The sequence below is a fragment of the Carassius gibelio genome, chromosome B7 (assembly GCF_023724105.1).
Source record: "Carassius gibelio isolate Cgi1373 ecotype wild population from Czech Republic chromosome B7, carGib1.2-hapl.c, whole genome shotgun sequence".
NCBI lineage: Eukaryota > Metazoa > Chordata > Actinopteri > Cypriniformes > Cyprinidae > Carassius > Carassius gibelio.
The window spans coordinates 9,558,190-9,626,633 of record NC_068402.1 but is presented as its reverse complement, the minus strand read 5'-3'; the positions used below and the strand labels follow the sequence as shown (position 1 = coordinate 9,626,633).

At 36.1% G+C, this 68,444-nt stretch overlaps 1 protein-coding gene across 1 annotated transcript; it reads left to right on the top strand.

Moving 5' to 3' along the window:
• Nucleotides 1-22,015: 22,015 nt before the first annotated feature.
• Nucleotides 22,016-42,192, top strand: minar1 (membrane integral NOTCH2 associated receptor 1). The gene is made up of 5 exons (XM_052560341.1): nt 22,016-22,293; nt 22,639-22,678; nt 23,424-25,708; nt 33,571-33,825; nt 41,969-42,192. Exons 3-5 carry the CDS (start codon nt 23,462-23,464, stop codon nt 42,164-42,166), a joined length of 2,700 nt encoding a protein of 899 aa, XP_052416301.1. The 5' UTR covers nt 22,016-22,293; nt 22,639-22,678; nt 23,424-23,461; the 3' UTR covers nt 42,167-42,192.
• The last annotated feature ends 26,252 nt before the right edge of the window (nt 42,193-68,444 follow it).

Sequence of the window (68,444 nt, the reverse complement as noted above, 5' to 3'; positions counted from 1 at the left end):
AATGGCCAGCAAATATGCTAAAACATCCCTGCACATGGAGCATTAACGGTGGGAATGTTCTTTCTTCACAAAAGTATAGAGTTTGTTCGATTTCCATTGTATGTACGGTGGGTTCTGCTTACACAGCCGTTTGAGCAGAGCAATTAGTCTTAATCTCCCAATGAACATCCAGCCCAGTCACAGATGGCATTCCCAACACACACGAGCGAATCAATACTGAGGAGAGTTTCCTCACACACACAGATCATCAGCATTCAGCCTGCATTCAGAGTCATTCTGTTCTTCGTCAGGTATAATTAAGATATTCTGTGGAGAACCGCAGAGACGAGACATGATTGAGTCTTAATGACGCATAACTCGCAAGCCCACAGGGAGTGATTATGATATCTTTTAATGACTTTCTGAACATGCCCTCTATTGGCAATACTTTGACTGTGTATTTATAGGTCTTGTCAATGATACATGAATACAATAACTGTGAAGCAGAATACATTAATTTGCAGATACAGGTATCATTGAAAATTCCTCCTTTTAGTTACAAGAGCCAGTCAGCTTTGTGATGTTTCTTTAGTTCCAGTAAGCTTTAGCAGTTATCTGCTAAAGAAGTTATACCATTGTTGTTTGATTTTATACCAATTTTTGAAACTCAGTCATTACAGACATTTTAGGCCTTAACTTGGCCTTTTTTGCAGCACAGTATTTCAGTTGCTCAGAAAATACACCCCTTAATTTGAGGTGTCATTCATGTTTGTAGCAAACAAACAATGAATTCAACGTTGTTCATAAGAATCATACGTGAAACCTTAAATGAACTGTATGTGTTTGACTTACTAAAAAGATCCATTTGTGTTTGTGAACAGAGCGACCAATGAATGCATGTGCTTGATTCGTTAAAAAGAATCTGTTCATAAAAAACACTTCTACGTGATGTAACTCTGTCTGTGTTGCATGTGTTTGATTCACTAAAGAGAATCAGTTTATAATATCAATCGCTTTTTGTATTGCAAGTCGTTTTAGATAAAAGTGTTGGCTAGAGAAATACATGTAAATGTAAGAGTCATTTGTTCATGGAAAAGACTGTGCTGTTGAGCTGTATGTGTTTGAGCCATTGTTCATGAATGGCTCATCAGTTTCCCTGTTTGATTCATTATAAAGAATTGGTTCAAAAGAGTCATTTGTACTTGAATGTGACCCTATGTGTTTGATTCAGCTCAGTGCTGTCTGTTTTAGATTTACTTAAAAAAAGTTATTTGAGTCATTTGTGTTAATATTTTGAAATAGGCTATATTACTATATAACCGTTTTGAAGATTTGACTTTCCTTAAAGGATCTGGAGAGTCATGTTATTGCAAACCAACAGTGAAAGTTGTGTTAGAGAGTTTATAAGTGGTTAGTGGTTCAGAAAAAAATCAAATAGCATGCACAACCTATTTTGTATCATTGTGAACCATTTGCACATGGTGAAGGTAAAACATTGAGTCATGACAGCTGTGCACTAGCAATAATATTAAATCAAAAGAAGGGAGCCATCATCAGCATTTCAACTGATGTCTGAATGCACATTTTCTTACAGTGATGCAGACAGACATGTGTATGCTACAGTGTACAATGGAACAAGCTAAGAGGGAATGTGACAGATTCTTCCCTGCTTAAATGAATTGTCTTTGCTTTCTCTGACCTGAGCCTGTCAGCACTTTATGAGTACAAACAGAATATATTTTCATTTGGGCTGCATAACAAAGAGTCCTCCACTTTGCAACCTTCCACTTTGCTTTTGACTTATTCATAAGTTTGCAGACCTTTTATCTTTCTGATCATTTGGCTCTGGATTTTGCATGTCCGTGAAGAAGGCCTATATGTAAAGTGACTGAAAGCGGAGGGACAATAGAAGAGTTAGAACATGCCAGTAAAGAATTTGGCATTTTGAAGGCTTCACAGTACTGCTTGGTCGCAGATGACTGTAATTTCAGAACTGGACTGACATAATGTACTCTTTAATAAACCTATACTGACTGATTTAATAGACATCAGCCATTATGCAGCACTTTAATTGGGCTACTGGTAATAGAAAGTGGTATGACAGATGTTTAATAAGAGAAGTCACTGACTATTTGCGACAGGTGAGGCTCATTTATGGCAATTCTCATTCATTGTTAAGCTATACGTAAACGGTGAATGACTGACGCACAACTCTGAATGAAATTCAATGATGTCAAGCTGTAATGTGATTGGTTATTAAGGCACACGTGATCTAAGTTAGCCGTTATGCTTTCTCCAATAGTAACCAATGCAGACCTTCTCTTCTCCCTATAGTAAGATCATCTCGACTGTAGATTTACAGCAGTTGTGCAGGAAATATTAACATAAAAGTATCATTTTTGGAAATCGCTCCACGTGAACCAGGTGACGCGGTATGACATTAAATACAGTTTGATATTCGTTCCTCTGCGCACAGCACGCTTTAATCAGAGCAATAACCACCACAGTTGTGCTGTCATTACAGAGTGTCAGAATGAACCACAGCTTCACATTTATCCCACAATTACAACCAAAAAAATAATTGTTTTATTGCGGCACCATTTAGTCACGTCTCATGTTGTCCAGACAGCTCAAATTAATTCATAAAGCGATCCATTATCCTCTTGCCAACACACCTGTTGGGTACAAAATAGTTTGTTTAATCAGTGCAATGTACGTGTCTGTGGAGAGAACAAATAAATAACTGAATAAATAACATCTCTCTGTCACAAAGCCAAAATCAGCAAGTAATTGCTAGATGTTTATGTTCGGTGAAGAAACTATCATCTCATCACAGAAGAACCCTGACTGACATAATGGGCTTCATTTCCAGTGTACATCAACAAACCTGACTTTTATAGTCTATACATATTTTCGGAACCAGTTGAGATGGATCCGTGATTGAATGAGCGATTGGAGTGCGGCTCACCCTCCGGATAGATGTGTGAGTGACATGATGTGTTCAGTAACAACAGCATCAGGACAGGGCATCTTTCAGAGGCATCAGCAGGTATCTGACCTCCCGCTGATGCCCCGTCATCACTCTGCCCAACAGTGACATCTTTTAGTTCGAATAAATGTGCCCCATCTGCCCTGTGCAAATCTGATTAGCATACTGAAGAGATGGCATTACTGTGGGATTCAAACCAGGATTTTTCTTTCTCTGAAGAGGGATTTTGATGAGGATGAGGCGAGAAGCTTTACAGTACTACATGTCAAGGAGGAAATTCATTCAAAAATCAGGGAAATCTTTTAAGGTTTTCTGTAGGATTGGGTCGTTCATTACAAGTAATGTGAGTTTTGTAATCAGATTACTTTTTCAAGTAACTAGTAAAGTAAACCATTACTTTCCTTAATTTAAAAGAAAGTTTCTTTTGCAAATACTGTAAGTAGCACCAGTTACTTTTTGCTTTCTCATTTATTGACTGACAGCTCTCCCGTCCTCATGTCGAGAGGAATCAGTAAGTGCAGAGGCGTTGTGTGCGCTGTGAAAACATGATGCTTACTGTCATTCTAGACTAAATGTGAACACACAGTGACTCATCTCACTCGTACAAAAACAGAATTAGTATTCCTCAAAATAAGTAAAATCAGTGAAATGCAAACTAAAAATATGACACAAACTTGAACTTTCATCTCCTGTGCATCCTACTCTTCATGCAATCCAGTTTATTTGTCCTCTAATGTACATCACCTTCAGCCAGCGGATTATTCACTTTGGTGTGAAAGGACTTTACATTTGAAAAAAATAGAACTTTTATACAGTATATAATAAGTCTTATGGCCTTATTCAAGTGATTTAACATTTTTAGTTTTTCACTAACCACGCATAACATTTTTTTTCTCAAAAATACAATCATGCATGCATTTCACATATTATTATAGCCCAGTTTGTGCTGACTACAGTGATATTAGACTTTACCCATTTAGATATTTATAAGAAACTGAAAAAAGCACAAATATCAGGGCATGACAAAACTTCTACAGGCCCCAAAAATACCCCTCTGGAGTCCATTAACGCATATATGCGTTTTGAGTCATTTTCTCCGGATAACCCCGAAAAGAACTTAAATTACACTCTCAGTTTTAATCGTACAGATAAGAACAATACATCAATCGAATCTGTAAAGGGTCTACTTTTTTTGGATACAGACATAATAACAAAACACCTTTGTGCACTTATAAAATAAAGATAACAAACAAGGTATGCTGTCTGCAGTCTTTGTCTCCGCTGATCGTCATGTACAAACACTTCATTAAAATGAACTGTAACTCCGTGAATACTCAACGAAGAGATATGAGAGAGATATCTATAGAAAGGCTGAAAAGTCTACTTTTAAACTGAACAGGTCCTGACGAAAACAAATATTCTGAGATAACGTAATCCATATGAAAACAACGCGATGTCTGTTTTTCATATCTCCGCTCATTATATCTAATGTGACCACGCCCCCGCGCTTAACGCGCTATTCAGATTCAAACTGAAGCGCGCGGCTTGAATACGCCCACACAGAAGAAAAAGCAGCGAGACTGTTCTTCAAGTTTTTATTTTATTTTACTGTTTGCTTCGCGATGAGAGGAATAAGACATAAATCACTCCAAAAAGATGTGATGTGGTTGAGGATTTGAGAAATGGATTTCCTCAGAAAAAAGAATGAAGCACTTTATTCAGCAGAGATCATAAACATGAGTAAAATCAAACCAGAAAGCCCTGGCCAGAACACATATTTTCCATAATACAGGTAATACAATTAGTTACTTTTTTAAGGAAGAACCACAGTGTAACTTTTAACTTTTAAAAGTTAAGTGGAAGATTACTTGAAAATACAATTCCAGTCTTTCTACTTCAAAAATTTCACATTTTATTTAATGTTACTTGCTTTTTTTCAGTGATGCTTTGTAACAATATTGGTTTACACACACACACATATATATATATATATATATATATATATATATATATATATATATATATATATATATATATATATATATATATATATATATATTCAATATTTATTTAACAACAGAAAATATACATTATAGTCACCACTGTTTATATATTTGTAACTGCAATTATTTGACTGAATCAGAATGCGCACACTCATAGTTTTAGCATGTGCAAAGACAAATATATATATATATTTTATTCAGAAAATATACATTATTTAATAAAGTATTGAATCTTGACATCAGCACTGAAGAAGATCTTGACATAAGTGTATAAATACGATATAAATCTGTTTTTCTGATTGTCATATTACATGAGAATTAAGTCACAGATTAAATATTCAGTCAACTAAAAAACTATCATAATTATTTTCATGGCCATACAATATAATATATACTCTTTGAATTTAAACATCAGACCTCTAGCGAAATGTGCTTAGACACAATAAAAATAACTGTTCCTCCTCAAGCAGTATTTTTCAATAGCAGGACACATTTATGGATGTTCATTAGGCTGCTAGAGAAAAGATGTGTATATAATAATCATATCTTTGATGGAAACGGCGTAAGCTTCAAGCACTTTGGCCATGTTCCCATAGTACAGCTACATTTGCCCACTTAAATACAGTATATGCCTTTTTGTTTACAGCAGCTGTTTGTAGCATTGCATGAAATAATTTGAACAATATTGTAGTTAAATAGTTCTATAGATGAGGATTTGAAACAGAAGCTCATTGGGGTGATGGTAAGGTCTAAGCTTGCTGTGCTGTTGTTATTTGAAATGCATGAACATTGCTGATAAAGTATACATAAGTGTGACTGATGCACTGTTCTTCTACTCATTTATTGCCCTTATTTAAGTGCACTGATGTTTCGGTCTGAGAACCTTCATTTGCATCATATTATTTTTATGCATTTATGTGTGCTTGAGGATCTTCTTAAAAATCCCATCAGATTTAGCGAGAGCTTCTGTGAACACAACATTGCTCAGTTCACTGGATGTTTCCCTGTGAAAACAATATCATTAAAACATTTCACTAATGCTTTTTTTATTGCTCTCTTTTAAATTATTATTATTTTTTTAATCTAGTCAAAATTTCACTAAGAAAAAAATAATAATAATAAAAAGAAGATTTGTGCAAAAAGTGATTTCTTTTTCTGTTCTCTGAAGTTATGGTGTCATATGTCATTAATGCTTTCCCTATTGCATTGTTCTAAAATACAGGTTTCTTTTCCAACCTACTAGTAAATTTCAATGTACTAAATAATAATAATAATAAATAAAAATAAAAGTTTAATGCAAAGATTTTTGTATTAAGTTTCATATTAAGATCTTTCTCATTGTTGATAGTCTTCAATACATGCAAATAATAAAATAATGTAAATATTGTATAGGTATTATTTATGTGTCTCACCAAAAAAATAAATAAATAATAATAATAATAAAATAGAATTCTATATACAATTCTAATGGCTTCCACTAGAAATACCATTATAAACATTACAAACCATCAACTATTAACCATTAAAAAATTATTTCTGTAGTGTGTTTTGGGACATGTTCCATTAGGATTTAATGGTTTTTAACAAGCCACCAGCAGAAGGTGGCCAGTTACCAGTAGAGACCAACAGGCGCCATTACAGTTTCTATTAAAACCAATACAAGTCCCATTATAACTAATAAAACCATTAAAAGGTTTGTGATGGTGTCTATTGTTTGGTTTTTGTTTTGTTTTTTTCAGTAGGGATTTAAAACATTTTAAAATTATAACAGAGGTAAAAACAAATATTTAAGAATTGCATTCTGTAGTATGGCAGTATAGCAACTCCAAGGTCATGGGTTCCTTTAACAGGGAATAAACGAGAGAAATCCATCTAAGTCAGTTTGGATAAAAGGAATAGCACTAGCTCAAACAAGCAATGCTGAGGTCATGGGTTTGATTCCCAGGGAATGCATTAACTGATGAAATGTTGAATGCAAGTTGCTTTGGATAAAGTCCTCCACCAAATGCATGAATGTAAATGTTAAATAAAACTGTCTGTCAAAATGCATTGACATAAAAATTCTTTGTGCAGCTTCCCAATGGACCTGATTATTGCTAAGACCTATGCAGGTTTGATTGCAGTCAAGAGTATCCATAAAAAAGGCACTGTACATCTTCGTGCTTTTGTATCTGTTGACATTCTAGGCTGCTGCTGACCTCCAGGCTGACTGAGACGGGCACCTGCGGGTCACACGTGCAGATTACATTCTGCCAGATGGACTGATAAATGTCACAGCGACAGCACCTCTCATTCTCCATCTCAGCCTCGCAGACTCTCACGTGACCCACGTCCAATCAATACTGTGTTCTCCACAACCTCAGAGGAATCCCTCTCTGTCAAAGCTTCCATAGACACTATAAAACAACCTACACGGTAAAAAGGTGAAGATTTATAGTTCATTCTGTAAAGAAATTTCAGTATTTTTGTCAATATTTCATGCTTAATTCTGTATTTATTGATTGATTTATTTTTACTCAATATTTGATTTTAATTTTTTTGTGTGTGCATGTGTGTAGCATTGGACTTGACAACCAGATTGATCTTATTTTGTCAAAATGTATTGTGCAGGTTCTAGGTTACAAAATAACACGAGAAAATGAATTATACAAATATATTTGTCACAATGAATAAATATTTTATTTTGGTTGCATGCTCTCTTTTATCATTTTGAACTTAACATAAACTTGATATTTTCTTGTTTGCTTGAGATAAATGGAAAGAATTCAGAACGCAGAGCATCAACACCAAGGCAAGATAATGGGTGCAATTCCCAGGGAAACTGAAAATTTTTTTTTAGCTTCAATCCAATGTAAGTTGCTTTGATTGAAAGTATATTTAATATGTGTATGTGTATAAATGTACATATCAATCACAATATGCAAACAAATGTAACAACGACAAGCAAACGGACTATAGAAGTAGAGCACATTCCATGTGATTCACAATTCACCTTTACTTTGCTTTAGAGGACATCTACTTCTTTTGAGCTGTGAAATACAGTAAAAGTATACATTTGAAAAGTTACTAGCCAGTCAGATCTCCCTTATGTTTTCAAACACCTCTCTTTCTCTTGTAGTGTGGAGTGCGTACACACACACACACACACACACACACACACACACACACACACACACACACACACAGGGAATCTACTGCAGATTGACTGCTGCAGGCGTCACTGCGCTGACCTGAACAGACCAGAATGTAAAAGTTTAAGAACACACTGTTTATGCTCTTACTCTGATAACATTCATCAACTATTTATATCAGCAAGAGTTGACTCAAGACTGAATCATGCTGCTATGTTTGCAGTGACCTTTAACACAGATGCTTTAAATCAGTGCTGTTCCAAAGTGAATGTGATAAATACACACACACACACACACACACACACACACACACACACACACACACAAATACTACTCCAGAACTTTGTGGTTGGTAAGAGTTTTCTATTGTTGAAAGAAGTCTCTTCTGCTCACCAAGGCTTCATAAATTTGATGAAAAATGCAGTAATTAGTACTATTGTGAAATATTATTACAATTTAAAATAACTGGTTTTTATATGAATGTATTGTAGAATTTAATTTGAAATTAAATTTTCAGGATCTTTACTCCAGTCTTCAGTTTCACATGATCCTTCAGAAAATTTACTGTTCAGGAAAATTTTCTCATTATTATCCATGTTATAAACAGTTGTATTGCTTACTATTTTTGTTACATTTTTTAATTCTTTCATGAATAGAAAATTCAAAAGTTTCAAAATGCTTGCCAATTTAAAAATAAATAATAATAATAAAAAAAAAAACTTTTAAAAGACTAAAATCTTTTTGGGACCCCATACTTTTGAAAAGTAGTGTATACATTATTGCCTTCATTTATTATAGCGTGTTACATGCAAGTATGTTTTGGCCAGAGAGAGGTCGCTCTCCCATTGGTTGATTGCTCTAGTCTCCGCCCACTCCTCCTCCGCCTGTTAGGAAAGCTCGTGATCAGATGTTCCTGTCTGTGGCAGGTCGGTGTGGGTTTGTTTGACTCTGTGGTGGTCAAATCTTAGAGTCATTCTTTCTCTCAAATCTGTATTTCCTCTCCGCGGTTTATCGAAATATAATTTTCCACGTTTGATCTCCCACCTCTTCTGTGGGTTTTTAGGTTTCTTGAGTCCGGGCTCCTCGGTGGGTGTTGTGTTTCCACAGAAATGTATATTAATTTAAAAATCACTTTTTGACTTTTATTTTGTTACTCTTCCTCTTTGGAGTCTTTCTATCTTATTTGCCCACCGTTTTATCTACTGGAACGAACAAAGTGCAAGTTGCAACAAACATTAAAACTTTTTCATGCTGTTCTTTTTTACTTTAAAGACTGAAACAGGAGAACAAACACAAAATCCCATTTATTCGTGAGTGATGATGAAATAAGACATCTGCTTAAAAGCAAATGTATTTATAAGAGTACTACAAATCCTGCATAGTAGCAGCAAAAATATATTTAGTTCACGTTGACTGTGTCTAATATAGTGGTAAAAGTAAACAATATCCAATTATTCAGGAAAAGGCAAAACTAAATGCTTATTTTTGTAAAATCGGTATATAAGGAAAATTTCAGTAAGTTAATATTGGAGAAAAGTCACGTCGAAGACATGAAGCCTATCAAATAATAATTTATTACATTTCAAAAAAGTAAAAAGTCACTTAATTATACATCACGTAAAATGAATTGGTAAATATTTTAAATTGATTTATTTGGTAATAGTGCATGGCGCTTGTTTGTGTTACTCGTGTTTGACGCGTGTTTGTATGCATGATGACATCATCATACTTGGCTCTATAACATATCTCTAGACGGCACAAAATCTCATCTCAATACATTTTATAAATGACTATGCAACTAAAACTTTTTTTTGTCATTAGATTTGAATATCAACATTTTATTTATGTTATTTGGGTTTCTGCATGCAAAAGATAAGTGGCCATGGCATGTTGTTACTTTTTTTTAATTAATATCAAATCAAATACTTATTGTAATTTATGGGTTTATTATTCACTGGATTTAGATGTGCACTTCAGACTATTTTAGTAGTATAGTCCTATTTTAGTTTCACAGACTTGATATAAAAACCTCCTGCAGCAACTTCTTCAGGACTGTAAGAACTCTCGAGAAAACTTTAGCTTTTGCTCTCATTGTTAGATGAATGACTCTGTGAATTGACACTGAAATGAGCAGTGCATGGAGTGTGTGTGTGCGCGTGGTGCATACTGTGAGTGTGTCATGCTGTGTTGTAGTGCAATATTGGATTTCTTGCTGCAGCCTTGTTAATTTCTTCAGGTGTTCTGCTGACTACAGCCTTATGTTCCATCAGGACACACACACACACACACTTGTGTATGTTGAGTGAAAGCTGCCAGTGTCCATCCCAGTAAAACAGCTCGTCTAATGAGGCGTGAAAAGCAATTGAGACAGAGCTGTGCTTTAAATATATCCGGCTCTCACTCCTATCAGCGCTCTCAGGCGCACAGTCGATGCTGCATACACTGCATACACAACATTTAATTCAACATTTAAAAGAAAAACAACCTTGGCAGCAGATGTCCTTTAACAAAAGCTCTTCGGAAGTAAAAATAACAGAACAAGTGGAGACTCACTCACTTCTCATATCCGGCTTCTTTACTCCATGTTTCTGACAGACATGTTTTGGGATGTTATTTCTTGTATGTTTGCATCATTGGCTTTCATACCATGTTGTCTTTCAGGGATTAAAGCACCAAGTCCATTGAAGGACCATCATGCAGTAGCAGTTTATTTGATTTCTAATTACATGTCAAGGCTGCAGAGGTGACAATGAATATTTACTCTTTTAGTGCAACAAATCTCAACCTTCAAAATGGCAGAAGCCACAGCAGCCAGTGCTTTTACAGTGCAATGCAGTATATGGTTGAACATGGAACAGTATTAAACAAAGGTGGCTACAACTGCATAACATGTTGCAATCTAATTTTATTTAAAAAACAAATAAAGTAGTGAATGTGAGATCTGTTGCATTACAACACTTGCTAAGCAATGGATGCTCTTCAGTGAATGGGTGCCGTCAGAATGAGAGTCCAAACAGCTGATAAAAACATCACAATAATCCACAAGTATTCCACACCATTTCAGTCCATCGATTAATGTCAAGTGAAGTGAAAAACTGAAAAGTGAAAATTAGTTTAGAACTGATTTGGGCTGTTTTGGACTTGTGAACAGAACTTGAACTGTGTATATTTCTCTCCTGACAAGACTGAAGGAAACAGGTTGAAGTTAAAAACAGCAGCTTTTTTCCTTTACAACATGCTAATTGGTGTACTTGAGTGGTGTGGATTACTTGTGATGTTGTAATCAGCTGTTTTGACTCTTATTCTGACGGCACCCATTCACTGCAAAGCATCTATTAGTGAGCAAGTGATGTAATGCTACATTTCTCCAAATCTGTTATGATGAAGAAACAAACTCATCCACATCTTGGATGGCCTCCTTGGATGGTGACTTAAATTTCGGATTAACTATTTCTTTAAATATAGAAATGGGCAAAAATGTTAGACTGTTTTCTGAAGTGGTTATTTTTAGTAGATCCTTAATTGTTTCTCTTCCTAAAAGTAGTATTGTTTCCATATGTCTATAACACTGACATTTCCAGTGCCTTTATATGGGCAGTATACATGATTTGCAATCAAAACAAACATCTTTTATAACTTTTTTATAACACTATTTGAACACACACTGTTCTTATGGATATGCACATGAAAGTACACCAGAAAATAACTTCATTTTCCTTAAGGGGAGCCTTCAGCTCCGTTCTGTCCTACATCAAGCCAAAAGCTGTGCAGATTTATTGGCTTTAAGTCATATATGAGAGCATTTGAATTATAAATAGGAATTTCAAGGGCTAGACTTCAGCGATGTGACATCATCTGCCACCTGTCATTAATAAAGAACATACGCCTCATCTTCAATCTGCTCTTCATGTCCCCTTAGTGACAGATGCTCTTGAGCAGCAATCATATATGCCAGTCAAAGATTTCTGTATTAACTGTGTCACTGCTCAAACATGTATAAATGTAGCATTTGGGCAGCAGGCCATGAATTCTTAGTTTATGAGTAGCAGACACTGAATAGGTTGACCTTTATCTGCACCCAGCAAAGAGCAGCGCTTTATAATCTCACTGCTCTAATTGGTGTTATTCTGACAAAATCCCTCTCCCTCAGTAATAGTAGAGTCACAGGACTTAAACTGTTCAGGAAATGCACAGTGCTTTTGCCTCTTGCAAAATAAAGCCTTAGTGTGTTTATTGCTTTTTATGTTTGTGGGCCTAATGAGCAGGATCATGACATTTTGAAAACAAATGCAAAACCCACCACATCTAGTGCAATAAAACTGACAAACCGTTGCAAGGAAATTTCACTTACATTTGCCTGGAATAAATTACATTTCAAAATATATCCACATATAAAACAGATAGATAACAATTTTAGATTGTAATAATATTTCTCAATATTTCTGTTTTAATGCATTTTTATCAGTAAATTCAATCTAATTATATTAGACCATATACAGCTGAAATGTACATCATTTAAAGGAAACTAAACTTTACCATCACTTTAAAATGTCATCTTCCTCCATCTATTACCTTTGCCACATCCATAATGCAACAAACGCACTGTATCAATAAAGCAAAATATTTTAACTATTAACACAACACCTGAAGGAATAGTTCAACCAAAATTAATCTGAAAATTCAGTCATCATTTACTTACTCCCATGTCCTTCTAAACCCTTGTTCATATTCAGAACACAAACTAAGATATTTTAATTAAATCTGAGAGATGTCTGTCCCTGTATTGTTCATGCAAGACTTTGATGCTTCGATCATAAAATAGTATATAAATATATAATAAAGTCATATTAATTGAGTGGTTTAAGTCTTCTAGGACTGTAGGACTGCATGAAATAGAGTTTAGAAAATGATTAATCCAATAGTAGTTTATTGTCATCATTATTAGTATATTTATATCATTAAAATTAGTATTATTTATTAATATTATTTCTATTTATTATCTATTAATATTGGTTTTATTTTCCCCTCTATTTGCTTGTGTCATAAAAAAAAAAAAAACTGTGTACCAGATAAACTAGCATATTGCCCAGCACTACCATATACAACACTTAACTAGGCTAGTCCTCAACTAGGCTTGTGAATTAGCAGAACCTTCTAAAAAGTGGCTAAATGTACCTAGACAGTGTGCAGATATGCATATAAGCTCAAAATGTGAATGCAACACGTTTATTTACATGTTAAGCATTTCTTCTCACATCAAGAAAATGCTTAATCTTACTAATAAAGCATAATATGTGCAGAAAAACAGAATATGAACCAAAATATGAACTTTAATTATCCCTGTCTTACTCCATAAGCGCTTGCTACACTGCAGTTTTCTAAAGAGGGGAAAGCTGAGAAGGCCATCCTTTGTGCTCTTTTTGAAGAATTTTCATGGCCTGATGAAATCTGTATAAATACGTGTTTAATACTGCAAAACACACTTGATGTTACAGTCACTGTCCTTGCCCTCCAGAATAAAACAGAAGATCCCAATCGAGTGAAGGGAATTGTGGAAAGCGGTACTTATTGTGATTCAACATTTGCCTCACATTTCAGGATGAAAAGACAAAAATTTCTGGTGAAGAATAATCCACTTCTTACCTCCGAGACCTTGCTCTTTTAATTGTGAGTATTACGCTTATCATTCGTTATTGCTGATCACTGTTTTTGTGCTATGTTATCATAATATTTACCATTATATAATCAGAGGGGTATAGAAAAGTTTATGAAAGTATCATGCCACAATACAATAGCCAAATATATAGGCCTAAATATATATAGTATTCTTTTGTTGCATTATTAATAATTTTCTAGCAAACCTTCCTGGAAAGGATGTGGACCAGAAGACTTTGCAATTACTAAATTATATTTAGACAGACTTAAAGAAGTTCCAAATCTAAACTTGTGCTCTTGTTATTTCAGTTATTTTGCCTTTAATGTAAATGTGCAAACAACATACTTGTTCTTTTGAATTTATTTTGATGTTAATTCTCAACGCATCTCAAATCCCATTGCACACCGTTTCCAGGAAACGTCATTCAGACCGGAAACCGTAACAAAACGTTGCGCACAGGTTTGAGCTTGAACTTACCACAGGTGTGTCTGGCACTAATTGATTCATCCCATTTAAGTTTTGAAATTCCTTCATTAGGGCTAATGAGAAGATAAATGTGCTAAACTCAGAGGTGTTCGACTGCAAGGCTTTTCTCTGTGCGTCACTGTTCTGCTTTAATCAGTGACTCAGGGCCGTATCAGATTGACTACAGGCCTTGAAAGTAAACATGTTGTAAAGAACCTTTTTGCTGCTTATTTACTCTGCTTTTCCCGGGTGCTTTACTGGCTTGGATGTGATATTCTTGTCCCTGAGGCTAACGGTAGTTCCCATTCCAGATCAGAAATGTGCTTTTATTGGGTTTTCCATCAGTGAAGCCTTCATTTTAATTGAAAATTGTAATTCCGTATGTGCAGCTTTGCACTTTGTTTCTGAAGAGTGCAATGTATCCAAAACACAAGGACACACAAATGATTAATATCCAATCAATTCTCTTAATCTCTTAAAATATTTTCTCTTGTACAAGTTCTCTTGGGAAATAATATGACTTAGCAGATACTTTCAAATGCATTTTTAACAGTAAACTCTTTAATCTATTTAAATCAACATGAAACAAATTTTGACAATTATTTATTTTTTGGGTTTGACGGGAAAAAAATAAAGAGTAAACTGTTGGAAAAATAAATAAATAAATAAATAAATCCTTTGGTGTTTTATCACCTGCCATGCAAGTGAAAAGTTGAAATGCTTTTAAAAGTAATCCCACACCAAAAGGTTTCATCCTGCATCCATAAGATAAGATTTTAATCAAAAGTAAACCCTTTGTTTAATTCATTCAGAAGCAGCACATCGAGGCCTGTGCTATTGATTGTAAAAGCTGAAGACTGAATGAGCTATTCAAGTCTTTGCTGATTTACAGGCCTGTAGTAACGTTGACATTGAAATGACTCCTAAAGGAAACAATGGCAGCTCAGGTGTGAGAGCTGAAGGTTGAAGAAAACATCTTCTCTTCTAACTGAAAGCCACACAGCTCTTTCTTACAGAGTGCAGCTCATTCATGCAGCATTCATGCATTTCAAATAAAAAAAAGCTCCTAAATTCACCTGATTACCTGAGTGTTCCTGTATGCTGATGCCATCAGCGCTTGGCATTTCAATTACTGCACTAGTGGCAAATCATAATCAATTAAAGGTGCATTTCAATGAGCCACAGGAGCACCTGAGCTCCAATGCAAAACAAAACACGAGATTTTCCAAAGATTAGTCCTCTGGCATCGACTCAGAGCACAGCAATTGGTTTAGTGTCAGATTTGATCACAATTTGGCAATCCCATTTCCCTCTACTGATTCTTGAGATATGAGAGAAAACAAATCCTGCGGTTTCACCCGCATTTCAGATTTGACAAATTTAACACATTTCCGCTTCTAAATGAATCAGAGAAAACTCAAAAATCTGATGTTTTCATCCTGAACTTTCATCTTGTGAGTACCATTTGAACCATTTGTTTAATATTTTAATGTTATTTACATTTTTTTCATCAAAACTGTCACATAATCTTGTTTTAAAGTAACTTCTATCATATTTAGTAGGTCATATTAGTTCACCACAATGTACAAAAGCAATGGCTTTTTACCTGACTTTGAATGTTAAAAATGTAACCTTCAAATAAACACATATTAGAGTAAGAATTATTTCCACTCATGTTATTCCAACAAGGTAAAAGCAGTTTGAATAATTACATATCGATCGATGTTTAGGATTTGTTACTGTGATTGAAAATGAAAATTGTGTCATTATTTACTCACCCTCATGTCATTCCAAACCTGTATGAGTTGCTTTCTTGTGTTGAACTTTTTGTTTTGAAGATGGCTGGTAATCAAACAGTTGGTGGTTGCCATTGACTTCCAAAATAGGAAGAAAAAAATAATACTATGGAAGTCAATGGCAACCACCAACGGTTTGATTACCGGCCATCTTCAAAATATCTTCAGGCAGTTTGCATACTGTACACTGCAGCATTGATAAATAACACAGTGGCTGTTATAACACTTAAAAAATGAAATAAAATCTTGTCTAGTCAAATCTCAAACACACACACACACACACACACACACACACACACACACACACACACACACACACACACTCACATATATATATATATATATATATATATATATATATATATATATATATATATATATATATATATAAAATGTCAAAATTAAGTTATTTTGATGAGTTGCAGTAAGGAATTTCTTTTACATAGTATTTTATAGTATGGATTATTATTTGTTAATGCTATTGTTGACTATTTGTTGTGTAGTGATGTTGAAAGCTCATTTTTTTTACATTTGTTTTTCACCTTTATTGCATCAAACGTTGCAGTTTATGTCCAAATACATTTATACAGATGAGCATATTTTCCTTGTATCGTATTTTTGCAAAATTTACTGAAAAAATAAATAAATTATTGGCTTATTTGATTTGATTTCAATTTATTTATTTATATTCTGTACAGAAAAACAAAATGGCTATACTCTATTAAGTATGTTTCATATACAGAATAAGGAAGCTTCAGCATTTTTAATAAGTGAGAGCTGGAAGGGATGAATGTTGCTTCAGATCAGTCATTTATAATTCCTGCTTGGATGCACTCTAAGAAAAAAGTGACTGAAAGAGCTAATATGGGCCACTTAAATAAGAATATACTTGTTTGTGACAGACGTTGCAGCATGCAGGAGGCAGGATAAAAAGATTTAAGGAAATTCAAGGTCACAGCTGATTAGTGTGTGTGTGTGTGTGTGTGTGTGTGTGCATAGATTGCTCAGCCTGTGGCGTATAATCTCACTGTAGAGATATATACGTAACACAGTATTGAAGGAGCTTCTGTCCTTTCCCCACAGAGACACTAATATAGTAATAATGAAAGAATTACAATATGTAACCATGACAGTCATAACATCAGATGAAAAATGAGTGCAAATGATGGGTGTTCAGAGGGTGTTATGAATCGTGATTTGTTTTAACCTTTTATTTTTTTAAACATTTACATTTTTATCAAAGTGCTGATTCATATGCTTCTTCTGTTGTTTTTGCACAAAATGATGTCACTTCCTGTAGGATGATGATGAATTATTGGCTTGTTTGTTCAAGGCAGCGTTATTTTAGAAATATTGATGTACTTCCAATGTTTTTTTGTTTGTTTGTTTGTTTTTTGCTTTTGTAAATATTTATTTTTCTATTTTCTGTTTTCCCTTTATTGTAAGTTAAATTGTAGTTTTCAAGCTAAAGTTAAGCTTTAGTAATTGTGTTGTTTTTCCTGTATGTTTTTATTACTTTATTATATATTGTTTATTTTAGTACTTCAGGTTAAACTAAACAGAAATTAGAAATTTAGAAAAAATAGAACTTTTAAAATAGTTTAGTTAACTGTAATAACCCTTGTTCAAGGGATTTTTCATAAAACTAGGTTGAAAAGTTATATTTAGGACACAGGAAAAACCTATTCACTGCTTCTATAAAAAAATAAATAAAAAAGATTCCAAAGAAATCACCAAGAATATTTTGGTTAGACAGAAACACCCATAATAAATTGTCAAATTTGAAAATTAGAATGATTTGCATAATTGAGAAGGGTTTGTGTTTTATCCAATACTTCACTGCATTCGATGGATTGAACGTGTGCATAAGAAAGAATCCAATGCTCATAGCGACGATGTCTGAATAGCATGAAAAGAGAAAGAACATTGTCTGAATATGTTTCTTTCATCTGTAAATGTGTAAGTTTGATTATGCAGTGCTGATTCCAGCCGGATAAGGAGGAAGCAGCCCCCTACTGTCCCTGAGATTCAACAGATCCAATTAAACTGGTTCAGAGTTTCAAAAGCCCAATGCTTCATGCATGGATCTTCTGGCTCTTTGATAGGTTTCCCCTTGGAATAAGGTAACGTCCATTGTGTCTGGCCTCTGTTAACACTGTTTAGTCAGCTGGAAAATTAAGAATATCGGTCAGAGACCAGAGGGTTGTTGGAGTTGAGCTTCAGAAGGCCTGTTTAAACTTTCTTACATTCAGTCCAAATGAAAGCACCACTTCAGTGTCCTCAAAACCATGTTAAATCTCTGTGATTTCAATAATATCATGCAATATTTCAAGCTGAAGTATGCAGTTGACTATTTTAACCCTGCAAAATCTAACACTGTGCAACCAGCACAACACAGCAGCAACGACCCAACCAATTTAGGGCGGGACTATCTGTTTGTTTGGCCAATGGGAGACAGGGGGAGTGTCTCAAAAAATCAGTCTGAAATGTGACATTTACATTTCTGAAACTAGTGATGCTAGTGAAGTTACACACTTCAGCTTTAGAAAGAGGTTTAGAATAAAATACAAAATAAATAACTAAAATAAAATAAAATAAATAATAATAAAATATAATAAATTAAAAAATCATAAAAGTCATAAAAGGTCATAAAATTCAATAAATAAACAAATAAGTCAATAAAAAAATATTAAAACAAACAAGCCATATTTTCTGAAAGGTACAATGAGTAAAGTATTAAAAAATATTGAAGGCGCTTAAAAAAGCAGCATACCATAGTTATGACTTTTAAGACGGGGAGAAATGCTTCCCCATATCTTTGAATTTCAGTATTTTATTTTAATGTCATTTTTGTTGTATTTTAATTACTGTATTAGGACTTTGGGTATTAGAGAAGGGCATTATATATAATTATTATTATAACAACCAGGATTTCTATTGTGTCTGTTTGCATTTAATGTCTAATTTGTGTCCAGCAACAAAACCACTGTCACTGGCTCTTATAGCTTTTCTTGAAATGTTAATATTTTAAAGGACCCGGTCTCTTTACTCTCATCTGCAGACTGCAGTGAAGGTCTTAAACATGTAATTCATATTAACAATCACATGACACATTGAAGTAGCGCAGCCTGAACACTGCAGTTTGAGGTCATTTCTCTGCATGCTTTTGTGTGTATGAATGAGTCTCCCATGTTTGTGACAGCCGCAAAATGCACGATCTATAAGACCTAAACCACACCAGCCGAATGCTAACAGAAGTCTAGAGCAATGCTGAGTGAACAGTAATACAATATTGATTTGTAAAGAGCATTGACTTGACTAGGTGGCAAGAGTTGCATCTGACACTGATGTTAGTGATGCAAACATAAACGAATGGCCAGAGTTTCCTGAAGGTTCATGCAAGTGTCAACCAACAATCTCATGAAAGCATTTCAGCCCAGGGCGCTGGATTACCATATTGATGCTATTATCAGAAAATTGTTATGCATGATATGCATGGCATCTGATGTTTATGAATCTATGTTGTCTTAGAGACACTAGCCTTACAATAATTTAGCAGCCACATTGTCTGTTTTATGGCCTCGTGTCAGTGGTTACTATGAATCAAACTGTGTTATGTGTTATGTAAGAACAGTTAATCAATTTACACTGTGATGCCATAGACAAGGTCACTCTGGTTATGTACATAATTTAGAAAATGGATATATGATGCATAGTCATTTATGCTGTAAGCCTATGTAATGCAAATCTAGAAAGTATATGTATTTCAAATTCTGCATTTTAATTCTCTTATTTAATAAGATATCTGTTTTAATATTGTATCTACCAATAATTTCTATTTATTTAGTTTCTAAAGAACAGCACCCAAAATAGTAATAGCTAATTAAGTTTAATTTAATGTAGCTAATTGTTGTGCTGTTGCTTAATACGTTCAGTGAAAGGTTAAACTAAATGTTGAAATATATTATACAGTACATCAATATATACATTATATATTACATATAAGCAATATACATTGCTTGATAACACAAATTGCTTATCAGCAAATCACATGGCAGCAACTCAATGCATTTTAGCATCTAAATGTGGTCAAGACGATTTGCTGAAGTTTAAACCGAGCATCAGAATGGGGAAGAAAGGGGATTTAAGTGACTTTGAACGTGGAATGGTTGTTGGTGCCAGACAGGTCTGGTCTGGTCTGAGTATTTCACAAACTGCTGATCTACTGGGGTTTTCACATGCAACCATCTCTAGGGTTTATAGAGTCTTGGTCTGAAAAAGAGAAAATATCCAGTGAGCGGCAGTTGTGTGGATGAAAATGCCTTGTCGATATCAGAGGTCAGAGTGGTTAGAGATTATAGAACGGCAACAGTTACTCAAATAACCACTCGTTACAACCAAGGTATGCAGAATACCATCTCTGAATGTACAAGACATTGAACCCTGAAGCAGATGGACTTCAGCAGCTGAAGACCACACCGGGTGCCGCTCCTGTCAGCTAAGAACAGGAAACAGAGGCTACAATTCAAACAGGCTCTCCAAAATTGGACAATAAAAGATTGGAAAAATGTTGCCTGGTCTGATGAGTCTCGATTTCTTCTGCGATATTCAGATGGTAGAGTCAGAATTTGGAGTAAAGAACATGAAAGCATTGATCTTTCCTGTCTTGTCTCAACGGTTCAGGCTGCTGCTGCTGCTGGTGTAATGGTGTGGGGGATATTTTCTTGGCACACTTTGGGACCCTTAGTACCAACTGAACATTGTTTAAACACCACAGCCTACCTGAGTATTGTTGCTGACCCTGTCCATCCCTTTATGACTACGGTGTACTCATCTTCTGATGGCTACTTCCAGGAGGATAATGCACCACGTCACAAAGCTCAAATCATCTCAGACTGGTTTCTTGAACATGAGAGTGAGTTCACTTTACTCAAATCACCTCCACATTCACCAGATCTCAATCCAGTAGAGCGGCTTTGGGATGTGGTGGAACGGGAGATTCACATCATGAACATGCAGCCAACAAATCTGCAGCAACTGCATGGTGCTGTCATGTCAATATGAACAAAAATATTTGAGGAATGTTGAATCTATGCCATGAAGAATTTAAAGCAATTCTAAAGGCAAAAGAGGCATGTATATATATATATATATATATATATATATATATATATATATATATATATATATATATATATATATATATATATATATATATATATGAAGAGTTCGGATACAAAAGCCTCTAAGTGGCATCTGAAATTTTCATCTAAAATTAGGATTTTTATCAAGCTCCTTGAGTCATTTTACTTTAATGGCAATGTGCAGGTCCTTTTCCAGGCTATTAAATTGAAATAACTGAACATAAATATAGGAGCCTGATAAAAATCCTATTTTTAGATGAAAATTTCAGATGGCACTTAGAGGTTTTTGCATCTGAACTCTTCATATATATATATAGCTATATGCATGTATATAGTCCTATAATTATTTATTCTTGATCTATTTGTTACTGTTTTATACATTTTATACATTTTAAAGGATGTTTAATATGCAATTTAGCTCTGTTTTTAAATGTATTTATTAAATGATTTTATATAATTTGGTATAGGCTATTTAATGGCATTTAATGTCCATTGTGACAACTTAACCCATATAGTGTTTAAATGGACTGACAAATTGCCCGTTCTCCCTGATTTTATCTGGCAAAACGAGGTTCCGGGGACTCGCTTTTTTATAACTTAATCACTTTGCATTAGTCTTCTTTTCTATTTAAACGTGTTTTCATCTGAACGTGCAGAGATGAGAGAGTAGCGTTATAGCCTACTAATACAGTGTTTGCGATCTGCGATTCCCGCATCGCTGAGCATCCCGCATGCGTCACGCAGCGCGTTTCTATTAAATGCATAATGCGATTTAATTCCTGTTTGTCCATTCTTCAGCCTGTCTCCACGTTTGCGATGGTCTAAAAGTGAAATTACGTCATTCTAGGTGGAAACAAAGACGAGTTGAGCTCTCTGAGCTCCATCAGATGGAGACAGAGCAGCTCCCTCACCAAACTCCCCCTGCGATCCGGATGGGATACAGATGAAGAGAGGCCATTCCATAGCATTCCCAGTGGTCAGGTGGACGCGGGGATTTATGATGCTGATGCTGTGCCGTGCAACTGCAAAGAAATGTCTGTGGATTAATAATGCACTTCTGAGTTAAAACATCGCTGTCCAGTTTTTTCCCGATGTCGATCCAGAGAACAGCAGATGGGACCTCTGAATAGGTGTGGGTTCTTTTTCTGTTCTTGGTGATTTATTACGGATCTTAAATTTTGTATTTTCACGTTGTTATGGGCTGATTTTAAATCCCCTTTTCTCGTGATTGTGAATGTGCTCATTTATACTGCTTTTTTTCCCCGATCGGTTTTCTTTCTGAGGCTTGGAGACATGATTTTAATACATGCATACTTGCAGTGCAAATTAATTTACAGTCATATTATGCAACTGAACCGCAGTTGCATGTGTAAACCAATAGTTTCTTTACATGCATCAGAGCATTTTTATTCAGTAGTTCTGCACTTTGATTTTCATTGAAAATAAGAATCTGTTTTCTTTCTTTTATATTCAAGACCGGAGGGACCAAATGCACAGTGGGTCACAAATCAATAGGTAAGAAAAATGACAAACGTGATTTATTTCTTATATTGTTTCCCCTCGACAGCAATGAGGCCAGTGGAGAGCAAATGGAGACTTTTGCTTTAACATTTGAAAATGTTCTCCTGAAATATTTTTAGTCATCTCATATCTCTTCTATAGAGTTTCAGAAGAGATCTAAACAATATATGAAACTGTGATCATATTAGTTAATGGTACCGAAGTCTGTAGAACTGAATATCAACTCAAATATTTCTCATCAGATTCTCCCAAATCATAATGCTTTTTAATCACAATCACTATAATTAGTATTATTTCAGTAATTAAACGTGCATCATTTTAGAATTTAGAATTGTTTTAATGACCTTATGAACTTGAGCTGGCATAGACTGTACAAGATCTACTGTATGTTATCCAGCATGATTTGAGCATAACTGAAGCATGAAAATCTGATATTCCGCATAAGGGAGTCACATAATGTCACAAATGTAGAAATGGTGCAAAATCTCAGGAAGTTTTATTATTCTTTTTATGCCATAACATTTCTTTGTCTTAATAAAAATAAATAAAAAAAATTGTAATTTTATAGTCTCAGACTTTGAAGCCCAATGTAAAACTCATTGAAACCCCCATACTAATCAATCAATATTCTGAGTATGTCTATGATGGTTACAGTCCTGCATCTTGATATGATTTTTATTGTAGTTTGGCAGATGGCTCACATTTCTTCAGTCACTAATCATTCATCTGTCCCCTCCAGGCTGTCTATTCCTCACTAAATCAAGAATTAAAACAGCAATGGATGCCATGCCAGAGTATTCCCTCTTCCTTGTGAGGATTTTGGAGGAACTGGATACTAAGTATAGCACCGTTTCATACCAAGACCTTTGCAAGTCCCTGTGTGCCAGGTTTGACTTGGTCCATTTGGCTAAGCTGAGGAGTCTGCTGTTCTACACAGCATGCTTGGATCCAGCTTTCCCCGCAACATTATTCAAAGACAAGATGAGGTGCTCGGTGGAGGACCAACAGTCCAAGAAGCTCATGGTGGCAGCAGACATTGTCACCATGTTTAATCTCATCCAGATGAATGGAGGTATTGCCAAAGACAAGCTGCCATTGGGTCGGAGACCCAAGTTTCACAAGAACCAGTCCTTTGAATCCTGTCGATCAGACTCAGATGTGTACAAATTCAATGATAATGACAGAGGGTATAACCTCATGGACACCAGGGGTCATCACGTCTCTCGGAAGTCACCCTGCCCAAAATCTGACTGCAATAACTGCCAGCAGTTTATACCAACTTCAGAACCCAACTTCCTCTTGGGGGTCAACAAGGATCTGAAATGTAGGGCAGCATCGCTGGATAAACTACAGCATCTGCCACAGTACCCCAGCATCAGTCCTCCTCCGTGCGAGATGCAGAGCACTTACTTCCCCATGGACATCGACAGCGAGTCAACAACGGACCAGGAATCTCTCCACACCAACCCAGGGATCAAGGATGTTTTCGTGTCCAGCAGAGAGCCCTTCACTGTGCACTCGTGTGTGCAAAAGAGGAATATCTTCAAAGAGGATTTTCACAACCTTGTTGCCTTTTCACCCCATGTGATCACTACAGAATGCAGAGTTAATCCCAAAGCTCGGGGTGAGTACCACCACAGGAGGGAGCTGAGCAAGCCTCCCACTTTCTTCAATCACAGTTTCGAGCTGCCATACAGCAACCCTTACTTTGAACCCGTCAGCTCACCCATTCAAAACAAATCACGGGTGAAGCATGAGAGCCTAGATGACTTGCAAGCGTCCACTTACTTTGGACCTACCACAGTCTCTGAGTGTGTGAGCAACAGGAGGACTTCGAGCAAGCATGGAAAACAGCCAGTCTGGCCTGTCAAGAGCTTGAGTCTCAATACCGAAGAAGGTCCTGACTTTGAGAGGTCATTTTTAAATGGCAAAGTGGTTAAAGACAATCACCGTCATAACATCAGCACCATGGAAAACGATCAGCACTTTCAGTGTGCAAAGGACAAACCCACTGCCTCTCCCTCAGGATTCCCCAAGAAGTCCAATGGAACCAAGACAAAAGAGATGTCTTCTGTGGCTTGTGGACCCAGTGTTGAGAAAAGAGAGGTTGGGAAAAGGTACAAGGAAAAGAGTGTCAACTGTCCATCATTTCAGTCGAGCAATGTGGACAATGGCATGAGTGTTGGGACCCAGACGGAACAAACCGAAAGTAGGAAAGCGAAAGATTACACTGGTCACAACAAATATGGGGAGAGGCCACCCTTCAAACACTCAGATGAAGACTCTGAGATTGTCAGTGATGATATCAGTGATATCTTTCGCTTTCTGGATGACATGAGCGTTTGCGGCTCTCTTGGAGTTGTGCAGTCATCATGCTACAACAGCAACGGTTCACTGTCTCAGGTGACAAAATCAGACGGGGACAGCTCACCTGATCGCAACACTGTCAAGCTGGGCAAAACCGGGATCAAGCTCGACCGCCTCTTCCAGTCACTGGAGAGCTCGGATGATGAGCTCAAAGATAGCGTTTGCAAACTGGTACTCAGGATTGGCGAGATTGAGAAAAAGCTTGAATCTCTTTCAGGGGTACGAGGGGAGATCTCTCAGGTTCTCTCGAAGCTTACTAGACTGGATGAGAAGATTCAAGAACCAGAGGCTAATGGGAAATCAAGTGAAAATGGCCACGTGGAACAGATTAAGACCGACGTGAACCTCTCGCCTCACGTTTTCCAGTGTCACACCACTGGACACAACATGAAGGTGGAAAAAGGTTCAGAATGGTGCAGCTCGGAGGCTGATGAAAGTGAAAGCCTGAGAGTTAAAGCTTTTAAGAAGAGCATGTTCACACGCAGGTCATCCAGGTCACTCAACGAGGAGAACAGCGCCACTGAATCCAAAGTGGCCAGCATCACCAACTCACCTCGAGACTGGCGGACTGTTTCTTACTCTGGGCACACAGGGGAAGAAGGGAAAGAAAGAGACCGGCATAGTGAAGGCAAGGACAGACATAGGAAACCCAGAGAGGTAACAAACTTGTATACTGCACTTTTTTGTCCTTACTGCATGTTGAATTTATTGTTGATAAAAGAGTGCATTGCATTGCTATCACACTGATTGAATCAGTAGAATGGTGCATCTCTTTTTAACGACCGTTTGGCAAAACTGACAAATAACATCGCAAGAGTCATTGGTCTGAATCCAAAATGGACAGAAATCTTACATTGTCAATGAACTGACTGTAATAACTTAACGCTTTGTTGAGCTCAGAATGATAATACATTACATGTACCTATTGAAAGCAAAATGGTATTCTGAAAGTGCTTTGAAAAAGCATTGATGGTGTACATAGCCTAAAAAAAATCTGAATGTCTATTTACACTAAGTGCAAATAGCCTGCCTTGTTGGTTGAAGCCATTTACACTTACTCCACCCACTATCGTGTGAATCGGCTAGTCAACACCACAAAAGACAAGGATAAGTTGTCAGTTCCAGTGGCACAGCTGGTAAGATGTGTAATATTTTTATTTTAACACGATCAACTTGTCGTGGCCTAGTGGTAAGAAAGTTTGATTCCTAACCCTAGGGTTGTGGGTTTGAATCTCAGGCTGGCATTATCATGACTGAGGTGCCCTTCAGCAAGGCACTGAACTTCCAACTGCTCCCTGGGCGCCGCAGCATAAATGGCTGTCCACTGCTCTGGATGTGTGTTCATGGTTTGTGTGTGTTCACTGCTGTATGTGTGCACTTTGGTTGGGTTAAATGCAGAGCACAAATTCTGAGTATGGGTCACCATACTTGGCTGAATGTCATGTCACTCACTAACTTGCAAATGAAATAGCAAATAACTGCTGCCTAAATTTATTGGCTTGTTAGTGACATGTAGATCAGTCTTTACCTTGTGATAATGGTAAAATCAAGATTTGGTTACCAACATTGCATCCTTTTGAATTTAGTCTATCATATGAACTGTGGGACACATTTTAGGAAATCTACCATTATATTCCATTCATTGACTACTGGGGCAGTACATTTTTAGGCAATGGTCATTTTGTTTCAAGAGTTTGGTTTCTGTGCTAAGACAAAAATCCAGCACTGACAATCAATGGAATAAACAAACACACTATCTGTAGGGGTTAAACATATTTATACAAGTGCCCACTTACCAGGATTTACACAAATCAGTCGCGACAGATAGATGAATGTTATGTAACTTACTTGATGTTCATGCGCCAGGCTGAGAAGGTTGTCGGATTTCTCCTACAACCTTGCGTGGTTTTGCAATGGTTTACACCCCTATGTGGTTATGCACAATTACCCTCCATCACTTCCCAAAATACAAGCAGGCATGTTTTTTTTTCGAAGCAATGTAGCTTTAATATCTTATCTCCAATAATAAAGCCATGCTCTCTTGTGGTGCAATTATCACACAGTTATTCTATTCTACCCCACAACTAGCTGTACTTTAGCCCAGATGGGGACACAGACTGAGTGCAGGGCACAACAGAGAATCAGACAAATAATTTTAAATTCAATCCCCCCAGAGGAACAGGATTTCATGGCAAATTGGTCCTGCAAAGTATTTACCAGAGCTCAAGTTAATATGTTGACACATCTATGGGCTGAAGCTTCAGTGCTCTGCAGCATTGAAATGGCTATGTAAACATGCTCAAGTATTCCATGAATACTGCAAGGCAGATGAATGTGTTTCTTTGTACACTGCTTTAGGAAAATAGAAGGACTCATGGTGTCAAAAAGCAGGAAATCAGTTTCTGGTGATTTATTTCTGATGACATTTTCATAGGATGCCACAAAAAAGTAAAGTGAAAGAAGATCATGACCTAAGTATTGAGTAGGCAAGCTGGATACAGTTGACTCTCTATGGGTAATAGAGTGTGGGTTTCATGCAGGAGGAAAACAGGAACAAGACCATGCTTTTACAGTGTTGTCAGTGATGAGGGATCAGAGATGTTATGTTATTGTTCTGTTTTATTTATTTCCTCTGATATTAAATGTTAAATGTTCAATGTTATGTCATGTTAAGGTTCTGTCCTGTTCTGATTTTTACTGTTTATTCTGTTCTGTTATGGTTCTATCATTTTCCTTTTTATTTGTTTGTTCTGTTTTGTGTTATTATTTTATGTTATGGTTTGGTTTAGTTGTTCTATTTTGTAAAGTCTATTTTGTTCTGTTCTATGACATCCCCCTATATTTATATTCTGTTCTCATCTTACTTATTCTCTTGTTACATTCTGTGTTGTCTTATTCTTATTTATAATGTCTTTATATTCTTGTCTGATTTTTTTATATATATATATTTTATATCTATTCTATTCTCTTATATTCTACAGTATAATGTTTCTGCTATTTTATTTATTCCATTTTGGAATTCATTCAGTTCAGTTCTTTTCTGTTCCATTCTATTTCCACTTTTGGTTTCTATTCTATTCTATTCTATTCTATTCTATTCTATTCTATTCTATTCTATTCTATTCTATTCTATTCTCATTTGATATGTTCTATTTTGATCTATTAAATTCTACTGTATAATGTTGTGCTATGTTCTTTTTTTCCCCTTTTGAACGTATTCTGTTCTGTTCCATTTTTTTTCTTTTTTCTATTCTATTCTATTCTGTTCTATTCTATTCTATTCTATTCTATTCTTGACATTTTCATCATCCTCTTTTGGTGTCTTCTGGTCTTCTATATTCTCTTCAGACTGTGCAATGCATGCAACACTTTCCCCTTCTCTAGTCTTGGGGAATATTTTCATGTTTTTTCAATCTTCCTCCTCTGCCTCTCGCTCTCGTCTTCTTGGCTTATTGCCCGGGTTAGATGCCTGCCAGTTCCTGTATCGTCCCTTCTGATCTTTTTGGGGAAGTCGCGAGTGCCAAAAGTCTCTGCGCTCTGGGACAATCCAAGCTGTAGTTAATTTTAGTGAATGGTCGCACAGGGAACCGGTGGCTAATCAAACCTCATTCACATTAATGAGAGCACACATCAGCCTTGTGCTTTTCACCACTCTGTAATTTTTGAGGTCACCCTAATTGAAAGGTAAGGTGTGTAGTTTGAGTTTAGTTGACCATAAAGAAACAATTTATATGTTAATTTTCCTGAAAACTGGAAGCAGTTGTGTTTTGTGCCAGTATCAGACATTGATCTGATAGTTTGAGATTCTCAAACAGCCTGACAGCACCTACTGACCAATGGTGTGAGTTTTGGGGTGGAGCTTGTTACGTAGAAGCTGTTTTAATTTATTTTTGACATAAACTTTTTGTCTTCTCCATCTTTCATTTAAAAGCATTGCTTTCATGTTTTTAAATAAGCACTGTCAATGGGGTTTCGAAGCAAACAGCTTGTCTACCACACATCTAATCAGCTGTGAATGTTTTGGTAATTGTTTTTCTAGGCTAATGTTAGTCTTACTGTATGCATCCTGTCACTCTCTTTGTTTTTCTTTCTGTCTGTATCACCCTGCCTCTAATTCACATGAAGTTGTTATGCCAGCCTTTTAGCACGACTTCTTTATGCAAGAGCGCAGCCAGTGAAGCCAGAAGATACGAGAGAACTGTCATTTCTAGGCAGGCACTTAGCACAACATCCGTTCCTTCTGGCAAAATGCCCTTGATAAAGGGCAATGCAAACCTTTTTTTCTTCAAGCCCAAATCAAAGTGCCAGCTAGCCAAGCGATAAGCTCATGTCAGTAGTGGTCAAGCTAAAAGCACACTTTACATATTTGGCAGAGTATAAACAAGCAGTGCTTTTAATCGCTTCATTTGAAGGCTATCTTCAATGAGGTTTTAATTAAGACTGTGTGTGCCCATTCAACTTCAAACTGTGTTGGACAAAGTATATACTGAAGACAGATGACAAAATTAAGGACTACATAATTAGCAAATGTGAAGGCGTTTCCTGTGCTAATCTCTCAGGCACAACAGTTTGTGTGTGGTCGATTGCCAATATTTTGATTATTGGTTGCCTAAAGGTGTTCTGACTGGTTAAGCACAGTGTCTTTCACTATTACTTTTACTAGTATTATAATAGTATATATACTATTGGAATATTATTAGTTTTAGTAGCTTTTTGTGATTTTGTTGTGATTAGTACTTAGTTTTTTTAATATTTCTATTTAGCTTTAATTTTTCAGTATATTTGAAAATTCATTTTATACTGTTATAGTATTTTTTTTTTTTTTTTGCTCAAGTATTATTTTAAGCTTAGTTTAGGCTTATTCATTTTTTATGTGTGCTATTTTATATTTAGTTCTTATATAAAAATAAGTTTAATCTATAGAAAAAGTTACAACTAAGTTTTTAAAAACAGTTTTAGTACTTTTACATCAACTTATTTTTTTTATTCATTACTATTTTTACTTATCTTTTGATTTTATAGATTTAGTTTTCATTTTAATTTCAGTTTTAGTAATTTTATGCGCTTTTATGTTTATGGCTTTTTGGTGATTTTAAAAATATATATATATTTAGCTTTATATTTATTTTAAATGTAATACTTTTACATTTATTAATCCTAGTTTTGTTTATATACCATTATAGTATTTCCTATAGTAATTTTGTTATGTGATTTTGTTTCTTAGTTTCTGATTTTTTAATATTACCATTCAGCTTTATTTTTTGTTACAGCTTTAGTAATTTGAGTACTTCAGATCATCAGCACACATTGCCTTTGCATAAACATCTACGTGCTAGTGTTTAAAACCACTACTAATTATGATCACTTGTAATAATGATTTTTGCTTAGCAACAACACTAATGATATTGTGGCTCAGTGAGATTACATTTAATGAATTTATAACAGCAATAAAAAGTTTTAATTTACTGCAATGCCGCAATACATGTATGTATAACTTGTAATGTGTTGGTTATGCTACAGTATGAAGAAATAAATACAGAATGCTTGTGGTTAGAAGATCGTCTGTTTGACACTGAGTCTGACCTACAGCACATATTATATCCCTACTGCTGCTTTCGGATGAAGAATAACCTATACCTCATATAAATATCAGAAAGATAATATTTTTCCTTCTCTCAGCTGGCCTTCCCTCATTTGCATATGTGGTTGTTTGATTAGTCTTTCCCTGCTGGAAAACAGGAGGTGGATCAACATTACACTCTTCGGCTCTCACTCCTGTGGCTTTTTTTAATTTTCACCTTCGCTCAGGCCAGACAGAGCAACACCTTACCTTAAATTTCAGCCGAGAGAGAGAGAACAAGAAGAACGTGGGTGGGTTTTTGTAGAAGAGAGACAAACTGTATGTAGGCAGAGAAACACAAATGACATTACAGAACATGAATACTGCAATTATATTGAAATTATTTAGATAATATAGTTCCTAACTGCTGGGTAGCAGCCGGAAAATAGGCCACAGTCCGTCCTGATGGAAGAGAAAACATTTTCCTTATCTTTTTCATGCAAACCCTGTGGGATTTTGGCACAAAAACACCTGCAAGTAATATTTCAGTGTTTGTTCTGAGGGTGTTTTTGGGCATGTCCAATGTGATGTCTGGGACCTAATTTAAATGATATTGATGCATATGCAGTTTGGTGAACAACACAAAATGTCCATTGACTTTCTTTCTATTTATTTATTTATTGTTTATTGTATTTTTCTTCTTTTTTTTCGCTGAAGATGGTGAGAGTAAAAAATGCCTCAAAACATTAAGCAAGGTTTATAATAATTGGCTAGACTTTAAACTCCCATCTGATTGACTGAAGAGAACAAAAGTTAAAGAGATGTGTAAACCGGTTCTTGAAAAGAAATTCTCAAAACAGTCACAAATCCACCCAACAGTACAGTATTTTGGGAGTTTGTGAATTGCTAAATTTGGTTAATAAGTAATAACTATGACTATAATTATGAATGCAAATTAGCATTGCATTTGTAAAGCATAATTTGTAAATATATTATATTTAACTTCTTAATGTGATGCTAATAGTTCGACAGATAATCACTTTTTAATTAGAAGATCATGGTGCAGGTTGACAATAACTTTTTGAAAGGATGATGGTGTCATTATAGTGTTTTTGACCAATTTATGGGATAATTAGTTATTTTAGAAAGGGAAATCTGATCACAACAGTATTCCTGTTTTATACTGTGCCTATTTACTAATATGACAAATGGAAACTAGATAAAAAAAATAAAAATAACATCCTTATAAAAAAAAAAAAAAAAAAAAATGTAAACACAATGTTGCTTAGAAAAATATATAAACCTAATACAAGCTGTTGCTCGTTATTAAAGTTAGTTTTTTTTATGCACTAACGGCGCTCGTTTTGTAGCATGACCCAGTTCATGATAATCAAATCTTTCAGGTTGTATAAGCTTCAGCACTCTGGTGCCTCTATGGACAGAAATAAGCTCCTGACTCAGATATTATTCTTTATAATAGTCTAAGGACCGAGACAAACACACATTTCCTGCTTCACAGACAAGACCGCAGTCATTCCTGCTTGCACCGTATATCTATATATTGTTACTAGTTAGACTCATGCAGCGCCAGCATGCTTTTTGCTGAGACTTATAGCTGATGCGGTGTTTGTATCAGCTCCTGGTGTTCCCCTGGTGTTCGGCTGCTCGTTTTTGTCCTACGAGTCAAATAACTCTGAATTGTTGAAGGAAAGGAGGTGTTTGCCTGTGCAAAAGTTGCCATATTGTTGTTAGAGGGTTTTTTGGTTGACTGCCAGCCCAATTTACAAAAAGAATGGTTTGCTAATGTTACCATTAAGGGTTTTAAAACATTACTTCTGAGAGTGTTCAAAAGTTTTTTTGGCTCATGTGAATGTTCAGTGAACATTTCAATTGATTATTATGCAAACATCATAGTAATGCTACTTTTGAATGTTCTCTGAATGTTTTGAAATAAGTAAAATAATTTCAGAAATGTTTGATGAATGTACAACTTAAGTACTGCAGAAAAAAAACATTATTTTCGTTCTTGTCTTGAAGGCATTAAATGCTTTAAATGCTTTGAATCCAGAATTTTGAACAACATCTGTGAACATTAATTTGTAATCTTGTCAGAATGTTCCCTGTTAGCTGGAAGGGCATTGATAAGCAGTTGCTACAGGAGTTCAGAAAAGCTGTTAACATGATGCAGTGCTGTAGGTGCCACTCATAAGTCTCTATGATTTTCTTCAAAATAGAATGATTTCTGAAGGATCATGTGTCACTGAAGACATTTTAAAATGTATTCAAATCTGTATGAGTTTCTTTCTTCTGCTGAACACAAAAATATATATTTTAAAGAATATGGGTAACCAAACATTTGACTTCCATAGTATGAAAAAAAAATACTATGGAAGTCAATGGGAACCATCAACTTATTTATACTTAGAAGAAGAAAAACATTCATACAGGTTTAGAACAAACGGACAAACAGTAACAACAAATTCTAATTTTTGAAACTATCCCTTTAAAGGGATACTTCACCCAAAAATAAAAAGTCTGCCAATAATGACTCACCCTCATTCGTTCCAAAACCGTAAGACCTCCGTTCATCTTCGGATCAGGAATTAAGATATTTTTGATGCATTCTGAGGCCTCTCTGATTTTCAGATTGAGTTTTGGGTGAACTATCCCTTTAAGATTTGGGGTTTGTTAAAAAATAATAGTGTTGCTGGATGTAAATGTGGATGGAAGTAGTATTGATTAGTTCAGATTCTCCTGCTTTTTTGTTAGGTTTGCATTACAGAGGATCATTTGGAAATGTTGAATTTGGTCACGAGGTGTGACAAAGGGTTAAAACCCTCCTTTTTGTTTTGCCTTGAGTGTCACCACTCTTTAAATGCTTCTAAAGTTCTCCTCAAATCAACAGAAGAGATAGGAAGCTTCCTCCTCGGTGACCTTTCCTCCCATTTCTCCCCTACAGACAGATCGTCAGTATGATGCCCACCAGGCCCACCGCTCCTCAAAGCCGCCCAAGGACTCCTACCTGGTGGAGCAGGTGTTCAGCCCACACCACTTCCCTCCCGCCGTCAAGTCTCATGTGAAGGGCAGCCCTCTCTACACGGACCTGCGGCTGACTGGCCTTGCCGATGGCAAGCGCTCCCAGCCCTCCTGGACCATCGAAGAATACAAACGCAACTCAGGAGACAAGAACAAGCTCAGCGCTCTGGACCTGCAGGTGAGAGGCCACCCCGCTGTAATTGAAGCTTTGCCAATCTCGTTGATTTTCTCTGTTCTTTGAGGCTTTGCTGTGTGTGGGATTAGCTTCAAAAGCTGAGGCTCATGGGAATGACGGCTTCGATTTTCTTTCAATCAGTGCTTCTCTGCCACATGCCGGCGGTGTAGCTGAAGGTCGTCAGTGCAGTAGGTGACCTTGTGTGCTGTGAAATATTAATGATCCTTATTAAAATCACTCATTGTTGACAGTCATTGACTCTCAATTACTGCGGGTCCTTGGCTTCGTTTCAATGCCAACACGAAATGCTGTTGGCAATTTTCTTCTGGAATCTGAAGTATTTCTGAGTGAACCTGCAAGTTTGATGAGAATAAATGTAGTATGCAATATGATTGGATTTTGATTTAAATTAATTATTTCAGTGAGTCAGTTGATCTATTTTGAATGATTTGTTTACAATTTTGGATTGAATCAATCCGAGGTCAATGACTCAATGACTCATTTAACTGAGAAACATTAAATAAGGAAATGAGGTAATTTGTTTATGTGGATGCTTTTGAGATATTTTGAAACGTATGGATTTTGTTAAGTTTTAATTAGTACAGTTTCACCATTTTGTTGCATGGAAAGGAAAATGTTTCACTAACCTTGATTTCTCATGAGTAGCGAGAGATACCCACCATTTTTGTCTATTGCGTTCAGCCTTAAAACATTCTAAAATACGGTTTGCAACCATATATATATATATATATATATATATATATATATATATATATATATATATATATATATATAAATGATTGCATTGTCCAAAAAAATAATATAACAATTTCTTGTTCATCAATAAGGTAAGAACCAGATCCATTTTAAACCTAAATATACTTGATTTAATTAAATTTATTGAAAAATGTAGTGTATTAGTAGTAATAGAATATGTTTGCGAACGTAATGATGACAGTAGCACACACAAAATAGTATCTGTTCCGCACTGTGGCATTGTTTAGCGCTCACCAGAGATGTATAAAGTACTAGAGAACCATACTTGAGTAAAAGTACAAGTGCTCTATCAAAAAAGTGACTTGAGTAGAAGTAGAAGTGCTCTTTAAGCACCACACTTAAGTAGAAGTACTAAAGTATTCAACATTTTTTGTACTTAAGTATTGCAAGTAGTCTATTTTAAAATTTACTACTCAAGTACTGAAAGTAAAAGTAGAAGTACTGTGTTATGTAGCTATTAAAGAAAGTAGTCAAAAGTTTGAACATATTGTTTTTACTATTTCAAATGATTAACCTAAAGGACAATCACAATTCCTTTGACTGTAACTTCTTGTAAACAAAAAACGGTTACTGGGGTTAGTTAGCCCAATTTGCAAAATTATGTCATTAATAACTTACCCTCATGTTGTTTCAAACCAGTAAGACATCAGAGGGTCATTTAGAATTTTTTGAAGCATCGAAAATACATTTTTGTCCAAAAATAGCAAAAACTACGACTTTATTCAGCATTGTCTTCTCTTCCGTGTCTGTTGTAAGACAGTTAAAAACAAAGCAGTTTGTGATATCTGGTTCGCAAACGAATCATTCGATGTAACCGGATCTTTCTGAAACAGTCCACCAAATCAAACTGAATCGTTTTAAACAGTTCGCATCTCCAATACGCATTAATCCACAGATGAATTAAGCTGTTAACTTGTTTAATGTGTCTGACACTCCCTCTGAGTTAAAACAAACCAATATCCCGGAGTAATTCATTGACTCAAACAGTACACTAAGTGAACTGATGTGAAGAGAGAACTGAAGATGAACACCGAGCCGAGCCAGATAATGACTCGTTCACGAGTCAAGAACCGTTTCTGTCAGACGCGTCCGATTCGTGAACCGAGGAGCTGATGATACTGCGCATGTGTGATTTAGCATGAAGCAAACCGACACACAGAGCGTCTGGAACCGAACTGATTCTTTTGGTGATTGATTCTGAACTGATTCTGTGTTAATGTTATGAGCCCATGTGCAGTCAACGCCAATGACGCCATTGCGTCGAGCGCAAAAGAATCGGTGAACTGTTTTCTTCAACTGGTTTATTAAATCGAACTGTCAGAAAGAACTAACGTTACTGGTCATCCGAAAACCGATGCAACCGGTTCCTGACTCGTGAACGAGTCATTATCTGGCTCGGCTCGATGTTCATCTCTCTCTTCACAGCAGTTCAGTCAGCACGCGCAGTCTCGCTTGATTCGCTCAATGATGTGCCAGCTTCATCAAACCTGCCATCTACAGTTCTGGCAGTGGTTTGTAATGGAATGATTCGTAACATTATTATAATTGTAACGAGTAACGATGCAGCACATAAAAAAAAAATATCGGAGTAAAAGTATTAAACTCAGCGAAAATATGTACCGAAGTAAAAGTGGAAGTAGGAGAAAAAAATAATACTCTAGTAAAGTACAGATACCGCCTTTTAGTACTTAAGTACAGTAGTGAAGTAGTTCTACTTCGTTACTATACATCTCTGGCGCTCACACTGCATGCGTACCGCACCTGAGCCCAAACGAACCGTGCCCTGGCCCACCTATTCCAACCGGGCCAGGGTCGGTTAAACGAACCTAGTATTTATGAGCACAGAGCGCTCACACTAGTAGGGCCCATTTGACTTTTTCTCGATTCAGTTTTTTTTTTTTCTCGACATGAAACGTTTAATTTTTTTCTCACCATATTTTTCTCACCATATGTTTTAGCGTGTCTAATTATTTGAATGCATAAAACAACTTTATTTATATTTTTTTTTCTTAAAGTAGCCCTAGATGGACACCAGAGGACACTGTGTTTTGTGTGAGCACATGGCTTGTTGTGAGATTTTCAGTGCCATGTGCTCTGACTCCAGCCTTCTTGTTATCTCAATAATGTTTCAGTTGCTCCACCTGTGTCTCCCTCATTACCCTCCTGGTTTGTCTCCCTTTTTATTCTCCTTGTGCCTGCAGTCCTGTGCCGATCCATTGTTATATGTCAGAAGTGCTTGTTGTATGTTTGGTATGTACCTGCTGCTCCTTTGCTATGCCTTGTTCCTGACCTGCCTGCCTGTTTTCCCCCCTCTGGATAGTTTTTGTTCATTTTGTTTTATTTTACTATTAAAAAGTCCCATTCTTCCTGCACCTTGAGTCCTGTTTTCAATTTCAGTGTACATATAAATGGCTTCACTGGAAATTTCTAGTGAAATTTTGTAATATGAATCACACACACAAAAAAAAGTTGTTTTCTTAAAGATTCATTCAGACACAAGACTGGTCAACTTACTGTTTAACAAACGTATTTTATTTTATTAACCTTTTTAGGCATATTATTTAAATGGATTTTAGTATTGTTTAATGTAAATGCAAATAAGTTGAAGTTGTTAAGATTCATTAGTAGCCTACTGCTACAAAAAAAAAAAAAAAGAACTGTAGCATAAGCAGTTGGAATAAGCATTCTCATGAATAAAGCTTAATCAATAAAACAAACAATATATCTTCATAAGAGTGTTTTAGTGAGTACGAGAGAAGCATGTACGCCATGTTAAAACGTAAAAGAATCACTGGATTGGAATCACCGGTCTTTTTGTATTCACGCTGGCTATAAAACCATCTGTTGTGTGCTTGTTTTAGATGAAGGCTTACAGTTTGGTGTTTATCTTTCTTTTCTATCTCCAGACATAATCGTGTGCTATTGATAGAGAACAGCTAACAATAAAAAGGCTTTAGTGTAGGAGACAGCATTCAGCAAGCTTCTTTCATTCAATAGCATAATATATGCCGTATTTTAGTGACTCTCTCCTTATGGTGTTGAATGGACAAAAGCAAGTGATGGCTTTAAAACTAGCTGTTCTTGTACTGAACAAAGTAAAAAGGTAAGATGGAACAGAAAAAGACATCGCTGACCTCTTCGTTGGCTGGTAAGATTTAAAAATGTGCCCTACATCTTTGCATCAAATCTGTTACATGTTCACACCACTGCATGGAAATGTGGCTCGGAGCAGGGGAGCATCTCCCATTTTGCCCATTTGCAAGGGCTATAGGTTTTCTGAAGACCTGCTTACCCAACCATAGCATGAGAGGAGCAGAAAAAAAAGAGAAAATGTCAAAAAGACAGAATGGAGCTTGAGCAATGCCACGTACCAGTGATTCTTAGTGACCCAGCACAGCGCTTTCGAACCAACAACAAGGCTGACAAAGCAAAGAGTTTTTTATGCAGCAAGGATGCAATTGTACAATATTTTTATTTGCATAAAATTATATTCACAATTATTTATTTATTTTGCAGATGCCTGTCACATATTGGATATTGTTACAAGCGTTAAAAACACTAGCATAAAAAAATTAACTAAATCAATATCTTAATTAAATCAATAACTTTAGTATTAATGTAATTTATTTAGGTGTTTATTTAGTATTAAAACAATATGAAAATTTATGAATAACAACTTTAATTAATTTATTGCACATGCAAATTGGAAATGCTTTAATAATTAAATAAATCTCTTTAATATTAACATTATTTATTTATATGATACATAATGTAACTATTAAAATAAAATGTAAATTAATAAATTACATTAATATTACAGTTATTTATTTTATTATTTATTGTATACATGCAAATGCAAATGAAACAATTAATTGATGCATTTAATAACATTATGTATTTATTTTTTTATTTAATAAATTTAATAGTATTAATATTAAAATAAAAAATACAATTAAAACAGTTATATTACAGGTTTATTATTATTATTATTATTAATTTTTAGTTTAAAAAAAAAGTTTTTCAAATTTGCTCTTCTTTGTGTTCTGTTTGATTGACTTCTGAGCTGTGTGGGAAGCCTGACACTACAAAAAAGACTGACAAGTGTGTGTTCACAAGTACAAGTCAATTAAAAAACAGTGCGGACTGAACACAAGAAAACATCCTGTGTGAACGGCCCATTGGATGACTTGGTAAAAGTTCTGTTGCCATAGCAATTACAGAGAGGGAGATTTTTAATTAATCTCAGGTTTCTCACAGGAGAGTTCAGTGCTGTTGAGGATTCATCTCTAAATATGTTTTATTTGAAAATTATATTCCCTGGAACTTTACAAGCCAGCTCTGTTATGGCTTAATTAGTCTTTTTAACTGGTCGTGTTGTAAGAAAGTAGGCAATGATAATGTAATAAATTATTAATATTAAATCATAGCTTTAATGTTGATCTTTATGATATAATTTTGTTCGAATAAGGCTTGCTAATTGCGCCAAATTATTATAATAATAATTTTTTTTTGGCTATGGTGAATTAAAGGAGTCAACCCAAAATGAAAATTTTATTAAGATGGCCATCAAAAATGTAGATGAGTTTGTTTCTTAATCCAAAAAGATTTGAAGAAATGTAGCATTACATCACTCGCTCACCAATGGATGCTCTGCAGTGAATGGGTGCAGTCAGAATGAGAGTCCAAACAGCTGATAAAAACATCACAATAATCCACACCACTCCAGTCCATCAGATAACATCTTGTGAAGGATAAAGCAGCGTGTTTATAACAAACAAATCCATCATTAAGATGTTTTTAACATCCAAACAATTTGTCCAAAATACATAATAATGCTTCCTTCATATTTATTTATGAACTGTTTTGGAAATGTTTTTGCTTGATTGTTTTGTTTTAATGGATATAGCAGCATTATGGATAGACATTATGGATATAGATAGATCATATTTTAGCTGGAAGCAGTGGTCTTTGTGATGGATTTGTCTCTTACAGACAAGCAGCTTTCCACTTCAAAATAAATTTATCCAAATCTGTTCAGAAAAAGAAACTCATCTGCATCGGATGGCCTGTGGGTGAATAAAATGTCGGCAAATTTTCATTTTTGTGTGAAATTATGTAGTTGAGAATAAGATGTAGCCAACAAGCTTGGTCACGTCAACAAATAGTGAGTGCTGTTTTCCTTTTTCGTCAAACTATGGGATTTTTTCCACAAGGAAATCAGATTATCTTTCTTGCTCACTGCTGGTATTGATGTAAGATTACTCTGATCTTATTGGAGACAGCGATGGTTGATATCTTCGGTTTGCATGAAGTTATACATGCTCTGTTTAGCTGAGGAAAGTGTCTTTGGTGACGGCATCCTTCTGCCAGTTAGCACTGAAATTAATGCCATCTGATATTCAGAACCAATCCTCAAGCGACAAATGGCGAAATTTAACACACTTTGGCTGGAGGATGGTTATTAGAGGCATGGAAAATGGCAGCATTGTCACAGTGGTGGCACAGAGGCAGAATGTACTCTTGACAATAAATAGACCATTAGGTGGCCATCTCATAATGACATATTGCCTAGACAAATCATTCGGTCTGAGGTGAGGTAGTGCTACTGCCGTAAACATGCTGGTGCTGAAAAAACAAATGAAATCATGGCTGGTAATGTGTCTGTTGATCACTAAAATGAATGTATATTTACCTGTACTTTAATTGTAGGCATGCAGCAAGCTTTCAGATTACTCTGTCATTTATACAGGATATTTCACTGAAGTGACTTCTGGCTCGGTAGCTTTGACTCTGCTTGCTTGACATTAAAGTTGTTCTAATTATAAGCTAGAGTCCCATAGTCCCTGTGTAAGGAGACAATTAAAGCGTAAACATTTCTGTGAATCAGTGAGCTGACCCTATCCTGTGGAGACATTGATTTTTCCTGAAATCAATCAATCAATCAATCTATCTATCTATCTATCTATCTATCTATCTATCTATCTATCTATCTATCTATCTATCTATCTATCTATCTATCTGTCTATCTGTCTATCTATCTATCTATCTATCTATCTATCTATCTATCTATCTATCTATCTATCTATCTATCTATCTATCTATCTATTTATCTAATCTAAAAAGGTTGTTTAGATCTTTGAATGTTCTTCAAAATAGTTCTTTTAGGAAGGAATGTTTGTGGAACCAAAAATGGTTCTTCTATGGAATCAGTGTGAAAACACCCCTTAGGACCTTTTATTTTTAAGAGTGTTTCTTCAGTCATTCTATTTATGATTCTGTCATTCTATCTATCACTTAAACGTTCTGTCTCTCGTTCTGTGTTTCTGTCTAGGATTCTGTCCGTCTGTTTATTGATCATTCATTCTATCTATCCTTTGATCATTTTCTTACTATTTATCATCTGTTTATTTTATCAATCATTTGTTCCATCATTCTGTCAATTTAAAGAGCAATACTCTATGTATAATTTGTTCGTTCTATCTTTCATTCTATCTATCATCTGTTCTGACATTCGTTCTATCTAACGGTCTTCTGTAACGTATGTTTGTTATATCATTCGATCTATCTGTTGTTCTTATTTTATTGGTCTCGCTATCATTTGTTCTGTCTATCGTTCTAGCTGTCTTTGGAACACCAGTTTGTTTGGTCTGTCTGTCTATCATTAGTTCTATTTATCATTCTTTCTGTCATATTATTGAATCTATCGTTCTGTCATTCTAGCATTCTGTCTGTCTCTCTGCTCTATAAACCTTAAACTTCAAACTTTATGTTACAGTAATATAGTTATACTTCCTCAGATTCAAATTTGAATTAGAATTCTTCATCCCGTTAATTACCTTAACTCAACTCTAAATGCTGTACAGCTCTGATAGCAACTTACAAGAGCAGCAACTGTAAATAACACAAAACTAATCAGAACCACTCAGCAACACATATATCAACATGCTGGCAGCCGCCCAAGACTCCCGAACATCCTGATAGTGACTTCTGCACAGACAATCCCCATTCGTGATTTCTTCAGAAAATGTTGTTTTGTCCCCTTCAGCTGCTCTGGCTATTTTTGCCTGACTGTTTCCATCTTCCCTGCTGTCATACTTGAACATCTCTCTCTCTCATCCTGAACCGAGTGCCGTATCACGCTTTCCTCTTTCTCATTTCCCCCTCACTGGCTCACCATGTATTCAATTAAAATGGCAATTTGATGAAAAATTCCATCTCGACTGAATGTGTTGCTTCAGTAATCTGTCTGCAGTTAGCGAGGCGACTGGACGAGGGGTCCATCCATCTTCATTTCACGGCACAATCACGGTCCGCTCGGCACAGACGCCTTTCTTCGCAGGACCTCTCACCTTTTTCTGTTGCCCTGCAGGTCCAGGAGTCGCTCAACCCTAACAATCTGGAGTACTGGATGGAGGACATCTACACGCCAGGCTACGATTCGCTGCTCAAACGCAAGGAGGCGGAGTTTCGCAGAGCCAAGGCGTGTAAAATCGGCGCGTTGATCGCTGCGGCCGCCTGCACTGTGATACTTGTCATCGTAGTGCCCATCTGCACCATGAAGTCTTGAGGTTTCTCTTTGTTTTCTGTCGGATGGTGTTCGTTTCACTTGGACAAACACGGGACTTCATTTGCGGGGATTGTAATTAGGTCTGATTTCAGCCACTGGCCTTAGACTTTCCTGGAATGTCAATCAAAATATATCACAACAAAGAGTTAAAGGATTGCAATTTGATGTGTCTTTTTTATTTACCCTAGTCAATATTTATAACTTGACTGAATAATTTGTTATGTAGTAGATGGCCTTAATTAAAGGCTTGGAAATGCACCGTTGTTTTATAGTCCAGAATATAATTCACCAATATGTTTTATGTCTGTTTCTTTTTCTGGTATTGCAATAGAAACTAAAGGGAAAGCTTTATGTTTAAGCGCGTTCTATTTTTTACTTTACTATAAGTATGAGAATTTTAACGAGAGTTATTTTTCGATGAATACACCGACAGAATGTTTTAAAGACGAGTTGGATTTATCTTTGGAAATCACTGAAATGTTTGGGCTTGTGCAATGCCTTTTTATAAGGAATATATATTCAGATCGCGCAAATGTGTGCGTTCAGTGAGAACTTAAAGGAATAGTTCTGCCAAAAATGAAAGTCTGTCATTGTTTATCCACCCTCGTGCCGTATCTAAACATTTCCGTGCTTTTCCATGGATTTTTTTGTGGTTTTAATGATCATTTTCTTAAAAAAATTAATCTGGAACTGCCCACATTTATATGCAATTTATTGGGTGTAAAATTGCCATTCATTGCAAGTCATTTCGAATTCTTTAAAAAAAAATTCCTTTTGTGTTCCGCAGAAAAAATAACGTCATGCAGGTTTGACAGAATTTTCATTTTTAGGCCAATTATTCCTTCATGTTGAGGGGATTTGATTGTACAATGTGAGGACAGTTAAATGACTCTATTAACGATGTTTACTGATTTGGTTTGAATAGTGTCACGTGACTTTATTTCCTTTTGATTGGTTCTGTATTAATACCAATACAACACGTAAGAAACAATTATACCATAGTACATAGCTGCTTTCTCTTTGATTGTGATTATACATACTTTGCCTTGTTATATCATAACTAACCATAATACTGTATACTTGAATTGCCAAATCACTTTCAACTAGCTTAGTTTCTCTCTGAAAGTCGAATGTATTTATTTTTTTCACTTACTCACCAGACTGATCTAAATTTGGACCTGGCAACAAAAACTGTGAACTTACCTTAATGATGTTCACTTTTGACGCTCTTTACACCCGTTGTAGGAGTGATTCTTCCGAGAAGTCAAGCTGTAGGACCGTTGAATGAAAACTGCCTTTTAGTCAGAAACAATATTGCACTCAGACGCTGTTCTAAAACTAATGGGCTGCATTGCTTACATAGTCAGCTATCTTCTAAGGCAGCATCCTAAGCCCTTAGTGGCTGATTTGGTGCGCTCTAAATTGACAGCAACTGTGTGTGTCATTGCATTCCTAATGTGAAGCACATAGGAAACTCGATTAACAATTGATTTCAGAGTTTGACACAAGCACGTTGCTCTTTGGAACAGCATGCGATGCCTTAAATGCTGTCTGTAATCAGCTCACAAGGTTTTGGAGCAACGCCTGAGCAAACACAGAAAAAAAAAAAAAACATTGTGCTAAAAAACTGATGTTTGCAGGTTTTTATTTCATCATCAGTCTGTGAATGTTATATAGGCTAGAGTGCTGCAGGAATGACTTCAAGCGAGAGCAATTTATCATTTCCTGTTCCATCGTCCTGAAGTTTTTTTATTTTATTTATTTATTTTGAATGGATTGTTTGATTTGGTTAAATGCCTGAAATAAGGTCTGTGATAAACATGGTCAAACGATAAGCTCAGAATATTTACATGTTTTGATTTAAAATGCATCAGTCTCATTGCATTTATAATAATCTTCTTGCAAACTATTCACTCAAATATATTTTTTTACATATTTAAGACTGAAAGAGTAGTCAGAAGCTAAGTGGTGGAGATGCTGACTGCATACAAACATGTTGTTTGTTTATAGCCTACAATTAGCTTTTTAATTTTGGTGATTGTATTTAGACTTTACAATGAATAAAAGCTGTGTTCAAAAACATGTGTAAGAGCTTATGTTGATCACAGAGCTTGTTTTCTGCAATAATACAAAAGCCAATAGAAAAATCCCAATGAGTTTTTGTTGAGGGAAGCCGGGTGATGCACACTTCTAGGTTGGCCTACAAAAATCATCCCTGCAGCACTTTATGACCACAGTTTATCACATATCAGTGCATTTCTTTCCCCTTAACAAAAACCAATGGGCTTTCTTAATAGTCTGGTTTTATGAAACTTAAAGGTAAAGTGTGTATTTATTTATTTTTTATGTTAATTTACTCTCAATCTCATATTAATGACAAAGTTCCCCCAAAAAAGAAAATTTGCTGAACATTTACTCATTCTCAGGCCATCCAAGATGTTGATGAGTTTATTTCTTCATCAGAACATTTTTGGAGTAATTTACCATTACATTACTTGCTCAGCAATGAATGGGTGCCGTCAATATGAAAGTAAAAAAAAAACATCACAATAATCCACACCACTCCAGTCCATCAATTAACATCTTGTGAAGTAAAAAGCTGTATTTTTGGCCTGAGAATGAATGCATTTTTAGGAAATTTACATTTTTATGTCAACTTTTCCTTGAACTAGAACTAGAACTAGAAGTAAACAATTTGTAGATTTATTGCCCTGAAAAATACACAAGGTGCAGTATAGGAGTGTTTAGGAAACCTGTTTGGTACCACCAGTGCCATAGAAATAACACACTTCACCTTTAAGATAAATTTAATTTGCACACAATAGTGACATTAATAGAATGATCCTTTCCATATGTGATGTCCTACAACCTCTACTTTTGATCTTATATTTGTTCCTGAGAGATCTGCAACAGCATTATTTTCCGACAATGAATAGATTTTGAAGTATATACATTTTTATATCCATATTACCGCTGTAGTTTTGCAATGTTATATTCAGAAACTTACAGGAGTAATTCACCAAGTCATAAAGCTTCTGGTATTTATTTGCTCACCTTATGTCAATCCAAATCATAATGCTGATATTTTTTCAATACAGCAGGAAAATTATAAAATGATGTGATATTATTGTGTGATAATAACAACATATAGGTTTGTAAAGGAATGAGGTTTGAGTAAATAATGACTTGAATTCATGCTGTTTGGTGAACTATTCCGTTAATTGACCTGATCAGTAATTAGAGCGTTTGAATGTGACCTTTTCTTTGATTGGCCGAATGTCTGGTGACCCCGCCTTCGACACAGGAACTGTGTGTAGTAGCACGCTGTAGAACCCTGTAAATAACTTCAGGTTCAAAGCACATTGTGTGAATTACGTGTAACTGGAGTCATATTCTAATAAATCTCTTACTGTTCAGACTGTTAAATGTGCAATGGCCTATTTCTTTGCATGTGTTTCTCAGTATCGTGATTCAGTTTTCATATATTACTATCCTGTTCCTCTGGATGTGTTTCTCAGTCTATGACAGGTGTCTAAATATGGAAAGTCTAATGATGGTGTTTTCCGGGAAATGCTGAGGCGACAGTGATATCTATAAATATCTCGAAATATTCCAGGTGTTCCGTCAAGCACTTGTCATGTTACTATTATTGCGAATAAACTTGGATTTGTAGGCTCTGTTCTGAAACCTGGTGAGCTGCAGCACTTCAAAGCATCATAAATGTGTTTCTGACATGAAGACCGTTCAATAGATGCATCTGTTGTGGAGAAGCAATACTATAAATGCATGGTTTCATAAAAGCTGCTGCAAATGTTTTGTTTTTAAATATACTATCATTCGATTTTTTTCTCCTTAAAGAAATTCATCCTTTTATTCAGCAAGAAAAGTAACAGTAAACACTTTTACATTGTTATTAAAAATTCTATTTTTACTTTTCATATCGAACGAACCCTGAAACAAATATATTAGCACAACTGTATTCAACTTTTATAATAATAGTAATGTTTCTTCTGAAGCATATAAGTATATTAGAATGATTTCCGAAGGATCATGTGACACTGAAGACTGGAGTAATGATGCTGAAAATTCAGCTTTGATCAATAAATTACATTTTACCAAATATTCATTTAGAAAATAGTCATTTGAAACTGTAATGATTTTTAACTATAGTACTGCTTTGTTTGACTTTTAGCAAACAAAAGCAGTCTTCATCAGCATAGGTTTTATTTATTTATTTATTCATTTGTTTATTGATTCTTATTTTTATCATGGGATAAAAAAAAGAAAGTCCCAGATTAATTCCAAAGCCAAAAAAAATATTGATTGGCTTTGCATTAACGCTTCATTATCGACAACATTAACTACAATAATACAATAAATTTTTCAGTGTGTGCACTGGTGAATCATCTACAATAAGATGGGGGACATGTAATAGCAAAGTAAATTGGGACATTTCTGATGTCACGTTGACTTTATGTACAGTATGATATGACCGTGCAGCTGCTCTGCTCTCCGTTTCTGCCGGTGAGAGATGTACCTCATGCTGGATTCTGGCCCACTGACTGGAGCTTATATGAAATCTGGCACAGGTTGGTGTTTAGATCTGGCACTGGCCTGGCACTGGGGACATTATCAAGAGCAGATCTAAACTAGACTGCCAGAACCCGCTGAGACCAGAAAACACTTTTCAGAGGGACTCTGTAATGAGAGACGTGAATGAGAAGATATTTTAGAGTGAATTTTAAGGACATTGATTGCCACAAAGTACAGCAAGTGAGTATTAGTGAGTAATGGTATTATTTATTTATTCTGTGATTTCAAGGTCAGTATAACCGAGACCTATATAAGGTAAATATATATATTAAAAAAATGTACAAAAATGTCTTTTGGCTCATATACATTACTGCTCAAGTGACATTTATAGTCTTTTATAGGACATTTAAGCTATAACATATATTATAATATAATTTATTCCATTCATGGAACCATACTCCTAATGTGAATTGTAAAAAGAAACCTATAAGATTCAAATAAGACTGTTTTTATTCTTATTTGAGTCTGAAGAGTGGTATTGGAGATTGTGTAATCCTATATGTGCTGGAATAATGGATTGGTGCATATACAGATGTATTTTATACAAAGATATTCATTATAGTTCTATTGGTAACTATGTGATGTAGGATCCAGTTTTGCTCTGTCAAATGTTTAATTATTACAGGAACATTTCCATTAGGTACTGTAGGATCGGTTCTGACTTGAGATTAGAAACCCTTTAGGTTTTAAAAACTACACTGTAAAAAAAGTGCTTATAATTTTAAAGGTAAAAGATTGTAAAAATGTTATGATAAAAATGTTTTTTTTTATGTGTTTTTAAGGTGGTTTTCAGTATATTTTAAAGGTAAAAGCAGATACTGGTAATTTGGTATATTAACATTATCATAGCTAATGAATTATACTTTTTTTACTGTATATTTGTTACCATATTTTATACGGTAAGGTTCTGGCAACCTAAGATGCCATTTTCAATAGTAAATTTCACTTCTGTCAAGTGTACAGTCTTTAAAGAAAATGTTAATGTGCCATTAAGTGCATCACATCTGGTTTGATGTGTCTAATATATCTTTGATTTGAGAGCTACATAAAGAGATGCAGTTTCATGTAATAAAATATTAAGTTTCAGTCTCTTCCTCACAGGAAGCTTATCATTCAAAACACTTAAGTTTCTGTTGCTTTTATGTTGGTTGTGCTTGACAGAGCCAGTCCACTTGGATTCATTATTTATTTGTGTGAACATTCCTCAAAAAAAATCATCTTTCATGTTCCTCAGAAGCAAGAAAATCCAGGTTTGGAGCAACATGAGGGTGAGTAAATGAATGATTTTTTTTTTTTGGCTTCACTGTTTCTTTAGTCCTGATTTCAAAGAAATCTGGTGTCTGAGAGGCAAATACAAATCTTAAAAAAATAAATAAAATAAAATGCAGATCAAAGTATAACAAGTGTAAACTGATGTTTCAGCACTGGACGATCCGGCAGATTGGATGCCTGTGATGTGCTTTTTCTGTCTGTTAGCAGACGAGAACTGCACGGCTAAGCAGAGACGGCTTTCTCAAGCATAACAAAAGCATCTTGTCAGAAACAGCAGCTGCGAAACGGAGACACAAGCAATCTAGCAGCCTGGATCTGCGTTTCGCAGAAACTAATGCCACAAGACAAACGGCTGAAAACAAGCGCTTTTGCTTTGGCCCCTTGGTCAGTCGGATTCAGCTTGAATGCTGTGATATATTCCTGCTTTTAAATGAAATCTAACAGGTAAACATCTGCTTTCTATAAATATTTCAGTAGTTCCTGGATATAAAAAGACAAAAGACGACAAATGTAGAGATCACAGCACTAGAATGAGGGCATCAGCTACATGATTCTCAAGGGCCAACAGCTCACAGACAAAATAAAAATAAAATATGATGAACTAAATTTAACAATCACCTCAAAATCTAAGAAACTTTTTATTTTTTATTTTCAGTTTTCCTCTCATTTAAAACACATTTAACTTCTCCGAATTCTCATTACTGTAATTTTATTATGTGAACATATTCATCTTGGTATAATCTTTTAGTCTTACATTTATGCTGTTTTCTTACAATACAAATTGTATGGCCCTAATGATTACTTTACTGTAACAAAGTAAGGACCATTAAGTTTTTACAGTAGTGAGAATCAGCACTGAGAAAATGTGTGAAAATACTGTGGTGACAATAACTGTCTTTAAAAAATCCACAATATAATTTTGTTTTGTTTTATTATAATTTGTTTATTTTGAGGTAAAATGTGAGTTACAGTATAAATGTGTGGTCATATAATTATATGTGTTATAGTTTTGTGAGATTCAACCCCTTTTGACCTTGGAAAAAAAGGTTCCATGCTTTATAAGGTTATGACACCGTTCTCTGTTCTTTGTTTTCCACTAAGCCAGACTTTATCCCTATCAGTATATCCATTTACAGTCCCACTGGAGCATATCTCAGGGACTGGCATATTAGAGTATATAAATCCTTATCACTGCTGGACAGATTCATCACATGCTAAAGCAGTGACAGTGTCAAACGCAGCCCGACTCTCAGCTTCATTACATTGCTGCTGCTGGATTCTTGCTGGAAAGGTCTTGACCTAAGTACAAAGTGACTGTACAACTCTGACATGCCATTCAATTATGAGCAAAAAACATTTCCGACTGAAGCAGTTGTCTTTCGGTAGCCCAATTATAATTGTCTTTTGACAAAAGTTTTGGCAGTTTGGTAAGGGAACAAAACGGGAGATTATTTAAAGGAAGAGTTCTCCCCAAAAAATTAACATTTGCTCAAAATTTTCTCATCCTGAGGCTCTCCAAGATGAAAACGAGTTTATTTCTTCAGAACAGATTTGGGAAAATGTAGCATTGCATCATTTGTTCTCCAATGGATCCTCTGCAATGAATGGGTGCCATCATCAGAATGAAAGTCCAAACAGCTGATAAAAACATATATATATATATATATATATATATATATATATATATATATATATATATATATATAAACCTTTTCACTGAAGAAAGCATTATTATGGATAGAGGTCTTGCATTTTAACTATGATTTGAAATCAAAATTGTCTTGATGGAGGTGTTTCTTACAAACACACAGATAATCACGTCACAAGACATTATGTGTTATTGTGATTTTTTTTTATCAGCATTTTCAGCAAATTTTAATTTTTGGGTGAGCTATTCCTTTAAGAAAATAAATGGGTTGAGTCTTGATTTCATGATGACTTAATGCACATTGCAGTAAACTGGTACTGGCTTTCAGAAAAATTCAAGTTGGACATACATAATGACTTTTAGGTCAATGAGTCAAGAACTGCTCAGATTATTCAGTAAGTGAATCATTTGATATACTGTAAGTGGATAACTTATGATCAATTCATTGAGTCTTTTTTGACTGAATCTTTACAATTATTTGACTGATATCTGTGCCACTGTATTGGATTATGAATTTATCCCACTGGTAGCACAGGCTAATCTTAATAGTTATGATATGAATATATGCATAATAACTCAGATAAGTCACCTTAATTAGCTAGGACAAATTCTCATTTAGAAATAAAGTGGGGATGGCAGCTGAATTAAAAGAGCTGCTATTACACTGATTATGTTTCTGGCCTTTGACCGTACAGGTGTAATGAGATGCTAAAACGAGTTTAACAATAAGATCTGCTCATGAGAAGCTCATACAGCCTACAGTAGATCAGGGTTATCAATTAAAGCACCTGGAGGTCGACTCTAAATTTCCTTTCTAAATGTCCAATCATAAAAGATATAGTTCACACAAATATGAACATTTACTGAAAATGTATTCAATTCGTCCAACAGGTAAATGAGGTTGTTTCTTTATCTGTGCAGATTTGGAGAAATGTAGCATTACATCACTTGTTCACCAATGGATGCTCTGCAGTGAATGGGTGCCGTCAGAATGAGAGTCCAAACAGCTGATAAAAACATCAGAATAATGCCCAAGCAATCCCCTCCAGTCCAGTCCATCAGTTTATGTCTTGTGACACAAAAAGATGTTTGTTTGAAAGAAACAAATCCATCATAAAGATCTAAACCTAAAGTTTAAACCTAAAGATATTTGCCCACTGTAAAATCTATACAGTGTATAAATACTAAAATACTAAACTTTGTTCATAATAACAAATGTAGCAGGTTTAGCAGAAGAATGCATAAATCTATGTAAGTGTTTTACATGAATAAGAAATTGACACATTTTCCTTAATTCCTGTGATTATTATTGTATACATGTCTTTATACAAATAAATAATGTCAAATATACATGATACCTAAAGAACTAATATGTGGGCTGCATCTTGATCTTTAATCTCTGACCTCTGACCTCTGAATATCTAAGCAAAGAAATTGAAGTGTTCTAATACACAATTGCACAGGAAACAGTTATTTGTTTAGTAAATTCATTAAACATGATTCAAAAGCCTGCTGGATGGAACTAGACGTTTGGCGTCTGTAATAAACCATAAATCAAATTCAGAAATTGCAATCCAGTACAGTTTCATCTGGATGACAAATATGAATGGAAGTGATCAATGATGTACTGTATGAATTTCCGGAATATTGTTAAGTATAGCCTAAGATACCATTAAAAAGGAAATCAAATTCAAATTCAAATGTGCTTTCTAGTTGGTTGTCATGTTAAGTTTAATTGCCCTAGTAGCTACACTGATGAAAGCCTCAATAAAATACAATCAAGTGAGACGTACATCTATCTTGTTTAGGCTTACAAATAATTACAGGCTATATATTTGATGTCACAAGGTTGATTAAGTAGATGCGCTCAGGAGGACTTTTCTAAATCGAAAAGCATTTTCGAAGCTTTTTCTGTTGCACAAGATAAGATGTTCCAGATTTCTGGAGGCCATCATGCTGTTAGATGAATCAGTGCGGCAACTGAGAAATTGAGTGAACAAACAACACAGGAAATGAGTAACTAGAAGTACTGCATCGAAAGAAGTGCAAGGTACGCAAACATCATTTACAAAATGGTTTCTCTCTGTAAATGGTTGCCCTTGACACTTCAGTCATCTGAAAAGATGCCTCAAATTACAGCAGTGAAATGGCACAATGGTTGAATAATTGTTATCCATACAATGCTCCACCATTCAGAAAATGAGTGCATATGCAAACATTAAGATGTGTAAACCTTTGTGCCTAAGGGAGTCATCATGGGGGATGATTTGTCTATGATATTACTAATATATATATATATATATATATATATATATATATATATTCAAAATATTAATTGAAACTAATATAGTATCTCAGTGAATATTCCTTTTTCATTTTTAATTGAGGTTTTATTATTTTGCTGCGCGTTTTTCATTTTTGACTTATATTCTTTTATTATTTGTTCATTCTTTTATTATTTGTGCAGTTTTGGTTTTAAACAGATTAATTTAACTATAATAACCCTGTTTTAAATTAGCTTTATTTTTATATGTTTATTTTAGTAATTTTGTTATGTGCTCTTGTCTTTTTTATTATTATTTTAAAATTTCTATTGTATTTTAATTTTACTACTCCAGCTTATTACAGTTAGGTGCCAGGCAACATTTCACATTTTTAATTTAATTTAATTTAATTTAATTTAATTTAATTTAATTTAATTTAACAACATGGTAGTATGATCATTATTTAATTTTATATAATAATATTTTGTATTATATTATAGTTAATCAATTGTACAAGTGACCATTTCTTTATCAAACCATTGTACTTTTTTAATCTAAAATTAGTTTCATTTTTTTATTTCAATCAAATAATCTGAATGAATTTTAATAGGTTTAATTAGTAATGTTAACAACATTCTAGTGGCCAATTGTTTTTTTTTTTGTTTTGTTTGTTTGTTTGTTTGTTTTTTAGGCTCTTAAAAGCATGAAGTAGTTTGATATTTTTCCCGGTTTGTTGTCTTTGACATCACAGCTCATGACCACTAGTGAAGGGTTTAGGCCATCAGCCAATCAGCTTCGTCATGATGTCATTTTCTTGTGACTAAAAAGTGATTGGTCACATGGCATTTATTGACTCAGGTCAGTGTCTCAGAGTTGGCAGAGATCCTTGTCCAAACTGAATGCCCATGGGCAAAGACAAGAGCATGCAGGCCAGACTGCTCACAGTTTGTTTACTGACCATTTGATGCACATTACACACAAGAAAAGCAAGCACGGTAGAAATCACCACGTCCAGTCGGATCGCCAGCTGGGAACAAGTCATGTTAAGATGTTACCAGGATGATACAGTAAGCACTGAGGAAAAACAAATCGGCCACTTTTGCAAGGTTAGTGTCATCCAGTCTTTAACAGTCTTTTGAAAGTGTTCTGTTTGAGGCATTTATCAGTAAGTAAACTACATCTGCATTTATTCATTTAGCAGATGCTTTTATCCAAAGTGACTTACAAATGAGAAACTTTGTAAGCATTTTATCATAGACTTAAAATACACAATGCAGAGTTTAAGCGTAAGATAGATTAGCACACAAGCTGGAACAGACGTGAAAAAAAAATTAATAGAAAAAAAAAAACATTTTTAACTATATCCTCAAAAGCAGTGCTTTGTTTTGTCTGGGATATAGTGCTTGCTATTTGCAAAGGCATACATTTAGAGTATGAAGTCTACATCCATTTTCACTTTTTTTACAGTGTTTTCTTAGATATTGTTGCATGATTATGTTAAAAACTAATTGTGTGCTGGTCTGTTATTGTTAGTAGAATCCCCTTAAGATCATCTCTTTCTGTCTAAGTGGGTAATTCTAGGCCATAATTGAGGGACAGACTTTAAGTATTTTCTTAGATCGAAACACATGAAACCGTATATTTTTAAATATTTAGAATGATTTGTAAATTTTGGAATACATAAACATTTGGCATAATTTTTGTCATATGGGGTAGCCAGACCCCCCTTAAATGATTTGTATAGCATGCAATTGTGATCATTTATGATATATATAAAACGTCTTTCTTTTTTTTCATATCCAATTATATGTTTTTGTGATTTATTAACTATTACAAGGGCATTAAACCAAGGCATCACATGATTGCAACTCAGCATTGTGGGTAATGTTATTTCTGTTATTCTGATCTGTTATTCTGTTAAAGTTAACATCTGACCCAAACACCGTCATCCTTCTTACTACGACACATGCAGTCAAATGAAGAGGTCATTATAAGAGTAATGTCCCTTTATATCATAATTAAAAAAGTACGAGGAAAGAGATCGAGCATGAAACGCAGAAAGCTAGAAAACAGAATGCTGAATACAATTCTATGTAGCTGGTAAAAAAAAAAACATATTATTGGCTGGTAAAGTTTCTCAGTTCACCCATGTAAAGGTGACTATTCACTCTTTTAAATTCTACTAAAATCCTCTCATTCAAGCCTAAAGCTGTGGCAGCCGCTGAAATCTAGCGCCTCCAGGTAACATCAGGTTCCTCAGTGGTTTAATATGGAAAACCGTGTGAAGGGGGTTTAGCGGGACTCCTGCTAACACACTTTGATCAGCAAATAGTCTACAGAGTGTGGAGTGTCTTGCAGTTCATTGATGAAAAGGAAATGGTAACTTTGTAAGTGTCAAGGTTCATGTCTAAACTTTGGATGCAATCTTTTCTCAGGTAGAGGAGGGATAATGCATATCAATCTATGCTGAGAGTACACCGTTTTATGGCAATCATTGCATTAAATCTAACCCATAAAAATTATGAAAGCCCATGTCAGCCACGGAATGAATGAATAAAAATAAAATCTAAATTCAGACTTTTTATTACAATCTTGAGAGGGAAAAAACAAGATTGCGAGACAGAACTAATATAACTTTAGAACATTTAGACTATTTGAATTTTGGATTTGTATCTCACTCATGACTTAAAACTGTTATTCTGAATTGCAAGATACAGTATATTGCCAGAAAAAAGTGTTAATTGTGAGATAAAATAACTTTAAAAATTATAATTTTTTTATTCCATTGTAGAAACAAGCTTCCATATAAAATGTATACATGAAAAATTGAGAAAGAAATCAAGATTGCCCTCTCGTGTAGTATAATTATTGTCATTTTAACCCAAAACTATGCTTTTGATGTGCCTGTGAAATCCTTTAAACACTGTTTTAAACATACTTTGATTTGGGATGGGCTAAATTTAAACTAGCATTTATGATGGATCGTGTGCAATTTTGGACAGAGCCAATAGTCGCGAGGCAAACTTAATGATCTTGTCAGTGGATGTTTCAGTTGTGTTGCTCCATCTATTCACTGAATGATAAAAACACTGAAAAATGTGGCATTGGCCCAAAGGACTTTGTTCGCTTATTGTTTTGCTGCTTAAATAAATTAATTTGAAAAGCGTTTGTTGTGTATTTCCTCCATTTAAAATGAGCTTGAGACTGAAGGATTTTTATGAGGTGTGACGGTAAAGAGAATTTAAGTGTTTTAATCCAATATAACGAGCTGTAGATGTTGTATGCAGCACCAGTGTGTCTCATCACCTCAGTGTCTCATTTGATTTTGTGTTGGTTGTCGTTATTCTTTCATGAGCTATAATCTAATGTGGTCTTGTGGGTGAAAGATAGCAGAGATATTAAAATCAAGTAACAAGCCAATATCTCTGTGTGTGTGCGCTCTCTCTCTCTCACACACACATACACACGCACACACACACACACACACACACACACACACAGAGATATTGGCTTGTTACAAGATAACACTATCAGGTTCCTTTACTAATTGTGCCCAACAAGCCTCACTTTAGCAGCTCACCCTTCAGCAGTGTTTCATGCACCTATGGATTCTTATTTTATCATCTTATCTTTAATGTGTCCTAGAAAACCTTTTAGTTTTAATAAGGAACATTAAACCTCTTTTTTTAACAGTTCTACCCTCTAATCTTGCCTCTTTCCCTGAAATATAATTTTCTAGATTGTATTTATTAAGGAAGAATCTGAATCTTCCATCCATCCATCCTTCCACCCATCCATCCATCTGTCCTATTGTTCCATCTGTCCATCCATCCTATCATTCCATCCGTCCCTCTGTACTATTGATCCATGTATTCCATCTGTCCTATTGTTCCATCCATCCAATTCATCTATCTGTCCTATGTTCCTTCCATTATAAACATTTTTATTTATATTATTTTATAATTTCTGAAACTATATATTTCATTCAATTTCATTACATTCTCTAATGATTTTTATAGTGAATTAAAAAAATTCTTTTAATGAATGTTTATCTCTTTTCGTCCACCAAATTGGATGCATTTTTTTTTTTTTTTTTTGCATTATGGGTTTGCAGAAGACTACATCATCTACATCTACCAGCAGGAGCATTTAAGAACCCTTGGGCTAAATTAAAATCTCAAAGGAGATGGTCAGAGATGATTGTTCATGGTCAGCTCACTTTAGCCACGTGCATAAACAACAAAAGACGTTTGGTTGCTGCAGAGCGTAAAGCTTTTTGGCTGTGACACATAGTACATGACAAACTCTTCAGGTTACCGTAAGCACATCAGCAGTGACTGAGCGTATCATAGAGCTTACGTTGCAGTCTAGGCAGATGCTATCTTGATTGCATTTGGGACTATTTTTGCTGTGTTTGTGCAAATGTAAATTGAGGCATATGTCAATACTGTCATGCTCCTTAAATCGGAAATCTGACTGAATGAGACAAGTCTGGTGTACAGAGCAGTTTTTGTTTTGACTGTAGGTGAAAATGGCACATTCAAATACCACTGTAAGTGTCTAAAGGCGGATTGTATAGCATGCAACGTGGGGGGTAAAATCACAATGCGCCGCATGTTGCCAGCGCACATGAGTCAGACTTGTGAATGCATCTGGGTTTGTTTGTTAGCTGCTGTTGTTCTTGTGGTCAAGCAGGGCTGTTCAATACTTCCAGTTCCAGAGGTAATAAAGGTAAAAAAAAATAAAAATCTAACTCGCGCCTTTAGCTACAACTTCCTCCGGATAACTGCAGGAGATTGAGGTCAGAGACTAAATACACAGCATGCTTGGTTTTGTTTCCAGGAACTGTCCATGCTGTTAAGTCAATGCACCTGAAAGGTAAACAATTTAAACTTTTTTGCTCATGTCCTTACCTGAGCTTTTCCAGTCCTGCTCAATAGATTCAGCTTTCACCTGTTGTTTATATATATATATATATATATATTATAAGAGAACCAATTGCAGGTACGTATGTTTTATTGAGGGATAATCCAAAGGGGTAAACAGTCCAGGCAGGGTCAAAACCAGAGAATCCAAATCGGAACATAAACAGGACACGAACACGGGGCAAGGCAAAGCAAGGCAACACAAGGCAAGGCAAGGATGACGGACATGAAATAACATTACATTAAACAAGACAGACTGGGTATAAATAGACAGAAGGATAATGAGGGAACAAGAGAACGGTGGGGGACAATCAATTACACAACAAGGAGGAAGGTGACCAAATAAGGGAGGAGGAAGTGATCTGGTGACAGACACCGTGAGCAAGGAGGACATCTAGTGGAACCCCAGGGAACAACAACCCAGACACTGTGACAGTACTCCCCCCACTACGGAGTGGCTCCCAGGCGCTCCATGACAAGACACAACACAGAGACCAGGAGGGAGGCGGACAGGTGGAGGCTCAGGGGGAGGGACGGAGGGCCGGAAAAGAAAATCATGGGAAACAAACACCAGAAATGTAAACATAAAACAGGGAGACCAGGAGGGAGGAGGACCGGAGGAGGTTCAGGGGGAGGGATGGAGGGCAAGACTAACTGAGGGAAACAGACAGAAACAAAACAGAAACCAAGAACACCAAACAAAGTCCAAGGAGGGCATGTTGAGGCGCCCACCAGGGTGGAGCAGAGGACCACCACAACAGTGTGGTCAGGGCGGAAGCCCCCCAGGGCGGAGCAGAAGACCACCACGTCCTCGTGGTTGCCGCCAGAGTCCCCCAGGGCGGAGCGGATGACCACCACATCTTTGTGGTCAAGGCCGGAGTCCACCAGGGTGGAGCGGAAGACCACCACATCTTTGTGGTCAGGGCGGAAGCCCCCCAGGGCGGAGCGGATGACCACCACATCTTTGTGGTCGAGGCCGGAGTCCACCAGGGCGGAGCGGAAGACCACCACAGCCATGTGCTCAGGGCGAGGGCCCCCCAGGTCCAAGCGGAAGACCACCACAGCCATGTGGTCAGGACGAGAGCCCCCCAAGACGGAGCTGACCTCTGTCTGGCCGTACCAACGAGACTACGAAACTCCGGTAACCCCCTGGTGTCTTTACTGGACTCCAGAAGATCGGTGACTTGACCTGACTCTGGAGAGTCAGCGGTGACTAGACCTGACTTTGGAGGGTCAGTGGTGACTAGCCCTGACTCTGGAGAGTCCACCGGAACCTGACTCGACTCTGGAGAGTCCACGGGAATCTGACTCGACTCTGGAGAGTCCACTGGAACATTACTCGACTCCGAAGAGTCCACCGGAACCTGACTAGACTATGGACTGTCTGTGAAGACCTGAAGCGCCTTGGCTTCGGGCACTGTCTCTGGAACAATCTCGGGCACCGCCTCGGTCAAGGCATTGGGAGCGGCCTCGGACACTGCATCGGGAATGGCCTCAGGCACCGCCTCGGTAACAGCCTCGGGAGCGGTCTCGGGCACCGCATCGGGAACGGCCTTGGGCACCGCCTCGGCCTCCGGTACAGCATCGGGCGCCACCTCGGCCTCTGGAACAGCAATGGGCACCGCCTCGACCTCCGGAACAGCCTCGGGCACCGCCTCGGTAATTTTGTAATTTTTTTTGTAATTTTCTTTATTTTTGAAAGGGGACAGTGTACATTGATAAAACATTAAAACAATGTAAATGTACCCGAGTTAGCTCAAAAGTGCTAATTTTCATCGTTAGTCCCCCAGCCAGATTTAAACAAGGCAACCTTTAAAAATAATCACAAGTACAAAATCACACACAATAATAAAATTAAAATTGCATACAACACATTATGGTTAATAAGTACAATTCATATAAAAATTATATAATATTTAAATACACACATAAAAGCATTAGTGCCCACAAATTTGGCTCTCTACAAGCCATTTTTTTGCATTCTTTTTGAATGAAACCATTTGCATTCTTTTTGAATTTGCATTCTTTTTTAATGAAACTCGGTCACTGCATCGGGAACGACCTCGGGCACAGCCTCGGGGACGGAAGCGGCCCACACGGGAACGTCCTCCTGGACGGCAGCGGCCTGCTCGGGAACGTCCTCCTGGACGGCAGCGGCCCGCTCGGGAACGTTCTCCTGGACGGTAGCGGCCCGCTCGGGAACGTCCCCCTGGATGGCAGCGGCCCGCTCGGGAACGTTCTCCAGGCTTTGAGGAACGGTAGAAGCCTGTCTCCCCGTCCACTGCCCTCTACGATGGCGAGTCAAGGGCACCTTGACTGGCGATTCAGAAGTTGAGTCGGCCATCTTGTGCTGTGGCTCTAAGCTGGCGACCATCTTGTGCTGTGGTGCTAGGCTGGTGGCCATCTTGGGTTGTGGCGCTGGACTGGCGGCCATCTTGGGTTGTGGCGCTGGCTCAGCAACTTTGACGTGAACAGTCTTGGGAACTTCTAGGATCAGTGACAGCATGGAGAAATAGTCTAAAAATGAGTCAGCGGCCATCTTGAGCGTCGGTGCTGAGCTGGTGGCCATCTGGTACTGTGGTGTGAGGCTGGCTTCCTTACTGCCTCATGGTGCAGGGTTGGTGGCCATGCCCAACAGCGGCGCTGGGTTGGTGGCCATCTTGTGCTGTGGCGCTGGGCTGGCGGCCATTTTGCTTCGTGGTGCTGGGTTGGTGGCCATGCACCGCAGCGGCGCTGGGTTGGCGGCCATCTTGGGTTGTGGCGCTGTGCTGGCGTCCATCCTGCCTCTTGGTGCTGATCTAGCAGCCATCATGGGCAGTGGCGCCACCATGGCGGGCGTGCGCTTCTTCTGCAGGTAAGTATGTTTTATTGAGGGATAATCCAAAGGGGTAAACAGTCCAGGCAGGGTCAAAACCAGAGAATCCAAATCGGAACATAAACAGGACACGAACACGGGGCAAGGCTAAGCAAGGCAAGGCAAGGCAAGGCAAGGCAAGGCAAGGCAAGGCAAGGCAAGGCAAGGATGACGGACATGAAATAACATTACATTAAACAAGGACTCCGTAACACAGACTAAGACAGACTGGGTATAAATAGACAGAAGGATAATGAGGGAACAAGAGAACGGTGGGGGACAATCAATTACACAACAAGGAGGAAGGTGACCAAATAAGGGAGGAGGAAGTGATCTGGTGACAGACACCGTGAGCAAGGAGGACATCTAGTGGAACCCCAGGGAACAACAACCCAGACACTGTGACAATCAAGGGCTATTTGACCAAGAAGGAGAGTGATGGGGTGCATCGCCAGATGACCTGGCCTCCACAGTCACCGGACCTGAACCCAGTCGAGATGGTTTAGGGGTGAGCTGGACCGCAGACAGAAGGCAAAAGGGCCAAAAAGTGCTAAGCATCTCTCGGGGAACTCCTTCAAGGCTGTTGGAAGACCATTTCAGGTGACTACCTCTTGAAGCTCATCAAGAGAATGCCAAGAGTGTGCAAAGCAGTAATCAAAGCAAAAGGTGGCTACTTTGAAGAACCTAGAATATGACATATTTTCAGTTGTTTCACACTTTATTGTTATGTATATAATTCCATATATAATTCCACATGTGTTAATTCATAGTTTTGATGCCTTCAGTGTGAATCTACAATTTTCATAGACATGAAAATAAAGAATGTATATATATATATATATATAATGTTATAAGGTATGTAAATCATATGCCCACTAGCCAGAGCTGTATCTCTTCTAGCCTTAACTACAAATCAGACAGACAGAGAGTAAATTAACTTTGGTGGACTTAAACTTGAAAAATTGTGTTTTCCATGGATGAAATAATATACTCTGATGTTTATTCATGTTCATTTTCGTGCTTTACATAACGTTAAACATTAAAAAAGACTATTGGTTCACGTGTTTGAACTGAGGCAATACAGTGATCTGTCACAACACATTGAAGAGCCACAAAACTGTATTTATTTTTTTAATTTCTTAAAAAAATTTTAAGTTGAGAGACCTGATAACTTGTTTCGTACCAGATGTAACCTGCTCTGTCTTCTCGTTTGGTGTGTTATCAGAATGGAGTTATAAAAAAAAAACTGAGTTATAAAAAAAATCACAGTTGTCATGAAGGGCAAAATTACTTATAAAGAACAAAACCACTTTTTTGTACCAAGCTGTAAACATATTTGTTTCTGCTGTAGAGTTTGACATTTTAACACAGGGAGTCTATGGGACTGACTAACTTTTGGAGCCAGCCTCTAGCTGCCAGTCGATGAATTGCAGTTTTAGTCACTTCCGTGTTGGTTCCACAAGAGAGACTGAAAGGATGTCTCTTGGTGATAACATGTAATGTGACAGTAGCATTGTTTGTCGGGGTAGCAACAGTAACTAAGGCGGGCGGTTTTGAGAGACAACGCTGGATGGCTCACAGTTGGATACTCTACTGATGAAATAGTGAATCATAAATAATTCCATAGCTTCTGCTGCACACATTCCCTCCTTAGCCTTCTCTCTAAATATTATATTCCTTTCATTTTATTCTTTCTAATACTAATATCTTTCATAACCACAGCAGCGAAGCTCATTCCTGATGCATTAAGATCGCCCATGATACGCCTACACTGCCATCCTGTCAGAATAATGCAGTTCAGTGTATTATAATGTAATGCACAGCAGTCACTGACGTGTAAATTTTTTAAAAAAAATTAATAAAAATTAATTAACATAAAACCTTGTTTTTGTGTTCTGGTCGGTTTGATTGATATTTATATTCCATCTTGTTACACTTGTGGTGTTGCCATTCAAAAACTGCTGGCCTACAACAAATATTTATAATTTTCTTGTCTGCTTTATTATTACCAAATGTTGTGTTCAATCTTTTTAGCAGCTTAATTTCTTTCAGTTAGCACAGGTTTTGCATTTCTTTTTTTGGAGCCGATTGTTTGTAAACCTCATTGATCTGAGCTTGCAGATGATTTTAGAACCGTTCTTTGGGGAACCCAAAATGGTTTTTCTACTGCACTGTGAACCAATAACCCCCCACCCCCACCCCCCGGAATATTAGTCTTATTAGATTGCATTCATCTTTTCAGTTGTGTTATATTTGTTTTATTTATATTACTCTATTCTGTTATTTATATAATAGTACTGTATTGTGGTTCTCTCTCTGGCTAGTCAGAATCCTCAAATGGCCAGAATGCTGTATCTTAAATATTGCCGTCTCTGTTGTGCTGAAGGCGTCCCATTGCTGCTCCTCTGTCACACAGGCGCACACACACAGACACACATAAAGCCAGTGACACCTCCTCGCAGTGACCTTTATTAACTGCAGCGTCTCTGAGAATGCATCCAGCCATTCGTTAAATAGGACACAGCCCTGTGTGTGTGACAAGAGACGAATAAACAGCAGATATTTCAGCTCTAATGTTTGGCTTCATAAGTCACAGCATTTAAAGCAGCTCCTGTGGGTGAGTCTCTGCTTACGAAGTTAGTTAGTCTTCAGCAAAAAACACTGGAAGGGCAGATTTTTTGCTTGTAAATGCTGCAGAATGCACTTCTCAGGGAAAATTTGACAGGAAAATAATGATGTAGACTTTACCTTTTTCTGTGAGATGGCTGGCGAAATGCAACGCGGTCACGTTTCCATCTTTGCTCATAGGCGTAAATGAGATTATTTGTGACTATAGAACTGCAGGAAAATAATCTCTTGACAAGCAGATTTCACAGATTGGCTGATGGCATTGAAAAGAACATGCACAGTCCCAAATACATCATTAGTAACTATCCTGAGGCATCAAATGCGACTCTGTCTAGCAAATAAATAATAATAAAAAACTTGAAATAGTTGTCAGAAAATATATTTTGCCAGAATGCACTGCTAATTTTGAATTACTGAGAGATGCTGAGAGAATGAAGGTAGTTGAAGCATCTACCAGCAAGGGCAAACTACTAAAACTAAGCAGCTAGTCTTTGAAACTGGTGGAAATTAACCAAAGTCGAATACTTGGCAATAAAAAGCTTCCACAATAGAGCTGTAGGAGTGGAGTAAAAGTCAATGACTTGTTCTGAATTCATATATTCATTCATATTCATATATGTTATACATGTTATGTCAGCAATATAATATCCATATTGTATAAATTATTATATAAGTAAATTATTCTATATGGTTTACAATGCATTTATAATGTATAATCTAATCATTAGACTGTATTTGAAACTATTTAAAAATGCTCTATGGCTCATATATGAATAAAAATCAGAGCAAAGTATTATATTCTGTATTATATATGTATTTATGCATGTATATAATAGGTGTGTATGTGTGTGTGTGTGCGCGTGTGTGTGTGTGTGTGTGTGTGTGAATGAGAATGTACTATCTCATGAAGTAGAATTTAAAAAGATATTTTATTTTACATGTATTCGGATACACAACTTTGACTTAACCTATCATGTGTGAGTTTGGGGCGGGGACTTACTAAGAAATAGTTTTTATTATTGTTTTAGTGACTAGGTGATGTATGGCATAGAAACTGCATCACTTCGCTTTGATCAAAACTTCTAACACAACCATATAACTATAAAATGATCTCCACTTCCAAAGTCAAACTGTTCTTCTGCTTCTAGTTCTGCTTGGTTGTTGCTGATTTGAGATCATTACAAAGTGTAATTGATCTGGGTAATTCAAGAAGAGCTCTCAACAAGCCCTTAAGTACTAATAAGAGCATGCGCTCAGACCCACTTTAGACATCACCCCAAGCGGTTAAATTCATTTACAGTGTCAGGATATCTTATTTGCCGCTGTGCCTTCTTTTGCCTTCAGTGCTCAACTGGATTAAACCATTAAGCTGTGGTGTGTTAAGTAGCTATTACTGCAGTGGGATTCCTCCGCTACCAAAAATTACCAGGCCCTTTAGTGGCGACGGGAAGCATTTTTCAGCTATGGATGTCGTTCCAGTCTGAATTCCTGCTGTTTTTGATTCTAAAAGTGAGAACTTGAAGGTCTGCCTGTGAGATCAGTCTTAAAACAGAATTTATGAGATAATTTGCAACAAAATAATGCATAATAAAATGTGTTTTAGACTGCAAGACCTTTAAAAAATTACTAATGGCCCTATACATTATAAACATTTCATGTATTATAGAGATTTTTGAAGGAGAATAGTGCATTGTATCTTACTTAATTATACTATTATTATTAAAAGCCCACAGCACTTAGTGAAAAAAAAATGTTATGTGAACTCAATAACTGATTATTAAGCAGAATCCAAGCTTTGCTTCTGACTAGGAGTTAAATATTAAAATTGTATGTTTGATTTGCATTAATGCTTGACTTAAAGTTTCTAATTGTAATTGTTTTACATGTATTTGTGAATAGAATTTATATAATTATAGAGGTTATGTAATTATATTTCTAATTTACCATTAAGAAACATTCTTTTTTTTTTAGGAGTAATTGTATTATTTTTTAATGCAATTGGTTTTCCTCTAATTATTTGCATTGGTTTTACAATTTGAGGGTGTCTAGATGCAAAATAAGACATTAAAAGCTAAAGTCGACGAATTTACACAGGCTTTATTGTTTTCAATCTAACTTGGTTGTTTTATGGTAACTTGTTCATTAGGGTTTTATAGTGAATAGCCTGAAACCAACTGTGCTAATGGGAAACCAAGCTAAAACAAACACAAACAGCCATTATGGAGTTAGGTCATGTTAAATAAAATGAACCAAAACTAAACCCAGATGAAAGTCTTGCTAATGGACCATTGTGTGTAGAGATTCAGCCTCCACCCAAAGTCCTGGCTCATGCATCATTAATACTGTTCAATTAATAATGCAGTCAGTGCAACTGTTAAACTCTCATTTGACTATAATTGCCTTGCAATCAATCTTGTACAAGAGACACTCAAATTCTTTGAGCTCTAATTGGATTGGATCTTCATAGAAGGGCATCAGTGCTGCAGTGTGGTTGTTGGTTGGTCAGCGCAAGTGGACTTACAGAGAGGGACACAGAAATATGCATTGGCTTTAAACAGTCATTGTCATTTAGACAAACAGGCCAATTTCCTTTCATTTCCATTTTGGGAATAAAATTTTGTAAAAATGAGACAACATCATTCATTTTGGTGGAGCACTTTTCTCATATTGTAAAAGATTCCTTTGGTATGCAACTGCTGACATAGCATCAAATTCTATTATAATTACATTCTATTTTTAACTGTTTATTTGGTTTTTAAATTCTTAATCATTTAACTGACCATTTTTAAAAGTAAAGGTTCTTTATTTGCATTGATGGTTCCATAGAAAAACCTTTAACATTCTTTTCATTCCACAAAAGCTTCTTTATAGTAAAAAAAAAAAAAAGTTTGCTATGATCCAATTTGAGATTTTTGTTATTTCACGAGTTCAAGCTTAAGTATGATAATGCGTATTTGGCGTGCTGTCCAGGGAAGGGCTCCTAGCTTGGGAATGGCCCAAACCTGGAGTATCCCCCCTCCTTGTATAGTTGTAAAATGAACTCGAAGTGAGGAGATGGGGTGGAGGAGGAATGCTGATAAACCATCAGTGGATAGAGGTAAGTCAGCTGTATTTATACTGTAGTGTTGATTACTTGATTGTCCTCAACCGGTGTTGATTTTGCTAAGTATCTGACGTGCTCCTCCCGAACCATGTTAATAAAACATCATTAAGAGTGTCGGTCGTAACTGTGCCAAAGAAATACAAGTAAACATGAATGATTGTTCATATGGCCTAAAGTCATTGATTTTTGGCTGTCATCAATGATGTTTTTCCTACACGCTGTAGGACAATTCAATATTAGCTCAATGCTTAGAGAGGTGCTTTACTGAGTTACATGTCAAAGTCTTAATCACTGCCTTTGGCATAATATTGAGTTCAGAGGACAGTTGGAGGGATGGTTCATTGAATTGTTCTCATGGCAATGTAAATACAATTTTGGGGATTTTTTTATTTGGTTTTATTAAGGTTTCCTCAAAAAAAAAAAAAAATAATAATAATTCAGTGCAGTGAAAATTCATGCTTTATTCATCACATGAAGTTAAAATAAAAATATATAATTTAATTATATCATTTTATATATGATTTATATAAGTAGACAAATTATGAATTATTATTACACATTACCTTTGTTAACAAGATAACAAAATATTTTCTGTTTACTGATGTATCTATCTATAACCTCATACCTGCTCTATCAGGGGACTCTTTTCTAAAAGACTGACTGACATTAAGGTACTAGTACAAATGTCAAGATAACCTGTCGTCTTTCAAAAACATGTCTTCTCTGTTTTTTCCCCAGTGTACTGTTTATGTATTTCACATTAATATATGCTAGAAACTCCAGAGAGCATCATGTGGAGCAGCAGATAAACTGGGTCAAAAATGTTGACATGAAATTTGGAGATCAGAACTAGGGCTTTAAACTCCGGATCAAGATACAACCATCAAAGCTGAGGATCCTGCTTGTCCTTTACAGAAAAGGGCTCTTTAAAATAGGCGAAAAAAGACATGAGAACGAGATGATATTGAGTTAGCATTAACATTTCAAACTTTGATGAATATTAATGTGATGATTAGGCCTGTGTGTTTACATTATCCCATCAATCACATAGCAAATCTAATGAATATAATATTTTTGATATCTTAACAGAATAACCTTGTGCTGACACTTAAGGGAAGGTTCACAAAAAATAACTATCTCCTTCATTTCTGATGCTCTTTTGTTTAAGCTTTGGGTGTATAAATCATCATCCACTTTGTCCTCATATATTGAAGATGGACTTTCTGTCTCCTCATTTTGAGTTGTATTAAAGAAATAGTTCCTCCGAACAGATTTGGAGAAATTTAGCATTACATCACTTGCTCAGCAGCAGTGAATGGGTGCCATCAGAATGAAAGACCAAACAAATGATAAAAAACATCACAATAATCCACAAGTCATCCACACAACTTCTGATGGCAACCATTCACTGCAGAGCATCCATTGCTGAGCAAGTGATATAATGACATTTCTTCAATTATGCTCTAATGCTAATTATTTGTGGGGTTGAACTGTTCCTTTTTAGTAATAATCCTAAAAATAAATAACTATTGTGGCACTGCTAGTTAGACAGCATTCTTTGAAACTCATATCAGACTAAATTTGATCTTACTAACTAAAACAGCATAAAAACAGGATTATGAAGTGTTGATTATATATTTAGATTTCACTCTAATGCTGCATCTTTGTGTACTGGATCTTTCTTCAGTGAAACACAAAAGATAAAAAGCAAAGAGATATTTCTCAAAATAGCATCTTTTGTGTTTCACATTAAGGCAAAAACAACACCTGTTTAGGTTAATAATGAGGCTCATTTTTGGGCAAACTGTTCCTTAAATTATCACGTCCTCAAATAAGCTTTTATAAACTCTACCAGCTTCCCACTGAAAGTGCCAAACTTCACTTTGGTACTTCAAGAAGTCATACATTGTCAAGAGATTCACCTAATCAGGACACGGCAAGACGTCTGATTCAGAGGGGCAGGAAAAAGTCAACCTTTTGAGGCACTGTTTGAATGTGTGTGAGTTGGAGCAGTTTAATCTTAGCTTCATAATAGCGTCAATGAATAAGTGATACTACAATCTAGAGAGGCTTTTTCTCAAAGCATAATGCATATATGGATAAAAGGGAGCTTAAATGGAAAAACTGGCCAGCTCCTATTCATATATATATATATATATATATATATATATATATATATATATATATATATATATATATATATATATATATATATATATATATATATATTTGTCTTTCCATCCCTGGCGCTTTGAATCAACCTCAATTAGTCGTGGTTACTCGCAAACCTGTCGGCTGCTGGGTGTGATATTTTAATCAGATGCCTGTCCTGGACGAGGATGAGCCGACTGTTGCTTTAGACATGGACTCAAAGAACAAGTGCAATTTTGGGGGGATTCAAGCTGAGCGTTAATGATCCCCTATGTCAGAATACTCTACAGACGGTGGCTGAGATCCAGCCAGGTAATTTCCGCTTTAGCCACTTGCCGGTTCGAGCAGGTGGTGTTACAGCAGAGATGAATTTTTTATGAGACTGAGGAGCAATATCTCCCCTGAGGCCTCAGTCCCAACCGTGGAGCTTATTTGGTCTACTAGCACTTTAATTTTAACACATGCTCACCCTGAAACCAGTCCTAGGAACTTGTCATCACTTCAAACCGGCGAGCGATCAATTCTGGGCGGTTGAAAAGAAAAAAAAAGAAGCCTCAAAATATACACCCACGTGATTTCCTGAGAATGTCGTTATTGTGCCAAAGCATGTTTTCCTAGCCGAAATGACCTGGCATGAATTAGAATAAATAGCATTCCAGAGATTTAAATTAAAAGAGTTGCTTAATAATTCAGGATGGTGGCCTAGATAGAAGTTTCATCCCCCATCTCTGAGGGAGATCTCTGAGAAAAGTAAATGCAAATTTGATGATGTCCTTATATATACTCCGGCTAAATCACTTGATCTTTTACCTACAGGCCAAGAGCACTAAAATTCTGAAA

Bases quoted from the DNA above. Each gene is read 5' to 3' on its own strand.
- minar1 (XM_052560341.1), top strand. From the start codon at position 23,462: ATGGATGCCATGCCAGAGTATTCCCTCTTCCTTGTGAGGATTTTGGAG. The intron at 25,709-33,570 runs GTAACAAACTTG...TCTCCCCTACAG, and splicing joins GACATAGGAAACCCAGAGAG to ACAGATCGTCAGTATGATGC. The intron at 33,826-41,968 runs GTGAGAGGCCAC...GTTGCCCTGCAG, and splicing joins TCAGCGCTCTGGACCTGCAG to GTCCAGGAGTCGCTCAACCC.